The following is a 72,089-nucleotide window of genomic DNA, read 5'->3' on the forward strand; positions in this document are numbered from 1 at the left end:
TAGGTATGTACAATAACTACAAGTATATTATCATTTTAAATTCGCAGTACACTGTTAAAAAAATTGAAACATAAATTACATAAGTTTTAAAAAAAGTATCGATCCTTTTTATAAATATGGACACTTTCAATATAATAGGTAAACATATGATGTAATAGGTAGCCCTTATATAATGTAATAGGTATCGTTTATATAATGTAATAGGTAGTGGTTATATTGTAAAGTGTCTATCCTTTTTATAAAAGTGTCCATACTTTTTTCACTGTGGAAAACATTAATTTAAGGTTATCTTTTGAGTGAGTTTTAAGATATTAATTTAGTAATTATAGCGTCTAATGATTTATTTTTACGTTACGGTATATATTATTATAAATTAAAATTCTAAATAATATTTTATAAAATATAAAACAATCAAATAATTTTTTGTGCAAATGAAATTATTAAATCAATATTGTAGGTGGAAAACATGAAACACTGTTAAAAAATTGAAACATAAATTACATAAGTTTTAAAAAAAAGTATCGATCTTTTTTATAAAAAGTATGGACACTTTCAATATAATAGGTAAACATATGAGTAATAGGTAGCCCTATATAATGTAATAGGTATCGTTTATATAATGTAATAGGTAGTGGTTATATTGTAAAGTGTCTATCCTTTTTATAAAAGTGTCCATACTTTTTCACTGTGGAAAACATTAATTTAAGGTTATCTTTTGAGTGAGTTTTAAGATATTAATTTAGTAATTATAGGCGTATAATGATTTATTTTTTACGTTACGATATATTATTATTAATTAAAAATTCTAAATATTATTTTATAAAATATCAAAACAATCAAATAATTTTTTGTGCAAATGAAATTATTAAATCAAATAATTCAAATTGAAAATTAAACACAAATCAATTAACATTGTTGTGGGTACATTAATTGAACATTGTTATGAGTACATTATTTGGATTAATTTCGTTGAGATGGGTTATGTATAAAAACAATCTATCTCGCATGTGAGTACTTTATTCCAACCATGTGACAAGTGTGACAACTCCATCAACTCACAACTCAGCTTTGAACTCAATCAATATTGTCTTTTAGCTTGATGGTTCATAAAGCATGTTACGTGAACAGTATGAATCAATTATGCAATTTTCATGTTCAATTTAACACTGCATTTCAAATTCATTTCATATGTAATTGGAGTTTGAATTTAAATTTCAATTTGAATTTGAATTTCAATATATATTTCGGCTCCACTATAAATATTAGCCCAAGCCAATGCATGTTATCATTGATTATTCCTAATTTCCATTGTTTTTTTCCAACGTATAAACGCGAGGGAAATCCCGACCATTTTATTTTTGGTCAACTTTAAAGCGTCAGAAACGTTTCGGGCGTATGATCTGGGTGGTATACAAGAAATGTAACAAATAGCAACTAAAATCATAAGTTGAGTACCACCCAAATCATAAGTCTGAAATACTTCCGATGCTCATCAAAATCCAAAGCTCATATGGTGCCAAGCAAAAGGAAATCAAATCAAAATCTCATATGATGCCAAGCAAAAGGAAATCAAAATCCAAATCTCATATGATGCCAAGCAAAAGGAAATCAAAATCTACAACTTGAGTTTGAACATTGATATGATATGTTCAGTTGTTATCATGTTGGATTTTCTCGTTTTTGATTGCTTGGATAGTTGTTCTCTTGCTTCTTCAAGTGTTCTTAAGGTTATCCTTTGAGTGAGTTTTAAGATATTAATTTAGTAATTATAGGCGTCTAATGATTTTTCTTACGTTACGATATATATTATTATTAAATTAAAATTCTAAATATTATTTTATAAAATATAAAACAATCAAATAATTTTTTGTGCAAATTAAATTAAATTAATATTGTAGGTGGAAAACATGAAACACTGTTAAAAAATTGAAACATAAATTACATAAGTTTTAAAAAAAGTATCGATCCTTTTTATAAAAAGTATGGACACTTTCAATATAATAGGTAAACATATGATGTAATAGGTAGCCCTTATATAATGTAATAGGTATCGTTTATATAATGTAATAGGTAGTGGTTATATTTAGTAATTATAGGCGTCTAATGATTTATTTTTTACGTTACGATATATATTATTATTAATTAAAATTCTAAATATTATTTTATAAATATCAAACAATCAAATAATTTTTTGTGCAAATGAAATTATTAAATTAATATTGTAGGTGGAAAACATGAAACACTGTTAAAGTATCGATCCTTTTTATAAAAAGTATGGACACTTTCAATATAATAAGTAATAGGTAAATTTGCAATGCTATCGGTATAAATATACCGGTTTACTTATAAAATAGGTAAATATAAGCGCTACCTATTACATTATATAAGCGCTACCTAGTATGTTATTGTACTTTATAATATTTCCGGTTAAATAATATAACATAACCGGTCTAAATTTTAACCGGTCACTTGTTTAACCGGTCACGCCGTATATTAGCCGTTTTTTAGGCGCCGCACCGCAGAACCACCCCCTTGCTCCGCATCCTGTTAAGGTTCGTTTATTTACTGAATATAAAATTATTTTTTAGAATAGGATTATTAAAATGTAATATTAGTATAAAAATATTTTATTATATTGTTTGATTTATTTAACAGGAATATAAGATTAAAATGTTTGGTTGAATAAATATAATATTATTTTAATATATGTTTTATTAAATTATTCTTGTGATATACTTTTTTTTATAAAGTTAAATTTTAATATTAAATTATAAAATATTTGAAAATTCAAAAAATATTTTAATTGTTACACTATCTAACTTTTGAAAAAAAATATAATTAATATAATTAGTATATTAAACTTATATTTTAAATAATTATAATAGGTATCATATTGATTTATATAAAATATATATATAAAAAAAATAATATTATGGTCTCGAGTTAATAATATATTTTTTCAATGTTTAAGATTCATTTTTTAATAATTCAAAGTTATACATTATTTTAAATAATTACATTTTTACAATAATATCATTTTCGTCTCATACAATTACAAATAATTAATATGTTGAATATTAAAAATATAAAATAATTTTAACTACTGAAATTTATTAATATTTTACTAAATCAAACTCTTTGTATATTATTAAAATGTTTATAATTTTGAGCAGAGCACAAAAAATAATAATTAAGAATGATCATTTTTAATTTATTATAATAGGTATCATATTGATTTATATAAAATATAATATAATATAAAAAAATAATAATATTATGGTCTTGAGTCAATAAATATATTATTTTTCGATGTTTAAGATTCATTTTTAATAATTCAAAGTTATACATTATTTTAAATAATTACATTTTTACAATAATATCATTTTTGTCTCATACAATTACAAATAATTAATATGTTGAATATTAAAAATATAAAATAATTTTAACTACTGAAATTTATTAATATTTTACTAAATCAAACTCTTTGTATATTATTAAAATGTTTATAATTTTGAGCAGAGCACAAAAAATAATAATTAAGAATGATCATTTTTAATTTATTAATTTAAGGAAATTTGTCTAAAATGATGAAAATTGTATAATACCAAAAAAATCTCAAGGTAATTATATTCTCATAATTTTAACCAAAAAATGTTACTATCGAGAAAAAATTATTATATAATAATCTTTTTAATGAATCAAACGTGGAAATACAATACCATAAAATATTATTCCCCTTAAAAATGATCTTTTTCGCAAACGGGCGAAGGTAAATTTACGTATTTTGTGATTTTATCTCCTTGCATACCATTATTACAGAAGTTGGAGTATTTTGTTAGGTGATAAATGACAGCAGATGAAGATGAGTGATTAATGCTTTAGCCCTCTAATCAGATGAGACGTTCATGAACCAAGCAACAGTCATCAACTTAGAGATGGATGATTTTGGACAATGGATCTTTACGCCTATTTATGAAAGAATTCTCAACAAAAACTCTTCAAACAAGCTGGATATATTAAGTTAAACCTCACACAGTCACTCCAACTTCCGCATAACTTTAGAGTAATGTGTTTAAATGCAAGATCGCACACTGTGAGATGATGTTGATTTTAAACTGTCATTTGTGGGGCTCCATATTCACCTTGTCAGTAACCACCTTCCTGTTGTTCAATACATTGATGAGGAGATCACTGGCTTGACGGGCGGACGGCCGCTCCTGCGCGACCGTTCTCGTGCACTGCAGTGCTATTTCAAGCACCTGATATGCTGCAGACTCCTCGCAAGGTAAGAGCGGTTTCAATGTAGGATCTATCAGCTCCCCACGATCAGAACCTTGCGTTTGGATACGCATTTCCACCCATCTCACCATGTCCATATCTACACCGAAAAAGTTGTCAGTTGGCATTTTCCCGCTTACAATCTCCATTAGCACGATTCCCATACTGTAAACGTCGGTCTTCTCGGTTGCTTTGAGCGTATAAGCGTACTCTGCGAACAGGAACGAGACTTTTTGAGCTTTAAACCATGTATAAAAAATATTGAAGATGTTAACTTGGTACTTACCTGGTGCAATATAACCATAAGACCCTGCAAACAATGAGTTCGATTCTATGTCGGAGATGGAGTCATAATTCTCCACAACTGATTTTGCTAGCCCAAAATCCCCCAAATGTGCTTCCATGTTAGAATCTAGCAACACATTGCTCGATTTGATGTCCCTGTGAACAATCTTCGGCACACAGTCGTGATGGAGGTACTCCACTCCTTGGGCTAATCCGACGGCAATCCTTATCCTAGCCTCCCAATCAAGGCTCTTCTTGATATTTACCGGCTGCTTATGCAGCCAATCCCACACACTTCCATTCTCCATGTACTCGTAGATCAGGAGATTGAAGCCAGCTACTCTGTTTATACAATACCCCATCAACTTCACCAAATGTCTGTGCCTTATCCTCCCAAGTGTCCTGATCTCTCTTGTGAAACTTCTGTTCAGTAGAAGATCTTCCTTCCACAGAATCTTTTTGACGGCCACGGTTTCTCCTGTTCGAAATTCCCCTTTGTAGACCGTTCCAGACCCTCCGGAGCCAATGACGAACTCGTCGCTTAGATTTTTCGTGGCATGCACGATGTCTTCCCATTTGTAGTCTTGCTTATTAGCCCCGTGATGGAAGAGTAGCCTTCTCCTTGCTTGGGAAGAACTGGAAGAAGAGTAGGTGCATTTCACTTCATTGCCTCTCTTGAAATATTCTCTCCTTTGTTTCAAGAAGATGGTTACTACCAGCACCAGCAACGCAATTGCTGCTAAAGTAGAAATCGCTGATACTACCACCACGGACGTTTCACTTAGTGATCGCTGCTTGCCGGATCCAAGGTTGTCACAACCATCAAGAGGGCTTCCACAAAGATCTAAGTTCCCTTCAAATGCTTCGGCTGGCCAGTGCGACAATCGTTTGCTTAATTTGCCTAGGAGATTATTGTGGGAGAGATTAAGCTTCCCCAAGCTGCTCATGTCACCTATTTGAGGAGGGACTTCTCCTATGAGTTGATTGTGAGAAAGATCAAGGGCTTCAAGCTTGGATAGCATTCCGATAAAAGGTGGGATATTTCCGGTGAGGTCGTTGCAACTGAGGTCTAGAATGCTTTGGAGATTCTTTAGTTGCCCAAGCTCAGTTGGTATATCACCATTGAAACCATTCCTTGAGAGCTGCAGCTCATATAGATTGCTTAGCTTGCCTATGGTTTTAGGAATGGGACCAGAAAGTTGGTTTCCATTGAGGTTGAGTATATTAAGAGACGACAAATCACCGATTTCACCATGGAGAGTCCCATTGATCGAGTTGCCGTCAAGGTGCAGTACCAGAAGCTTGGAAGAATTGAAAAGCTGTCGAGGAAGAGCCCCGAAAAAATGATTGGAAGAGAGCCGAAGCTCTCCAAGTTGAGACAAATCACCCAGCCATGGCGGTACCGGTCCAGAAAGCGAGTTGTCGTTTAAATCAACATGACTCAACTTCCTGCACGACTTGAGCTCATCTGGTATAGGTCCAGTGAGCAAATTACCCGAGAGGTCTAGCAGCGACAGTTCACAAATCATGCCCAACGATACCGGGATTCTTCCAGTGAATCTGTTTTTCCCTAATCTTAGTCTATCTAGAGTAGGCGAATTCCCAAGCTCCTCAGGAATTTCACCATCAAATGCATTGTTTGTTACATCAAATGAAAGGAAAGAACGTGAACCACATAATGGAGCAATGCTCCCATTCATTTTGTTCTTGGAGAGATTTATTCTTGTCAGGTTGGCTAAATTGATCAACGAGGCAGGGAGATTACCTTCAAGTGAATTGTTGTAAAGCATGAGCTGCTCCAGGGCTCGAAGGAACCCGAAACTAGTTGGAATGCCACCAGATAGTTGATTGTCCGCAATGTCCAGGATAGTAAGTTGATGGCAGTAACCCAATGTGACTGGAATTTCACCCACAAGCTCATTCTGCCTCAGATGAAGCAGCTGCAGCTCCTTCAGCCTGCCAAAAGTAACCGGGATCTCTCTGGTAAAACGATTGCCAAACAAGTCCACCATTTTCAAGCTCGAACAATTACCGATCTCACAAGGGATGTGCCCACTCAATCGATTTTCGTACAGATACAAGATTTCAAGTGCATCCAGCATTCCTATTTCTCCAGGAAGTTTGCCCTCTAAATTGTTGTGAAACAGAGCAAGTGTCTGCAAGTTGCTGAGGTTTGCTATGGATGGCGAAATCGAACCGACCAGGCTGTTGTTGTGGAGATAGAGATCGGTCAGTTGATGCAGCTCATACAGCTCAACTGGTATCGATCCATTCAGCGTGTTGTTGGACAAATCAAGCTGCTTCAAAGATGAACAATCTCTCAATTCCACTGGGATTTCACCGAAAAGATGAACGTCCGAAAGGATCAAATGCTCCAAATGGCTGGTGTTGGAACATATATTTCTTGGAATTGTACCCGAAAGATTGTTGTTTGATAGAACCAAGTAAACCATCCGACTCAACTGGCCTAGTTCTTCGGGAATGCTTCCTGTGAGCCTGTTTAACGACAAATCAAGAGTCTGAAGATTGCCCAAGTTCGCTAATGACTTCGGTATTGCACCCTCGAGATAGTTCCCCATTAAACTGAGATAACCGAGTTGGCTCAATTCACCGAGCTGGCTTGGTATATACCCTGAAAGAGAGTTGTTTATGAGATTGAGAGTTTGAAGGTTATTGAGACGACCCAGTTCATCTGGGATGGATCCATTAAGATTGTTGAAAGCTGCAGTGAATACGTTGAGGCTTGAACAGTTCCCAAGCTGACGTGGGATAGGGCCATTGAGTTGGTTATCCTGTAGAATCAAATACTCAAGTCCGGCGAGTTGACCCAGCTCGGGGGGAAGTGAGCCTGTGAGACGGCATGAAGCCAAGCCGAGGGTGACCAGGTTGACAAGTTCTCCAAATGTGGAAGGAATGGGACCAGTAAGCTCATTGTCACCAACTCGCATGACTCGGAGACTGGTGAGTGTACCCAGCTGAGGTGGGATGGGTCCAGAGAGCATGTTTGAATACAGAAGCAAAGATTCCAGAGAGGAAAGGTTAGAGAGGGTGGTTGGGATGGGGCCCGTAAGGCGGTTAGACGAAAGATCAAGGTGGCGTAGCTTTTGCAACCCACCGAGCGAGGCTGACATCGAGCCACCGAGTGAGAACCCGGAAAGGTTCAAACTCACAACATGGACTGAGTTGGCGGAGGAGCTAAAGCCACAAGTGACACCAGTCCAACCACAGAAATTAACGGAGTCGCCATGGGAGGACCAGTCACGCAGAACATTCTGAGGGTCTTCAATAAACGAACTCTTAATCTCCAGCAGAAGCGACAACTCTTGGTTTTGACAGAGAACAGAAGCCGAAAACAGAAGAGTGAGTAGGAAGAAGAAACCCTTTTTCATGGCGTCCATCTCTTGGGAGAAACAGGGCATTGCATGAATATTTATTCCGTGGACATGGCGAAGGATCATTAATCGAACCCGCGTTGGAAGTTGGTAATGGTTTGCCTTAAAAAGGGTGAAAACTTTAAAAAGGAGTGGTGCGATAATCAGAGAAGAGATAGAGGGAGCGTTGGGGTGTGTCAGTAGGGTGCCATAAATGAGTTGCCTGTATTCGGAACAAAGAAGCAGCTTGGTGGAGATTGAGGTTTGGTTCTAACTGTACTATTGTCCACAGGTGTGCTTAGGGTCAGCGTTGGATCGAATATAATCGACTCTTGTCCAGTTAAAAAATTTTAAGTTATTCGAGTTGATGAATTTTAATTTATAACTCATACTTGATTTAAAAAATTCGAATCAATCCAAATTTATAAAATTTGAGTCCAGTCGATCTTTCGAATACACTGATTACTAAAAATTTTGAGTCGAGTTAAAAAAATATCTTTCGAATCAAGCCGAATTTAAAAAATATATTTACAAAGTCCAAAAACTAGACTTAAATTTGAAAATTAAATTAATTGATTACTAAAAATTTCGAGTTATTCAAGTTACTCAAATTGTATTTTACCACTAGATTTGAACTTAAAATTTTTTCGAGTCGAGAAAAATTCAATTTTTTAAATCGAGAACGCACCCATAGGTGTGCTCGTAGAATGAATTAATTTAATTATTATTTCTTATTTTCTGAATTAGAAAGTTCAAACCCAGTCAGGGCAATGAGTTGGTATTGTGGGGAAGGTGGCTCTGTTTTGTTATCAACTTTGAATAGTGTGTTAGCTCACGACGACTTCAATTAAAAGCCTCTTTTATATACCGGGTAGAGATATTGATTATTAAAAAGTGATCCCTATTATATAATATTGTTATGTTGAGTTTTTTATTTTTAAAAATTATAAAATATTACTTGATTATTTTTATATTCAAAATTCATTTTTTTTTGTTAAAATTGGGTGGCAGCTTGAATTGGACATTTATCTATTGAATGAGATATGATAAATTCTAGTTTCAAAATTCTAAACAACTATTATATCTCAGTCAGTATCTTAACATTCACGCTCAAACGACTATCAATTTTTCAACAGAGAATGGCGATTTAAGAACATATGAACTATTGAGTGATCATTTTATAACTTTTAATAGTTGATAGACACAACAAAACAATATCCTACAGTCAAATGATCATTTTATAACTTTTAATACTCAATAAAACTTCATAAAGCAAATTCTTATAGTCAGGTGTGTATATATATATATATATAAAGAATTAATAATAGATACAAAATTTTATGTTAAGAGATGAATTTTAAAATTTTAAGGAATAAATTTATAAAATTTAAAAATTAAAAATAAATTATTAATTAAAAAAATATAAAAATTATATGCTAATATTTAAAAATTTTAAAATTTTTAGAGAATCATTCGAAAAAGAAAAAAGAAATTTTAAAAAGTTAGCTGCTCGAAGTCAAAGTTAGGGAATGGAGTCCCCGCCTCAAGTTACGTACTGTACAATATTCTTCACATGACATACGATAATATTCTCCCCCTTTTCCCCCCAAAACCCAAAACCCACGTAATTATCTACAACGTAACCTTGCTGCAACTATTCCCATTAATAATTACGCTCGTTTCATATAAGAATAATATCTCCTATGCCTAATTGTTTATACGTAGAAGAAAACAACTAATAGGACGCTTTGTTTTCTGTTTTCTTTAATTACTCTAATAACTTATCTTAATCATATTAATATTAATATTAATATTGGGTTGAGCCACCAAAACCCTCCTCTTTTTGTGGCACTTCGATTCCTTTCTTCATTGGTAGCCTACTCCAATCGAACCTTACCTCATTCCAAATTCCTTAATTATTTTCTGTTCTGCCCGTGTAATATAATCCCACAATTACATTGGATTTATATGTAATTATTTGGTATATAAGTGGTGAAATTAAGCACAGTTAAAATATTTTACCTCTACTTAATTGATATTAAAAAATAACAAATAATTATTCTTATATTTCTTATAAATCTTCTCTGCAAGATTGATTTTCGTATCTCAAAATTTTTTAGATAATTCTTTGGTAGTTAAAATCCTGATTTTATTCATGATGATTGAATCTGGATTTAGTCGGTCATTAAACTACGCAGCACTTAGAAAAGGAACACTCTCGAGTCATTTATCCATTCGTGTAATGATTTGTTCAAAATAGACAACCTATACACAAGCTATGGTATGATACTAAATGCAGCAAAGACTTTAGATGGGAGTTCTCGAGGGGTATAGTGAAAGTTATAATCTATCCCCCACAACTCAACTAAGGGTGCGTTTGGTTCGTGAAATATAAGATTACCAGTGAGAATGTAAGATTATCAGGGAATAAAATTACTGGGAATGTTGTATTTTGTGTTTGGTTGGTTTAGCATGAACGTAAGATTACCGTGTTTGATTAAAGGAATAAAAGAATATTGGAATGTATATTTGACCAAATTGTCCATATTATATATAATTTTTTTTAACAAGTTGGAAAATATTTATATATTTTCTTTAAAAAAAATTAAATTCATAAAATTTATATATATATTTTTTACAAAATTAAAAACATAAAAATGTTTAATGAAAGAGTAAAATTTTATTTTAACCTCTGAACTTCATATAAAATTTTAATTATAGACTTTTTATTTGTAAATCTAAAATAGTTTAAGGATAAATTTGTAATTTAACCTTCGTAGAATTTTTATTATTCAATGACAGAAGAATGATATTTTTGAAAGAAAAAAAAATTATGGGCATTTTAGTCCAAAACGCCGGTGATCTAACAATACCTAAAGAAAAAGAGGTAATGAAATTCCCGGTAATATACCCAAAAATATCTACTATTGGTAATAAAACATTACCGGGAATGAGATTCCCGACCAACCAAACATGGGAATGTGAATTCCATTCTCATGAGAATCTCACATTCCTTGATCCAAACACCCCCTAATAGTGTGATATTCTGCCCTTAGACTTTGAACCGCCCCTAAGAATCTGTTCTAAAGAGAGATTGTACCTCCATTTAGTTCCAATACCCGCACATGTAGACCTAACGTGAGCTTAAGAGAATGTCGCTTACACCATAGTAGCTCTACTTATTAGCTCAAAGTGAGGAGATCGTGAAGACCTGACATCAAATCATTTCCCCCTAAAGATATAAATAAACTTACCAAATATGCCACCGATGTATGCTATTTTTTTTTAAAGAAGATAAGGGTCTCATTAAACACTCATTCTACCAACATAAGGTTGGGATCCTACAAGGGGAAAAGAGTACCGAACATTCATTAATCCGGTAACAAATCGTTATGTACATCAGAAGCGAGAAACTCGGGTATTCCTGCCCAAAGAAGGAAGCATTTGAATCAAGTGCTCTCTTACCAAACAATAGATTCTAACCAAATTAAGGAAGACTGACAAATAGAGGCAGAGATTGAACCTGGAATATCGATCATTCGCAAAACCTCCAGTGCAAAATCACAATCTCTAACCGCATGCATTATCGCCTAAAGCTCTGAATTGCAGAGGGGGCAAATACCATCTCCCAATCTCGCATCCCGGACTCGCTGTCCTGCCGGTAACGCCCCGTGCGCCAGACACAAAGAAAAATACGTACTTTCGGTAGTACTTTCAGTTTGGCAATAACCTTCTATAATTTTGATATACTATCCGTAGTATGGGAAGGCTTCTATAACCACCAGTAAGCTGAACGCACTGAGCAAGCACTGAAATCATGGTTTCCCCATATCACACTATCGTGGAAACAAGGTGCTATTGAGACTCTCAAAACAGCATTTGTTTCCTGCTTAGAAAAGAAAGTCGTCACCTTGTTTACATCCCATCGCACTTGATCCATGTGCATGAAGTTGCCACTTCATGTCTCTTGGATCGCATCTGTCGTGTAGGTACCTGCAGGATTTCAAATCGCGGTCGCATTTTCTGTCATTTCGAGTTTACTGTGATTATGGCCGTCGCGAGCGCTATTGAGCGCTGTTGCGGGTGTAGCGGGTAACTCGGATGGCGACGAAACTGCTATTTCGCGGAGGAAATCAGGTTTTCGGACCGAGATTTGAAATCCTGGTACCTGTAAGTTGTATTGGCTGGATACTCCCACTATCTGTAAACACTCGTGTTGAGCTGTTACGACCCACCCTCTAGAAGAATGCATTAGACAATGCCTGTAAAAATTTACGGAGGCCTTTTCATTCATACGTGCTTTTATTACCAACTTTCACTTTGAGAACATCCCCATCAGGAAAGTACTTCGTACGATACACTCTTGCAAACAAAGAATCTGGTTCTTTGATTAACCTCCATACCTATCAACCCAACATAGCTAGATTAAAAGAATGAAGATCGCGAAACCCAAGTCTACCAACTCGTTTCGGCCTACAAATAGTATCCCAGGAAACTAAAGGCCAGCCACGTTCATATATCTTTACAGTCCACCAGAACCTAACCTGCGTATAATACTAGTTATCTTGTTCAACAGATACGCCGGTAATAAATAGCAGGACATAACATACTGAGGGAGGGACTGGGCAACTGCTTTAATGAACACCTCTCGACCACCAAAAGATAACAGATGTTTTGTCCAACCTGTCACTCTCAACTGCACTTTATCTCGTAGGTTACCAAAGGTACATGTCTTGTTCTTCCCAATATACAGAGGAAAACCAAGATAGTGTTCCAATGAATTAACTTCCATAATCATTTTTGGGCGAAAATAGATTACCGACTTAGTTAGGTTGATTCGTTACCCTGAAGAGTCAGCATATTCTCCAAGTATCTCAACCGGGGACACTTTTTGGAAAGGGCATCCATGGTCATTCTACAAATGTAACACTCATAACTCGTATACGTCTCAAAATAAGAGTTAAAGATGTCACATTAACATTTCAAATATTATTTGTACATAAATCCTTAAAATTTTGTTTAATTAAAAGACTTCCATTCAAAAAAATAATTTGTCATCCAAACCAAAACTGAGTTTAAGTAGCAACTAGGTAGTTTAATGTTGTTTCATAAACTATATAAAACTGCCTAAACACTGCTTAATTTAAATTCTATTTCAAATATATTTAAGGCTAACCAAAATAGAATGATCCTAATTTACTATTACAGACCATCCTAAATAAATCTGATAAAGTAAACAGACAAATATAATATACATGCCACTAAATGTCAAAAGAACATCAAAGATTTCTTACTTATATTGATAATAGGCATGATCTCCAAAAAGATGCTCGGGAGGTTCCTCACTACACGTTCTTTTCTTCATCTGAACCTACGCATGAAAATCATCACATGCTAAGTAAAACTTAGTGAAGTGGTAATAATTCAAGGTGAGTTAGAACATAAAATATCATAAATTCATCAAAATAGTAAAATATAATTCAAATAAAATATTTTTACTTTCAACCCGATTTATTCAAGCCTTTTTTCTCACCAGAAACCTGAAAAATCATCATCTCATGATTTTATCAAAGTCATGATAAACATTATTAGACATAATAATCATTTCATATTCTTTTTCATTTAGACACATTTCAAAACTTTTATCTTTCATTTTTATAGCCCAATGTATATTTTAAAAAAATGCAAGGCACATGAATCAAACATATGTACGCACTAAGCACCAACGATGCTATCATCAGAATCAGAATACGCACTCCAAGTGCAATCATATCATTTGCACCAACAGTGCAATACATAATGTGCACAAATGTACCAGATCAGAATCGGAATTACTCAATTTCATGGCATGTCAAGTGTACCTACGACTCTCAATGCAACATACAATGGGATTTCATATCATATCATATTCATTTAATAATCAACATTTCCAAATCAGATTCAATTTCAATTTATCACGATAAAAATCATAATTTGGGTAGTTCATACCCTAAAATCATTCATTAAACCTTTATATAAGAATTATGGAAATATTCTATAATTAAAATAAAATTATACTTTAAAAAAATGAAGTTGACTTATCGCAAATCTTCCTCTATCAGAATAAGTAAATAAACAAATTGCATTCACTTTTGGCTTACTACTGAACCTTTTATACAACATGCTTTTAATCTTGTGCTTTTTCCTTCCCTTTAGTGTTACTCAGATTGCTAGGTTTTATCGTAGTCTGAAAAACATCATACAGTAACACAATATCCAACATATATGTTAGTATTATACTAACATAATCTAATTCCAATAATATAAGTTCTATACTACATAATCGAAACTAAATCGATGTAAAACCAAATAACAAATCCATTATAACTTTAACCTTTCCAAATAGCTATTCAATTCCATAAATGTTCATTTTCATCATTAATCCTTTAACTTTCATAAACTTAGCATTTACATCACCTTTTATGAATTCTCTTTATAATTCACACCAGCTATTCCATTTAATTTAAAATGGTCCTTCACCATTTTACTTATTCCAAATCAATCATTAAAGATTCCAACATGTAAATAATATACTCAATCCAATACTTTAACAATTGAAAACTTGCAATTTCATCCTTAATTTCCCTAGCCTTTTCGAATTCAACCATTAACTTTACCAACTTGCAACTTGATCCCAAACATATACTTCAACTCGAAATTCAACATTCAAGTAATAATTTTTAGCATTGTAGTAACATACCCAAATAGTACCATCACATTTATAAACTTGCAATCAATTCCCTAAATCACATGACCATTCGAATTCCACTATGGAATTGCATTAAAGTTGCACTTTGATCCCAAATCAACATTCTAACATAAAATTTTAGCATTCCATAATTATATTCAACATTGAATACCCATAATTGCATAATTTCTCAACATTTTCTCATAATTCCTAAAACTTACAAAATGGTCCTTTTACTATCTCAAGGTTCCAAATTGATCCAATTCAATCTCCAAAGCATGTAGAACACATTTAATATCAATTCTAAACTACATGAAATATTTCAACATTTTTCCCATAATTTTCCTTCCATGGCCGAATGCCCTTAAGTCTCTATGGTAAACTTTTCATTCAATTTAAAGCATGAATTCAACCACCTTACATCAAATTCATGCTATTCTAATAATCACAACATCAAACTCAATCAACCTCTATAAACCCTAACCATGGCCAAACATGATATACATAATACCCTAAATTTTGTTTAGTGACCAAAATATAGGCTATGAAAGTTTAATGGCTAAAGTATAAAAGTGGGAAAAGTTTAGAGACCTAAGTGCTAATATTTCCAAAAATAATTTTTATTTCATAAACAAATAGTTTACTTTTGAGAGTGGGGTTTTATAGAAATCATATTCTTGATCCGAAATTTATGTTAAAAACTAGAAAAGGTTAAAGTTCGGTAAAAAATTTGATAAATCTTATCGAATAAAAATTTTGAGAAATTTAAAGGATGCTAAATTAGGCTTGAAAATATTATTTCCACATTTTAAAATGATGGAAAATAATATAAACCATTGGATTTAAGGTTTTAATTCCATGTTATATTTGGACCATTTGATTAAAGTGGCATGATTGCAATTTTTGGAAAGTTGCATGGACAAAATGGTAAAGGGTGAAATATTTTGTTCATCTTTGACTTTTGGAAGATGATAAGGTTGATGTGGCTTGATTTAATGGTAAATATAAAGTTCCATTAAGGGTAAATTAGTCTTTTCCCAATTAAATGAATTTAATATTCATTTAAACTTAAATAAAGGTTAAATTAACATGAAATTAAAGGAAAATTTCATGAAGTTGGGTACTTTTCAGACACCATTGGTGTGACCTTCAAGCATTTGGTAGCGAAACTTTGTTTTTCATTTTTTAGGAATTTCCTTTGGATTTTGGGTTAAGACGTGAAACATAAATTTGTTATATTCATAAAATGCTATCTTTTGGTACCGTTATTGCTTACTAATTTGGCTTGTGCTCAAAGATTCTAAATTCTAGGGTTTGTGTTCACATTAGGGTTTATGAAATTGATGAATAATTTTGATGTTTTTGAGGTTGTAAAATTATATACAAGCATGATTGATGATTAAAATCACTTGTACATGGCTACATAAGCTCATGTTGAATTTGAACAAACCCTATATTTAGGGTAAAGATGTATTTTGATGGAATTAATTTAGGGGTTTGATTATAGAGGTCTTGAAATGTTGAATAGAGTTTAGTTTCATGCTTGAATCAAGAAGAAATTATGAGATTTACAACCCTAAAGCATTCAACCTTGAGGAAATAAGTTGGGAAAAATTGTAGAAAATTTTCATGGGTTAGAAATGATATTTGAAAGATTCTACAAGCCTTAGAATTTTTTTGGGCCAATCTATAATTTTCAAAAGTTGAGGGACCTATTTAGCAATTTTGAAAAGTTATGGGATGAATGTGTAATTATTCAATAGATGATGTAAATTTCTAGAAATTACTGTTTGAGGGCTGAAATTGAAGTTAGAAAGTAAAATTTAGCTATTTTGGAAAGTTGGAAAAGTTTAAGTACAAATTGGCAAACATTGGAAAAGTTAGTGACTTAAGTGGTAAATATGACATTGTTGAGGTATTGGGCTGGAATTAATGCTGTAAATTTATTGGGATTATTTGGACTTGAATTGGAGAATTTATGACGAGGGTCCATTATGAATAAAAAAGAAAGTTAAGATGAATTTTAAAAGAATTAGAAAATAATATTACTTTTGAGTATTGTTATTTTGTAAAATGTTAGTAAGGATTCTAACATTGTATTTTTTATTTATATGTGTGAATTATGGATGTTAGTGTAGATTGTGATCAAATTCATGATACAAGCAAACCAAAAGGCAAGGAAAAGGTTTTATTTATCTATTATTTTATTTTATTCACAAATTAACATTGAGTTAATAGAGTTAACGAGTCATATTTTATAATTTAAATTTTTGATAAATGTAATTAAATGATTTTGATATAACAAAACACTAAATTGAAAATTTTGTAAAATTTATATTTTATCATATTCCATTCAAACATTTTGAAGTTTGTAAAAACAATTTTTAAGAAAATGACAAAGTAAATTTAAAAATGTTTTTAGAATTTATAATGTCTAAAAATAGTTTTGCAATACTAAACAAGGCTAATTTTTAAACTTTTTGAGACTGATTTCGAAACCCCCTTAGGTAGTTTCAAAACCTCTAAGGTAGTAGCTAAAATTGGCCATATGGTTTCGAAACCCCCATCTAACAGTCAAATTTTTTTAATGAAAGTTTTAAAACCCTCTTATGTGGTTTCAAAATATCCTTGCATATTTTGCATTGAATGCATGAATTTATTGCTACAAATGACTCCAAACTCCTTCTAACAACCTCAAATGATTTAAAATCAATGAGGGCATATAAAAGGAGTCTTCAAATAGTTAAGAAGAAATAAGAAAGTTATCCAAACAATCAAAGAGAAATTAAAGCCAAATTTGTATTCCATTGCGTCTTTCTTTTATTTGAACACTATTTTATTCATTGTTAATTTTATTCTAGTGTTCTTGGGTGTATGAGAGATATTTATTTTGCAAACAATCTATCTTTGTGAGGATATTCAAAGTTTGCTCAATTTGTAATTTCTTCTTAGGAAGGGTTGAACACTTAAGACTTTGAGAAATAAGTCTTAGTATTGTGTAAGGTTACAACTTGTCTAAAAGGTAATGCATTTGTTGAAATCATTAGATAAGAAGCTAAGGTAATGGATGTAGACTTCATTAAGGAAGTTAAAACACTCTAAAATCCTTGTGTCATTTTCTTATTTCTTTCTAAAGCTTCTAACAATTTTTTATTGCCTATTCACCCCCTCTTGGCCACTTTCCTTGATTTGTTGACTCAATAATTAGTATCAGCTAGACTTTTTGGAAGGTTTTACCACTTCTTTAAAAGTTCCTAGAATAGTCAAGTCATCAATTAAGTCATTCATGGCTTCTACACCAAATTTCAACATTGTCAATGATTCAAACAAGCTTCCATACTTTAATAGAGCCAACTATACCTATTGGAATAATAAGATGATGCTTTTCATTCAAGAAAATGATTTGGGAGCCTGGAGAATTAAGATGAGAGGACATTTACTCCAATTAAAGAAATAGAGGAGTGGAATGAAGAAGAAAAGAAATGGTTTCATCTTGTTCCAATGCCAAGGAGATTTTGAACAAAATTGAAGTCACTCATGGAGGAACTAATAATGAAAGAGAAACTTAGATTAGTCTTCTCAATCATAATTATGAAAACTTCAAGATGATATCAATTGAGGGTATTAAATCCATAACCGATCGACTTTTGGTTATTATCAATGGTCTCAAAGGCTTTCGAGAAGTTATTTTTTATAAGAAGCTTGTTAGGAAATCATTATAGTCTTTGCAAGTCATGGAAATCCAAAAAGACCACCATAGTTTAAATAAAGAATCTAAATATTGTCAATCTAGATAAGCTCATTGGGTCATTACTTCTCATGAGATAATGGTGAAGGAAGAAGAAGAACAAGAGAAGAAAGGTGAGGAAAATAATGAAATGGAAAAGAAGAAAAAGATCGGTTTTGCTCTCAAGTATAAAAAAAAAGAGTGACTCAATTGAAGATGATATAGATGAAGAAATGAAAATGTTTTCCAAAAGATTCAATATGTTCATGAGGTCTAACAAATGAAAGAGATTCCAAAGAAAAGAGGGCTTCAAAAATGAATACAAGGAGAATGATCTTATTATTAGTTATGAGTGCAAATATTTAGGGCATGTTAAGTTTGAATGCCCACAATTGAAGAAGAAGGGATTCTCCAAAAATAAACACAAAGCACACATGTAGCTATATGGAGTGATGATGAGTCCTCCAATAAGAGGGGGGGGAGTAGTAGTCAACTTGTGTCTCATGGCCATAGAGGATGATCCAAGGTAACGTCTAATTCATCTATTTCAAATAAACATTCTTTTGATGAATTTCAAGAGACTTATGATAAATTAACCTTAGAGTTCGAGAACATGATTTCTAAGCGTAAGAAAAATATTTCAAAATTGAAAGATGAAAATGTTTTCATTTCTAAGACTAATCTTGAACTTGAAAGTCAAGTCAAAGATATACAAGTCAAACTTGAAGAGTTTAAAAATAAAATTCAAGACTTGCATAACTTACTTTCAAAAGTTCATGATGATCATTAAAAGAATCTTGATGATCTTAAAGCTTCTATTAACCATGTTAGGACAAAAAGATTTGAAAAAGGTGAACCTTGAAAACCCAACTATGTTAAAAGTAGCTTTAATTATTACAAACATAGAGGTCCCCAAAAAATATCATATAGAAAAGTTATTAGAAGCATATGTGTCCCTAAAGGACTCATTGTTACTAATGATAAGGATATCCTTAAAAAATAGATACCAAAGGGGACAAGATTATTGGGAAATAATGCTAATGGACCCAAAAGATTTTGGGTACCAAAAATAAAAACTTAATATATTTTTTAGGTGGATAATTGCTACAAGGCACAAAGAAAAAGTTCAAATTCATGGTACCTTGATAGTCGATGCTCAAGACACATGAGCAATGATAAGAGCCGGTTCTTGGAGCTTAAAGCTAAAAGTGGATGAGTAATAACCTTTGGTGACAACTCAAAAGGTCACATTGAAGGAATTGGTTATATTGGTACGAACTCTTCCATTATTATTGAAAAATATTTCATATGTGGATGAGTTGCAACATAATCTACTTAGTATTATTCAATTATGTGATAAGCGATATAATGTCTTGTTGAGTTTAATAGTTGCGATATAATGTCTTGTTGAGTTTAATAGTTGCAAAAATGTTGACATTGCATCAAATATGATTATCTTGTTGGTCATAGGATATGAAATATCTACATGGTGCATTTAGATAATATTGACATTTCCAATGTATGTTTGGTTACTAAAGGTGGGCATGATTGTTGGTTGTGGCATAGGAAACTTGGACATGCTAGCATGAGTATTTTTACAAAAACTTGTTCAAAGTAATCTAGCAAGAGGTTTGATTAAATTAAAATTTGATATTGATAAGATTTTTTATGCATGTGCTAAGGGAAAACATAAAATAACTTCTTTTAAACCTATTAATGATGTATCATCTGGTATAGTATTAAAATTGATCCATATAGATCTTTCTGGGACTATTAGAACTACTAGCTTGGGTGGAAAACAACATGCATTTGTTTTGGTAGATGACTATTCTAGATTTACTTTGGTTTTTTTCTTAAGTATAAAAGATAAAGCTTTGGAAAATTTCATACTTTACCTAAAACAAAGCAAAATGAAAAAGGTTACCCAATTTCAAGTGTTAAGAGTAACCATGGAACCGAATGTCAAATTCTTGGTTTTGATGAAATTTTGTAATTCTAATGATATTAGCTATTGTTTTTTAGTCCTTAAAACTCCATATGAACTTTTCAAAAAATAAAAAAGTCTAACATTAGTTATATTCATTCTTTTGTATGTAAATGATTTATTTAAAATAATGGAAAATATAATCTTGGTAAATTTGATGCAAAAAGTGATGAAATAATTTTTCTTGGTCATTCTTCAAATTCTAAAGCCTATCCAATCTTTAATAAAAAAAACTCTAGTTGTAAAAGAGTCCATATATCTTAAATCCAATTGAAGTTGGTGAATCATCATTGAAAGAAATAAAAAAAATGAGGAACCTCAAGATGCCCTCAAGAATCTAACTATAGAGGAAATGAAGGTCTCATGCCCAAGGGAGTACAACTAGGTCAAATATGATGAAATTTTGGGTGATTCATCCAAAGCGGTAACCACTAGATCTTCTCTTAAAAAATATTTGTAATTATGTTTCATTTATCTCATGCATAGAGCCTAAGAATGTCAAAGAAACATTAAATGATGAAAATTGGATTATGGTTATACAAGAAGAGTTAAATCAATTTGAGAGAAGTAAAGTATGGATATTAGTTGAAATACCTAGTAATTAATCTTCTATTGGTACTAAATGGGTTTATATAAACAAACTAGATGAGAGTGATTACATAGTGATAAATAAAGCTATACTAGTTGCTCAAGATTACACTCAAGAAGAGAGAATTGATTTTGATGAAACATATGCTCCCTTATATGATAACTATTCAAAAGAGTTATAATTTAGATCATTTTTACTTATGTTAAGTTTGTAGTCTAGTACTTTTAGGATTTTATTTATATTTATTTTAGCATATTTTACATCATTTGCATATTGGGATTGAATTATTGGTACTTGGTTGATTTTGATGTTTTTGCTGCAAATTAATATACTGTGTTGTGACGTTATTAATGTTGTAGTCATTACTATACATCGATGTTGGAATGGATTACTGAGACAATTCTGCAGCATTACTGAATCACAGGCGGTTGTAGAAATATTAGAAAGTGATAAAGTTGCGGGATTAAAGGTTAGAATTTTTGAATTTAAAAAGGAATTATCATTAAAAAAGGAATTTTCCTATTGGTGGAAAGTTTTCTTTGATGGGCTATAAATATAATATTTTCTACACACTTTTCCCATATTGGAAAGCCCTAGCCACCTTTTTTCCCGACCATCAACATGGCCGCCTAAGTCATTCGTCAGGGAGTGTACCAATAACTGTGTAGCAACGACGAACAATCAGGATTCAAACTTTCCTTAGTATTCTTTCCTTGATAAAGGGAGAAACTTATCTAAGTTTGAATTATTTAATTTTATGTTGTTATTTGTATTTGAACATGAGGCGTTCGATGAAATAAATATTTTATGATTTTTGCTTTGAATAATATTTTTATGAGTTGAGTTCTTTTAATGGATATTTTTAGAGATGGATTCATCCTTATGTTTGTCGATCTTAAATATTTTTAGAAATAGAAATGATTGAGATTACATGGTGCTTTAGTTTCAACATCGGTGTTTAAGACAGTAAACTTAAACATATGGAGATGTATGTTGCCAATTGTCTTTGCTTAATTAACTGTTTGATCGATTGTTTTAATGAAAGTTAATTCCAATTGGTTAAGTATTTAATTATTGAAGAAGGACTAATGTGTTAATTGTTGCATGACTCATAATAGTATTGTCATAGGATAATCATATTTTTAGCTACCAGATAACAACAATATTCTTTGGTTCATTGGTATGATTGCTCAACTTCTCGCTATATCATTACCCTGCTTTTATCATTCTATTTTTGAGTACTTTTCTATCTTTTTATTACCTACTTAAATACACATTACATTTCTTTTCTTTTTTCCAACAACAACTCTTTTGTGACAAACACTCTCCGTGGGTTCGACATATGATACACTTTGTGTAACCACTTTACTACTTGAATACAATACGTTATTTGCGAGATTGCTATAGCATTTATCATAGCATCAAGTTTTTGGTACATTTGTCAGGGAGCAACTATTTTACTTTAGAGTTGTTTCTTTGTTTACTGATTTGTTTATTTTCTTTTTGTAGGTACATTTTTTCTCTAGCATAGTGTTATTGGTGCATGACCCGTAGCAACAAACAAGATCTAGAGAAAACATACGTTATTGGTGCATGACCCGAAATCAAACATATGTTACGAGAACATCGTAGGAAAGCAGCCCATAATCGAGCAACCATTGTCTAGTATGGTGATGGTAACAATGTTTTACCTCCGCTACAGCATGGAGATGATGTTGAATTACCGCCTGGAAATGGAGTCAACCAACAATATTATTACAACAAGGATAACCGAAATCGGCCTATTCGGGAGCACATGGTGCCAACCCTAGATGATTTACATCTTGGCATTATGCGACCAGTAGTACATGATGTTAATTTTGAGTTGAAGCCGATGATGTTTCAAATGTTGTAGTCAATAGGGCAATATAGCAGTTTGTTTACTAAAGACCCTAAAACACACATTAGAGCATTCAGGGAGGCGTGTTACTCATTTTTATAGCAAGGAGTACCTGAACAAGCCTTGAAGCTAAAGTTGTTTCCTTACTCGTTGAGAGATAAAGCTAGTGCATGGTTGTATTAGCTTCCACCTAAAGCTATAACATCCTGGAATGAGCTAGCACAAAATTTCTTGTTGTGATTCAATCCACTAAATATGAATGCAAAGATGTGAAATGACTTGACATCTTTCAAGCAACTAGAAGACAAGAATTTGTATAAGGCATGGGAAAGATTCAAGGACTTGCTACACAAATGCCTAATGCACGAATTCTCTCATTGGACATAAATGGAAATATTCTATAATGGGTTGAACAAGCACACTCGAATGGTAGTTGATACTTCAACAAATGGAGCATTGATATATAAGACATATAATGAGGCTTATGATATTTTGGAAAAAATATTAAATAATGATTATCAATATCCAAACACTAGGAACAAGTTCGTCAGATGCGTTGCTGCAGTAATGGATAGCGATGCTCTGAACACACTAACCACAGGTGACAACTTTGACTAAAATGATGAAGAACATGCAAAAGCCTGGAGGTAGGTATGAGGTAAAAGATTCATCTCTTGTCAATTGTGTTTATTGTGGTGATAATCATAATTTTGAAGAATATCCACAAAACCTCGAGTCTATGTATTTTTTGAGAAATTACAATAGGAACGACAATGCTTGTGGGAACACCTACAATCCGAACTTCTGAAATCATCCCAACTTGTCTTGGAAGAGTCGAAATGTAGCCAACCCCTATATAAAATTACAATCAAATTAAGGGAATAAACAAAAGCATTATGCACATCAACATTACAATCAATAGTTGATGCCTCAGTATTAGACACAGCGACAAGTTGTACAACCATAGCAGAATTATCAATAGTAGTCTTTCAACCAAGCTTCATCTTTAACATCTACAATACTTGAGTCTCTACTGAAGGAGTACATCTAGAGGAATGAAACTATGATACAAAGTTAGACAACATCGTTGAGGGCATTGGAAAATCAAGTAGGGTAGTTAACAAATGCTTTAAGTAGTAGATAGTAAGGACAATGCCTATCGACATCAAGAATCCAAAGGCCCATGGGAAAACTCATTGCTACAAGCATTGCAAAACCATCACAACTCGAAGCAATCTCCATATTAAGAAGCCTAATGAGGAGCCTAAGAAGAAGGATGATGTTGGGCTTAGGAAACAAATTAAAGGCAAAGAAACAAAGTGGACCTTGAATCGATTATTGATGTTACAAAAACGAATATAGGACAGTTCAGTAATTCTAGACTATTACCAGCAACAATACCGACAACACTACTTGTAATGCCACGAGTATCATCAATACAACAAATTCAATACCTCCACTACCATTTCCTCAACGATTCAAAAACACCAAGGATGACCAGTAATTCAAAAACTTTATCAAAGTGCTGAGACAATTGACAATCAACATTCCATTAATTGATGCATTGTAGTAAAAATCTGAATTACACACAATAGCAAAATAGAGTTTTAGCAGCGCTTTTTTAATCCTATAGCGACGTTTTTAAGCGCCACTAAAAGCACTTGCGGCGATAGAAAAAACACCGCAAGAAGCGCCGCTAAAGTTAGCGGTGTTTTTGGTTCAAAAATTCCGCCATAGGTAAAGATTTATAACGGCGTTTTTTGAACAAATGACGCAAAAAATCGATATCTATAGCGGCATTTTTTGGAACAAACGCCGCAAAAGGTCAAGATATATTGTAGCGTTTTGGAACAAACGCCGTAAAAGGTCGAGATCTATAGAGACATTTTTTGAACAAACGCCACAAAAGGTCGAGATCTGTAGCGGTGTTTTTACCTCTATCGCGCCGTTTTTGGGAAAAACGCTGTAAAAGGTTAGATTTATAATGGCGTTTTTGGATACAAACGCCGCTAATTGCCTTTCTATAGCTAAGATTAATTGATTTTGCATATTTCATTTCTGTTGTACATCACTTAAATTTAATATCATGTATATTTATCTAATTAACAACAACCATATATTTTAATTAATACACAAGTTATGCAGAAAAATACCTAACAACAAAATAAATTAAAGTTTATAAAAATTAAAATTAAAAGTAATGTAGTTTGACATTGTTCTCTAGAATTTAGTCTAGCTTCTTGCACTTTCAACTAAAAAAAATATTGTTCACTAGAATTTAATCTTCATTGCTCCTTCGTGGGGAAAGGAAGTAAAAAATAGTTCTCCTAGCTCCGGTTCACCAAGAAGACTCCTTGCGCGCTTCAGTGCTTCTCTTGAAATAGATAACGACCTTCCACTTATAGTAGGAAACTTGATTGGAGGATTTTAACTCTAAAAGAGCACTCATCACCTGTAATGAACATAGGCTATCACAAAGACACCACTGAAAACTTTCCTCAATCTCAGCCTGTACAAAATGTTCCTAATTTTTGGATGCATATCATTTTTGCTGCAACAAAGGGGAAAAAATCAGACTGAAAATTTTGGAAGCAAAAATATTGAACAAAAACAAGATGCACATGGTCATCAACCCTTGTATACGTGTGATGAAAAGTAAATTTGACCTCAGTTTTGGTATCATCGACTTTGGCCCCTTTGCCCTCTGTTTCATTCTGATCAGATCCAACTCCTAAAACCCAAAAATAGATTTAGATTACCATTACCTTAATTAGCTATCTTAAAAAACCAGTCAAGCTACACACGACTTCATTAGGATTAACATTACTCAAGTAGGGAATTTGAAACATGACTCGAGCTCGATTTTGGAAACAGATAAAATGAACCAAATCATATGTATACATCCATATCAAATAAAATAATAAAAATCCAAAATCTATGTTAGGCTCACGAGTTACTCGATTCAACAGTTAATGATAAACAAACTTGACTCAATTGATTACTCTTATTTTGCCTTGAAAATATTAGACAAAATATATAGTCGAGCACAAGATGCAGTGAAAGAGAGACACAAAAAAATCGATATCTATAGCAGCGTTTTTTTGGAACAAATATCGCAAAAGGTCGAGATATATAGTGGCGTTTTCGGAACAAACGCCGCAAAAGATCGAGATTTATAGCGGTGTTTTTACCTCTTTCCAAAAATGCCGCAAAAGGTTAGATCTATAGCAGTGTTTTTGGATACAAATACCACTAATTACCTTTTTATAGCTAAGATTAATTGATTTTACATATTTCATTTATGTTGTACATCACTTAAATTTAATGTCATGTAGATTTATCTAATTAACAACAACTATATATTTTAATTAATACACAAGTGATGCAGAAAAATACTTAACAACAAAATAAATTAAAATTTATAAACATTAAAATTAAAAGTAATGTAGTTTGACATTGTTCTCTAGAATTTAGTCTAGGTTCTTTCACTTTCAACTAAAAAAACTAGAATTTAATATTCATTGCTTCTTCGTGGGGAAAGGAAGTAAAAAACAATTCTCCTAGCTCCGGTTCACCAAGAAGACTCTTTGCGCGCTTCAGTGCTTCACTTGAAATAGATAACGACCTTCCACTTACAGTATGAAACTTGATTGGAGGATTTTGACTCTAAAAAGAGCACTCATTACCTGAAATGAACATAGGCTATCACAAAGACACCACTGAAAACTTTCCTCAATCTCAACATGTACAAAATGTTCCTAGTTTTTGGATGCATATCATTTTTGCTGCAACAAAGGGGAAAAATCAGACTGGAAATTTTGGAAGCAAAAATATTGAACAAAAACAAGATGCACAAGGTCATTGACCCTTGTATACGTATGATGAAAATTAAATTTGACCTCAGTTTTGGTATCATCGACTTTGGGCTTTTTGCCCTCTATTTCATTTTGATCATATCCAACTCCTAAAACCCAAAAATAGATTTAGATTACCATTACCTTAATTAGCTATCTTAAAAAACCAGTCAAGCTACACACGAATTCATTAGGATTAACATTACTCAAGTAGGGAATTTGAAACATGACTCGAGCTCGAGTTTGGAAACAGATAAAATGAACCAAATCATATGTATACATCCATATCAAATAAGATAATAAAAATCCAAAATCTATGTTAGGCTCACGAGTTGCTCGATTCAATCGTTAATGATAAACAAACTTGACTCAATTGATTACTCTTATGTTGCCCTGAAAATATTAGACAAAATATATAGTCGAGCACAAGATGCAGTGAAAAAGAGACTCAATTAATCTTATCTATAGAAAGGTAATTAGTGGTGTTTGTATCAAAAAACACCGCTATAGATCTAACTTATTGCGGCGTTTGTTCCAAAAATGCCACTATATAATATCGGCCTTTTGTGACGTTTGTTCCAAAAAACGCTGCTATAGATATCGATTTTTTTGTGTCTCTTTTTCACTGCATCTTGTGCTCGACTATATATTTTGTCTAATATTTTCAGGGCAACATAAGAGTAATCAATTGAGTCAAGTTTGTTTATCATTAACGGTTGAATCGAGCAACTCGTGAGCCTAACATAGATTTTGGATTTTTATTATTTTATTTGATATGGATGTATACATATGATTTAGTTCATTTCAAATTCCCTACTTGAGTAATGTTAATCCTAATGAAGTCGTGTGTAGTTTGACTGGTTTTTTAAGATAACTAATTAAGGTAATGGTAATCTAAATCTATTTTTGGGGGAAAGGAAGTAAAAAACAATTCTCCTAACTCCGGTTCACCAAGAAAACTCCTTGCGCGCTTCAGTGCTTCACTTGAAATAGATAACAACCTTCCACTTACAATATGAAACTTGATTTGAGGATTTTGACTCTAAAAATAGCACTCATTACCTGAAATGAACATAGGCTATCACAAAGACACCACTGAAAACTTTCCTCAATCTCAGCCTGTACAAAATGTTCCTAGTTTTTGGATGCATATCATTTTTGCTGCAACAAAGGGGAAAAAATCAGACTGAAAATTTTGGAAACAAAAATATTGAACAAAAACAAGATGCACAAGGTCATCGACCCTTGTATACGTATGATGAAAAGTAAATTTGACCTCAGTTTTGGTATCATCGACTTTGGGCTCTTTGCGCTCTATTTCATTCTGATCAGATCCAACTCCTAAAACCCAAAAATAGATTTAGATTACCATTACCTTAATTAGCTATCTTAAAAAACTAGTCAAGCTACACACGACTTGATTAGGATTAACATTACTCAAGTAGGGAATTTGAAACATGACTCGAGCTCGAGTTTGGAAACAGATAAAATGAACCAAATAATATGTATACATCCATATCAAATAAAATAATAAAAATCCAAAATCTATGTTAGGCTCACGAGTTGCTCGATTCAACCGTTAATGATAAACAAACTTGACTCAATTGATTAATCTTATGTTACCCTGAAAATATTAGACAAAATATATAGTCGAGCACAAGTAGCAGTGAAAGAGAGACAGAGATAAGGTTAGAGATCATAATCAGATGAAAGCTTAAGAAAGAATATGAATTCATGACTTTTCCTTTGTCAAACAAGTCATGCTTTTACTTCTACTTGGGCAGAAACATCTCTTTCATGGCACATCCTTAAAATGACCATCTCTTAAATACGTAGACAATACTAGAGAAAATTATACATTTAAACATATTTTTCATACAAACAGTGCCCTACTCATGCAAAGGCCAAGGCAGAAGCCATGACTGCAATAAGGAATACAAAGTTTCCTAAACTAGAAAGCAAGGAAAATATAATAAATAAAATAGCCAATGAATTTGGGATTCAGAGAAGGCTACCTCTCGAAAGTATCCTGCCAGTATTGTGTTATAAATACTACATGTGGATGTGACATTGAATTTCTTCATGTCATTGAGCATTATGTATGCTCCGCTGAACTGCATTAAGTAGAAAAATGCATACAACTTAACCTTTTATCTTAAGCATGAAGCATGAATCAATGACACCCATGGGCAACTTTTCAGAAAGAACCAAAGCCCTTAACCTTTTATCTTAAGCAATATCAAATTCTAACAAATGAACTAATATACTTTTTACTGAGTAAAAACTTGTATGAATTGGCCAATGACCTCAAAATGTAACCCCTGAGATGTATATTGGAAACCACATATCCCATCCTTTCAAGCTTCCCTGTATCTCGTTATGATCTTACAAAACCCTAGTACAAATCCCACAAAATTTTACCATCACATTTTATTTGTAATTTTTTCATTACTAAAGAAAGAATTAAAATTTGGACTTTTTGCTCCTTTAACTTGAAATAAATATTGACATACCTTGTGTAACTCACAGCAAAAGGTAATGATCTTCTCATATGATGCAGATGAAGGTGTTATCTTGAATTTCATGTGCAAGCTTTTGAATTTCAGAAACAAATCATGAACCTGCAATAGATAACGAGTGTAGAGACATAAAATGGATAAGAAGCTATAAGACAAGAAAATGACTTAACTACTTACAGAAACCCCTTTCAACTCCCAAATAAGTAAAAGAACTTGCAGGCAAGTGGCAAAAATAATTCACAAGCAAGATTGCTTACAATCAGGATGCATATAAATAGTTTAAGCATGAACAAGAAACTGGCATGCCACCTCAGAAATCTCAAATTTATCAATTAAAAGTAAAGGAGGCATTGCTTCCAGAAATGAACATTAGATACTAAAAAGAAAAACCATTGATTGCACAGCTCAAGATCTATCTTTAGTTTTACCAGTTTATCTCAAGGCTGTTCCAACTAATTGGCTGTCTAGCTAGTTTCACAGAATCGGATTCACTACTTGAAATGGAGACAATCTCGTGAAATTATATTGTCACCAATTACGCAGGAGCTTTACTATTATGTTATTTGTTTATCTCAATCTTATTTAATAATTATTTGACATATAAATATAGGGGTAGGAGTATAAGTTATTTTTGAGGTTTAAATAGAGAGAAACTAGAGGGTTTCTACAACCCTACATTTTTCCAGAGTTCCAACTTTCTACTCTCCTTTTTTCAGTCTTGATTCAGCTGATTAGTGTTGTTTTCCCCCTAAACCACATCAACCAACAAGGGATCAAATTGGTTAGCAACAAAAGACATCAATAACACTGTTGGAACAATGCTATTAGTGTTCCGGGTGCCATAAACACAATCAAACTTTCCATTTTAACACACAAGCAAAACTGCATGCGTTGCATAGAATCAGCCTGAAGGAAATTACCAGCAGCTTTCATGAGAAGTTCCTCACCTCTAAATTAGGAATGCCGCTGACATAACTAAAGATGAGCCTTGAGATATCAACCAAATCGTAATCTGCTTTATCAGATTTGTCATATTTAAAAATGCATACAAGAAAAGAGTGTATACATTTCATCCTCGAGCTCAGCTTAAAAAACCAGTCAAGCTACACACGACTTGATTAGTATTAACATTACTCAAGTAGGGAATTTGAAACATGACTCGAGCTCGAGTTTGGAAACAGATAAAATGAACCAAATCATATGTATACATCCATATCAAATAAAATAATAAAAGTCCAGAGTCCAAAATCCATGTTAGGCTCACGAGTTGCTCTATTCAACCGTTAATGATAAACAAACTTGACTCAATTGATTACTCTTATAAAAGACTAAATTAGAATTATCATTACCCAAAAGAAGAACTTGAAACTTGACTCTAAAAAGAGTTAAAACACACAAATTTGAAAACATGTAAATAAAACACACAACTTGACTCTAAAAAGAGCACTCATCACCTGAAATGAACATAGGCTATCATAAAATACTATGTAAATAAAAAATATAGAAACACCTAAAATAGTTTAGCATGCAATATTCTTAAGCTCAATGAGTGCAATTGTTATAAAGATATGTGAATTTCAATTTGCAGGACAAACTCTCAAAAGAAGCAATGGCGAATTATAACAAAATATCTAGATTATATAAAACAGGGAAGTCGACTCAACTAAGGTTGGATTTGAATCAAAGATGTCGGTGACATGTTATTTTTCTCTGCTCTGCTGATTTACGGTGTAATATACAGATAACTGGATTTGAAGCTATAAAGAGATGTGCATTCCAGAATGAATGAAAGAAAAATAAGACAACCTATATAAGTTAGAATACCATGGGTCCTCTCCACACGATTGGCGCATCCTTATCCACCAGAAATCCCATTGACATACACTTCACTCCATAATTCTCAATAGGAATCATCTTCATATCTGTATGTAAGTTTCGAGAAAGAGTTTCTTGGGAAATTTGGAAAAGGATGTTTACTAAACAACAAATGATATTGATAAAAGGGCAAAGTGACGCCAGACAGAATAACGATTATCCTGTAGGCTAGTTCCAACAGGTGATTCACAAGAGAAAATTCGCCCAAAAACCAGAGAAAAAGTCTCTAGAGTTTAATAAAATATTAAAAAATCAAAAACTATCCAAAATCAATCCACAAGCCGGACTGTTATAGCCAAAAATCTTGTTTATCGGAATTTTACCTAAAAATAGCAAAATCCCGAAAATCACTCTAAATTGAAATTCAAAATAAAATAAGCAATATGCAAAAAATCCGGTCGAAATCGGATTTATAATGACTTCCTAATTGACAATCGAAATATTACCATAAATAGTAAAAAATATCTAAATCTAGTGATTCGGAAGGGAAACCCGTAGAATTTGAGGTCGAAAAAAAGGCCACATAGAGAATAGCTCATGTGGACAGCGTGCGTGTCGAAAAGAGCTTTCTGGATTAGGGTCTTATGCGTGATTTTGACACCCGTAGCCAAAGTTATTGCCAAAAGACTGAAGCACACTCAAAACAGCCCCAATGAGGAACATATCACAATCAATTCCCGCCTTTGCGCTGATCTGCCAACTCATGATATCTCAGTGCCATCAAGGTGCAATCTGACAGCTCAACATCATCTGTCTCGGATCTCTCTGCATCACAAAGGCATAGCAAAAGACAATTTCAGGAAGATGAACTTATTCTCCAAAACAAGTGTTGTACTAATGGATAATTAATCAATATACTAATAGAACACTTTCACATTTTTTTCCATTGACTGAAGAAATATCATCTCCTGGAAGAAAGAAATATTACCTTTATTAACTTCTGGCTTTTGGTGGATGTTCATCATGATTGGAACAGATGGTCCAAACACATCTGCATCAAGCACTCCTACCTTCAATCCACACCTGTTAGCTAATGAAACCGCCAAATTAACTGCAAATATTGCAAATAAACCAACATGAGTGAAAGAAATCCCTGGAAAAATGGTATTCCTAACCCATGAACATGAAAAAAGAATAGATTACCAGCAGTGATAGACTTGCCAACACCACCTTTACTAGAGGCAACAACAATCACATCGTTAACTCCTTTAATTCTCAACTGATCGTTTCTTAACACTGAATAATTCTTAACACCCCCAAGCCTCTGCGCAAAGGAAAAACTCAATGTTTGAATCAACCCAAAAACAAAAGTCATTTTCTCAACAAGAAATGAAGGTTTAATTATCAATGATCTAAGTGATATTAGTGAGGTTTGATAGAAGAATCAAGAACATATACAGTTCATCTAATCCCATAGATACAAAACCAGACCATAAAATCCACATTATCAAAGCACAAGCTATAGATTCGAAACCGTAGGATTTAGAAACCCAGAAAAAATAGATAAAACCAGTCGATAGATTAGAGTTTTCCTCCAAACAATTCAAACGCAAAAGCTTGAAAAAATAGATCTAATGGCCAGAAAAAAGGGTTTTCATAAGTGAATAGCAGATACTATTCGCACCTCAAATCAGAGAGTTAAGCGTTGATGGCGACACGTTGGAGGCCTCGACAGCTTCGACCGGCGATGAGCAGCACTAGTTTTGTGTGGATGGAAAAGATGAAAAAAAGGGAAAAGGGATTTGAAAAAATAGATCTAATGGTGAGAAAAAAAGGTTTTCATAAGTGAATAGCAAATGTTATGTTCGGCGGAGATGGGCAAGAGGAAAAGGGGATTGTGGGAATAGATGGAAAAGGGGAAAGGGATTTGAACAATTAAAATTATCAAATATTACGGTGTTTGTTGATATAAACGCCACCATTTATCATTTTATAGCGGCGTTTTCTAAAAAAACGCTGCTAAAGTACATGTATTTGCGGCGTTTTTACAAAAAACGCCGCTAAAGTTATAATATATTGCATCGTTTATTGGAAGAAAAAAAATTCACTATAGGTGAACCCTATTGTGGCATTTTTTAAAAACGCAGCTAAAGTACTAATTTGTTGTAGCGTTTGTCGAAAAAAATGCCACTATAGATGGACCTATTGCGGAGTTTGTATAAAAACGCCGCTAAAGTAATACTCTGTTGTGGTGTTTGTGGAAAACAATGCCACTACATATGTACCTATTGCGACGTTTATATAAAAATATCGCTAAAGTACTACTCTATTGCGGCATTTGTTTAAAAAACGCCGCTAAAGTATCATTTTATGGCTTTTAGATTGTAAACGCCGCTATATGTTTAAAGTTTGCGGCGATTACTTTCCAAACGCTGCTAAAAGCGCTGCTACAGAACAATTTTACTGTAGTGACATCAAGTTCATGAAGGAGGTACTCTCGAAGAAGCAAATGCTTAGTGAATTCAAAATTGTTGCACTCATTGAAGGATGTAGTGCCAAAATTAAAGGATCCAGGGAGTTTTACTATCCCTTGTGTTATTTGTAATCAATTTGTAGGTAGAGCATTGAATTATTTAGGTTTCAACATTTATTTAATGTCTCTATCTATTTTCAGGAAACTTGGCATTGGTGAGGTTTAACATACTGTTGTGACACTTTAACTTGTTGATCGATCCATTGTTTACCTTGAGGGCATAATAGACAACGTGTTGATCCAAGTGGATAAATTTATTTTTCCTACATATTTTATTGTTCTAGATTATGTAGCTAACAAAGAAGTGTCAATCATACTCAACAGACTATTCCTTGCTACAAGCAAAGTAATAATCAATGTTAAAAATGGAGAACTTACAATGCGTCTTAATGACGAACGCATTACATTTAATGTTTTAAATCCTTTTATGAATGATGATAATGTTGAATGTCATTCAATTAACATCATTAATGAAATTTTGTAGGAACATATGGACAAATGTTACAACATTGAGATTGATACTCCTGATGTCGCATCAATAAAAGAATTAGATGACTCAGATCATAAAGAGACTAAGTCAAACGAGGGGAACCGATGCTTCTACCTTGGTATCAGTTGTAACTCCACACCTTTAATACCGACTATAGAGTCGCAACATGAGCACCTAAGGAAAATTGCAAATGCTATCATGGTGCAGAATGACAAGCAACATCGAAGGCAACAAGGAAGGTTTCGCAAGGCTTTGACGATAAAGGTTCTCATATGAAAATTCACCTTGTGAAGCTGCAGCATCTCTATAGTTTCAATGAAGAAGTGCCCTTCATGACTGATTCCGAAAAGCAAGAGATTTGTTGTGTACAATGTTTCGATCCCACAAGCACAAAGGACCTAGGGAATTGTGATGATGCCACAACAACTATCGACAAACATAAAAGAGAATTATTTTATTGGGATCCAAACGAAGTTACCACAACCTTCCATTTCACTATGTGAAATCATATTTTCTACATGCTTTCAATAAGTAAATTATGTGATTAGATTAGATTTTTTAGTTTTATTTAATAATTTTTCTTTTTCTTGATATTTTCTTTTTTAGGCCAGGTTTCTACATCGATCGTCACACCATCGTTCATCGTATATTGTCTTTGCTTCACATCATCAGTTGGAGTTACAAACCACCATTTCTACCAGTACCCTTTTAAATTCCATATTGCATCGCTACATAGCATTCGTAATGCATCCACACAGTCATTGCCACACAACATCTTTACTAACACTAGGGGAGTATTACCGTCCCTTTTCCCTTGTTTTATTTTATTTTATTTTATTATTCTCTTTGTTTGCATACATTGAGGATAATGCATATCTCAGATTTGGGGGGTCGTTCATTTTGTCATATTGCATTTGTTATGTCATGTTTTGTGTTTTGTAGTGTTTGTGTTGTTCATTCAAGTTTTCCATGGCATTTAATTTTCATGACATTTAGATAGATAAACAATTGCTGAGATTTTGCACTTACCTATAATGAGATAATTGTCGATAGCATTTTAATGCCAATAATCTTAAGATTAAGAGATAATTTGAGATTGCCTTAATGATTCTTATGATGCTATACTTATTTACCGAATGTCGTGCTTGGTTCACCTATAGGTATTTTGGAGAATATTTAGTTATCTTTCATGTTTAAAAAATGAAAAAAGAACCCAAAAAAAATATATCTTGTTAAGTTTTGTGTGAATTGGTAGAGGTGCCAAACTGGCTCTGCCGAATAAATTGTCACAACAATTTTTTTAGCTCTAGAACACTCTGTTGCTAAGGCAAGTTTGGTGCACTTAGTGAATACTAAGTAGGAAATATAGTTATGAATAACATGAGTGAATGAAAGTCTTCATGGAATGACTCTACCTAAAAGGCTAGGAGGTTCGTTGTTGACAACATCTTACTGCTCAAGTACTGGCAAGTATTTGTGATGAGCTAAAGCTCTAGTTAAACTAAATAGTAATTGTTGGGACATATTTTGCTTTATTAATTACTTTGATAATTATGATATTCTCTGCAAATACCTATGGTGGTGAACCTTCTAGACTAAGAGAACACATATACACGAGCATAATATGTTGATTTGAGTTGATTTCTTGTTGTCTTGAGGTTTGAAGGTGATTGGCATAAAATTGCTAAGGGTCTGAGGTGACAGGTGCAAATCAAGTGTAAGAGTGATGATGTCTAATTGTCGTGAGAAAGTTGTTTTCATGCATTGCTTGAGGACAAGCAAACACTTAGGTTTGCATGTGATAACTCTTCAAAAGAATTATATTTTAGATCATTTTTACTTACGTTAAGTTTGCACTCTAGCATTTTTAGGATCATATTTAGATTTTTTAGCATATTTTACATCATTTTCATATTGGGAGAAAATTATTGGTACTTGGGCTGATTTTGATGTTTTTACTGTAAATTGATATATTGATGATGTGACATTGTTAATGTTGTAGCCGTTGTTATATGTCATGTTGGACTAGATTGCTAAGACAATTCTGAAGCATTGCTCAGTCACATGGCGGTTGGAGAAATATTAGGAAGTGATAAAGATGCAGGATTAAAGGTTGGAATTTGAATTTAAAAATGAATTATCATTAAAAAAGGGGTTTTTCTATTGGTGGAAAGTTTGCTTTGATGGGCTATAAATATAATATTTTCTACACACTTTTCCCACCTAGGAAAACCATAGCTTCCTTTTTTTCCTACCATCAACATGGCCGCCTAAGTCATTCATCGGGGAGTGTACCAGTAACATGGCGATCGATCGAGATTCAAGCTTTTCTTAGAATTCTTTCATTGAAAAAGGGAAAACTTTTCTAAGTTTGAATTATTTAATTTTACGTTGTTATTTGGGTTTGAACATGAGGTATTCGATGAAATGCCTACTTTATGATTTTTTCTTTGAATAATATTTTTATAAGTTAAGTTCTTTTAATGGATGTTTTTAGAGATGGATTCATCCTTATGTTTGCTGATCTTAATTTTTTTTAGAAATATAAATTGTTGAGATTTCATGCTACTTTAGTTTTAGCATTGGTGTTTACGAAAGTAAAGTTAAACATATGTAGATGTATGTTGTCGATAGCCTTTGCTTTATTAATTGTTTGATCGATTATTTTAATGAAAGTTCATTATGATTGGTTAAGTGTTTAATTCTTGAAGGAGAATTAATGTGCTAATTGTTGCATGACTCATAACAGTATTTTCACAACATAATCGTACTGTTAGCTACCAGATAACAACAATAGTATTTGGTCCATTGGTCTAACTGCTCCACTGCTCTCTATAGCATTCCCCTATTTTTATCATTATATTTTTAGTACTTTGCTATCTTTTTGTTACCTACTTAAATACACATTACTTTTCTTTTCTTTTTGCCAACAACAACTTTTTTGTGACAAACACTGTCTATGGGTTTGACATCCGATACACTTTGTGTATCCACTTTAATACTTGAATACAATATGTATACTTGCATGATTGTTGTATCATTTATCGTAGCATCAGTAGCTAGAATGGAAGCCATTAGATTATTACTTGTTTTTGCATGTTTTAATAATTTTAAGCTTTATCAAATAGATGTTAAAAGTGTTTTTTTAAATAGCTTTACTAATGAAGAAGTTTATGTTGAACAACATCCCGGTTTTGAAGATTCAAAATTTCTAAACCATGTTTTCAAATTTTCAAAAGTTTTATATGGTTTGAAACAAGATCTTATATCTTGGCATGAAAAATTATCAAACTTTGTAGTTGAAAAAGGTTTTTCCCTAAAGGGAAGGTTGATACTACACTTTTTATTAAAAGAAAACATAATGACATGTTAGTAGTACAAATTTATGTTGATGATATTATATTTGGTGCTATTAATAATATTCTTTGCCAAGAATTCTCTAGGTTGATGCAAGGTGAATTTGAGATGAGCATGAGCTCTCATTTTTCTTGGGACTACAAATCAAGTAAATGAAGGATGTTATTTTCATCAATCAAGCTAATACATAAGGGACGTGCTCAAGAAGTATGGCTTGGAGAATGTCAAACCTCAAGCCACTCCCAAGAGTACTTCAACAAGGCTTGACAAATATGAAGAAGGTAAATATGTATATGTTAAATTATATAGGTCAATTATTGGTTCTTTGTTTTGTCTTACGCAAGTATACCAGATATTATGTTTAGTGTTTGCTTATGTGCTAGATATCAATCTTGTCCTAAGGAATCTCATTTATATGCCATTAAGAGGATCTTTAGATACCTTAGAGACACTCATAGTTTAGGACATTAGTATCCTAGAGAGTTAAACTTTAGCTTGCATGCTTTCTTAGAAGTAGAGTTTGGAGGTTGGAAATTGGATAGAAAAATACCTCCAGTACATGTCAATTCCTAGGAAATATGTTAATTTCATGGTTTTCAAAGAAACAAAATAGTGTTGCATTATCAATCACTAAGGCATAATACATTCGACCGGTAGTTGTTGTGCACAAGTTTTATGAATGAAACAACAACTTTTACACTATGGAATTGATGTTGGTACCATTTCAATTAAGTGTGACAATACTAGTGCAATTTATCTAACTAGGAATCCCATCCAACACTCTAAAACTGAACACATTGAAATTAGGCATCATTTCACAAGAGATCTTGTCATTAAAGAAGTAGTTCTAGAATATGTTGATACTTTTCTTCAAATAGATAATATTTTTACCAAGCTTTTAGATAAAGAAAGATTTTAAATGAATTTTTTAAATGAATTTTTGGCTTAAATTGATTATTGTACATGCTTGAGTGATTTTATAAGGTTATCTAATGCAAAAATTAAGGTGGAGATATGCATGTCATTTATAACCTTTTAGACAAATTTTGAACATCTCAAATCGATTAAGTATGCCAAAATAAAAGAATTAATAATAATATCTTTAGAAAATTTTCTTGAATCCATGTCATACTTTTTTAATCATATTTTAGCATGATTCTAAAATCCATATATTCCTCATATTTATTTTCAAGAGTAGTGGTTTCGAAACCCCCATATTGTGGTTTTGAAACCAGTAAGGCAAAATACTTTTCTCGGGCTTATGGTTTCAAAACCCATTTAAAATTTCAGGGGTTTTATACTTTAAATCCCTACAACCCCTAATTCCTCATTTTTTCCCATCGTTCGAACCTTTCCCAAAACCATTTGCCCAAATCATTCGTCCACCGTACCAAGGAAGTTTCGGTTTGATCTTTGGTCACCGTCGCCCACTCTCGTCGTCTCCGTTCATCTCCCTTGCTTCTTCTTTTGTTGATTTCAATGGTAATTCATTGAAACCCAAGCAAATTTTCAATTTTTACATGATGTTTCTTCAAAATTCTTATTAAATTCATAACTAAAATTCTTTCAAACCATATTGAACTTGTTCTTTTCATCAAATTTCAAGTTTTATTCAAGAATTTCTTAGTTAGGGTTTTGAATTTTTTAATTTGTACGAAAATTGTTTCTAATGCTGAAATTGGGTTGATATTTGGAATCATATATATGAGTTTTTTATGCAGGAGGTTTACCCATTTATCCATTTCCCTTATAAACCCAAAATTTAACCTTGCCCACCAAGTGTTCTTAAAAAAATCCCAAACAAAATTTCTTTTTAAAACACCTATTTTTCTCACCTCTAATGGCACCTAAACTTCCTACCAAACGTCCTAGGACAGGTCAAGCTTCCAATTCTCAAACTTTAGAAAGCTGATGTTTTCTTAATCTTAAAGCTCCTCCCGTTACCTCGAACACTATATCACTCATCCCATTCGTCTCGAACGTAATTTTGATTTCAATTTTCTTAGTTCAGATGAATATGAATTAAGTTTTTATCGTACCCTTCTGGATTTCCACTGGATTCCTTTTATCTCGAATGAGCCTTCAATTCATACTCAACTTGTTCAAGAATTTTTTTAATGCCTCATTTCTTAGGGAACTACATTCTGATAGGATTTTTGGCATTTCATCTTTCCTTATGGGTGTTGAACTTGAGCTTACTCCCAAATCCATAGCTAGGGATTCATGAATTCCTTTTGATGACTCTTTTCATGAGGAAGAATCCATTACTTTCGAAGTGATTCTTAGTGATAATCCCACATTTCTTGTCTTTGAGGAACGTCTTTCTACAACTTTTAATTACTTGGTTCCTTCGCCCTTCGGGTGATTACACAACCCGTATGCACCACTTGGACTATTGGCGATTTCATCACTTTCACATTAAAGAATGTCCAAAAATTACCAAAATCATCTTAGCCAAAGGACCCAATTCTACAGTCTCATTACCTTATGCATGTGTTCTCAATCACATTTTTTGTACCAATTCAATTAATACTTCCTTTAATCCTCTCGTGCCCCTTTCGAGCAAGCTTGATTATGCATCAGAAAATGAGGTTTAAATTTAAAAATGGAAATTAGATGAAAAATCATGATGACGCTCCTCTGGTTGATGATCGTTGTTCATGGAGTCGATGCACCCGCTCATGTTGTTCTTCCTCATCCTCCTGTCACCTTAGACTCTCTTCACGACTACATGGTCACTCATTTTGATGAGGTTCTTAATCATGTCGATAGCCGCTTTGATGCCATGGGAGCTCGTATTTATGCTTTAGAGGCTCGCTTTCTGGGATCATTTTCTCCTTCGGGTCCATCTTCCTCTTCTCATCCAGATATTGAGGAATGATCATTTGCATAGTTTATTGGATTTTTTAGGAAACTTTTATATTTTATGATGGATATTTTTTATTTGATACTATTTTGGATATTTTCTAGTATATTTACTTAAGATAATGCATTGGTCTTTTTAGCTATTATTCGTTATCTTGAGATTATTTTTCATTATCTTATAATCTTGTCATCTCTCTTATAGTTAAATGATTTTGATCTAACAAAAAGGGGAGAAAATTCTAGTAAAATTTGTTTATTTTTTTTGCATGTTTTTAATAATATACTCTTAAATTCTTTTTCAAACGGGAGAAAAATGAAAATTTTCACTTGTGAAATATTTTAACATCGTCAAAATTTATTTTTCACAAATTTTTACAAAATGGTTTTGTTATAAAAAAAATGAGAAGATTGATAAATGTAATTAAATGTTTTTGATATAACAAAAGACTAAATTGAATATGTTGTAAAATTGATATTTTATCGTATTCGATTAAAAAATTCAAGTTTGTAAAAACAATTTTTAAGAATCAAAATGTCAAATTAAATTTAAAAAATATTTTTGGAATTTATAAAGTCTTAAAAATAGTTTTGCAATACCAAACAAGGCTAATTTTTAAATTTTTTGAGACTGGTTTCGAAACCCTTAAGGCGATAGCTAAAATTGGCCTTATGGTTTCAAACCCCCCTCACTGGTTTTGAAACCTCCTGTCTAACGTTAAATTTTTTAATGAGAATTTCGCAATCCCATTAGGTAGTTTCGAAACCTCTGTGGATATTTACATTGAATGCGAAAATTTATTACTCCAAACTCTCTCCAACAACTTCAAACGGATAGAAATCAATGAGGACTTATAACAAGGGTCTTTAAACAGTTAATAAGAGACAAAAAAATTATTCCAACAATTAAATAGTAATTAAAGCCAAATTTTTATTCCATTGTTCATCCAAAACTTAACCCCATTTTTCCTAGGGTCCACACACACAATATACAAGTTTAAATAAAATAGCAATTTCTTTAGAGAGAACCAAGCAAAGCATAAGTGACCAAAGTTAACAATCTGGAGTATAATTTAAATATTTAATAATTCAATAATATTATTTTTATAAAATTAATAAATATTATTATTTTTGTTAATAATTTATTATATATTATTAAAATAAAAATGCTATACTATATATTATAATAATGTAATTATAATATTAAAAAATAAAATAAATAATATTATTTATTAAAAATAATATTATTATTTTAAAAATATTATAATATTTTATTTAATATATTTATGTCAGTATTATTAAATATTATATCTATACTTTTATAAATAAAAATATTAAGATTATTTTATTTATTGAAATAAATTATTAAAATTTATATTAATTATTAATTAAAATAATATTAATATATTATTATTTACATTAATTATTAATTAAAATAATATTAATATTATTAATTATATTAATTATCTATTAAAATAAAATATTAATAAAATATTAAAAATTATAATTTTAAAATAAAAATAGTATATTATATTTAAAGGATTATAATTTAAATATTAAATAATTCAAAATATTATAAATTTTATTAATAATTTATTATATATTATTAAAATAAAAATACAATACTATATATTATAATAATGTAATTATAATATTCAAATATATTATATTATTAAAAATATTAATAAATATAATTTAATAATTAATATTTTTATTAAAATGATACTAAAATAATTACTGTGAAATATATAAAATAATAATATTTTTAATGTCTAATGCTTTAAAGTGAAAAATTCTAAAATAAATTACGAAAAATTAATGAAAGTTAATTTTAAAAAATATAAATAAAATTTAATTGACTAAAAATATATTAAATTGATTTTTTTTGCCATCCATACTTGAAAAGTAAAAAAATATATTTTTTCGAAAAATCAATTATGTATAGAGAAACAAACAGAATCTAAACTACTTGAAGAAAGGTATATATTCTACCTGTTGCTTTGAGGTAAGGGCAGCAAATCCCAAGAGCCTTGTTGTTCGCCATTTGGAGGAAATTATTCTCTGTTCATCAATTATATTTAAGGAAGAGTTCGAGAATTACATCAGGCTTCATGGCTGAAGCAAAGGCAACAATCCATACAATTGAGATGACCGTTGATATGGGTTTCTACGATGTTTTTTTTTAGCGCGATGCGAGAACTGTGATTGAGAAACTCTCTTCACCAAGGCCAGATCTTTCAGAGATTAGTGCTATGATATGGGAGGCGAGACAAAGAACGAGAGCCTTGCGTACTTACAGCTTCAACTTCACTCCACGAACGAGCAACACAGCGACACACCTATTAGCAGTAGATTCTAATTTGGGCACGGCTGATAGATACTGAATTGAAGAAGTTCCGGCGATGGTTCTGCGATAGGTTACCGAGGACGGAAGGTGGATCGATCCCCCTTAACTGAAAATGAGAAGGGTCATGTTACAGGGTATTTATGCTCAATCTTGTTTAGTCCCCTTGCTGCATGCATTTTTATCGCTGATTATGGTTTGGAGAGAAAGAAGGAAGGGCCAGCAGGGTTTTCTTTTTTTAGTTTTCTAGAATGTTCATTCAAACGGTTTTAGCTTTGTTTTGTATTTTTTTCGAGTAGTATGTTAACAACTGTCTCCCACTTTGTTGCGTTAATGGCGTAGTTAGTGCGGTGCACATGGACTTTTATTATTTTATTTTTCAGTTTCGTAAAAAAAATATTATGTATTATAAACTTCTAATTTTAAATTTATATTTTTTATGTGAATTTTTTATTAGATCTTATGGATTTTAAAAAAATATAAATAAAAAAAAATGAATATTATTTAGGTACACGAAACCCAAAAATACGTGTAACCAGGTTTACAAATACCCGCCTTTTACGGGCTGAGACACGAACCAAATTTTTGTGATTCGAAAATTTTGAATACTTAACATTTCGAGTACTCAAAATATACCTAAATTTGAACACCCTTAACAGGCACAATTAACCCAACAACCTAGAGCTCCCTTAAGAAGCACACCTAAACTACTGGGCTAAGTCCACTTGGTAATAGTTTACAACATTTTATATATTTGGTTTTTAGCTAGACCTTCTAATGTAAGGAAAACAAATTGAATCGAAAAAAAACAGCCGGAAGGGATCACACTTGGGTCTTCAAGGGTATTACGACGTGCTCCTATCACTGAACAAATACTCAAATTTGGTTCATGTCTTACCTCATAATGTATTTACCTTGTATCATAACAAAAATAATAAAATGAATTAAACATTGATTATTTTAGAGAATATATAACCACCAAAACAAAGTAAAATTGGGCCAATAATCCAAGTTGATTATTTATTTGGCCCAATAGGCTAACTTTAACATTATTTTGCCTTCTACAATATTTGTTACTGTGTAGGGCAAACTCTTACGTCTATATGACGAGTTTAATGCAAATATTATTTTCAATATACCCGGGTTGCTAGCCTATAGGACCGAAATTTTTAATATATTTTTCAGTAGTCGTCATATCGATGTGACGAGTTCCATAAAAATATATTAATTAAAATAAATAACATATGTTTATTTATTTTGAAATATATGAAAAATATCGATGGAACTCGTCACGTGGAAATGACGAGTTTGTTTGAATTTAAAATTTTTAGTCATTACTTGATCGTTGGATAACATATAGTGCAAGTGAAACTCATCACATCAAGGTGACAAGCTCCAACGAACATATTAGAATTCTTTTAATATAAATAGGAGTAAGTTGATGGTGTTTATATAAGAAAAAAGAAGAAAGTTTTGAAAATCAAAGAATGAATTTGTGGCATCAAGTTGGATAGTATTTGTCGAATTCGAGCTTTGACGGTTGGAATTTAAGCTCATATTCAAAAGATAAGCATAAGAATGAAACTGAAGAAGAGTTGAAAAATTCAATGAAAATTGAGAAGAAGAAGATATAAAGACTTACAAATTCAATGTAGCAAACGAATTATAGAGGGGTGAAAAATAAAAATAATTGTAGGAAAATTAAAAATAAGAAGAAGACGAAAGACAAATATGAAGACTTACCAATCCGACGTAATAAACGAATTATAGAGAGGAATGAAAAAAATAGTTTTTTTTTAAAAAATATTAGTTTATGAATAGTTTTCACTTATGTATGAATATGTCTTTACTAATTAAGTAATTATTGTATTAAGTGAAGTTATTTATGAATAATTTCCAATTATGTACAGAAAAGATGTTTTATTTACCATGTTATATATTATGTTTTATTTACCAACTTTATAATGCTAAAATATTTGATTTAAACAAGTATTATTGTTGATTCACTCAAACCAATGAAATGGCCAAGAATGGGTTAATTAGCAATAAAAAAGTTTGATGAAAGCTTTGCAAGAAAATGAAAATTTTAATAAAAGCAATTTTAAAGTGGTTCAACTTATTCAATGAAGACTACATCCACTACCTTAACTTTCACACTAATGATTTCAACAAATTCACTAATTTTTTCAAACCTTTTAGGACAAGGTGTCACCTTACAACACACTTAGACTTATACCCCAAAGTCTCAAGTGTACAACCCTTCTTAAGAAGAAATTACAAATATCAAACATTGTAAAATCCCTTAGAAGGAATGTGTTTGCATAATTCAGAACAAATAGAACACTTGAAATAATAAAACAAAGAAGTACACAAGTGTACTTGAAAACAAAAAGAATATTTGAGAATGATGACTTGAATATTTTACTCTATATGATTTCTTTGGTTTTTTTGATCCCTTGTCTTTACATATGATTTGAAGTCTTTTTTTATACCTCCTTAATTCAATTATAGTCGTTTAGGTAGTTTTGGGAGTTTATAGATCCGTTGGGATGAAATTTCCAACAATAAATGCTACCCAGACGCCTTGAGTATAGGTACTCGTTCTTGGAGTATCAGTACTACCTGCATTAAATACAAAAATATAGTAATTGAGGAAAAAGAGTATCGGTACTGATCAAGGGAGTGTCGGTACTACTGTTGTTACACCTCTTTCTCGTATCCGACCCCGAACACGAGTCAGAGATATCACATGTCTTTTAAAACATTTCTCGTACTTAAAACCAGGAAAATTTTGTTTCTTTAAAACTATTTAATTGCATAAAAAAAAGTAATATTTAAAAATATTTTTCAAATCCGATTTAGGTAGCCACATAGTAGTTCAATATTGTTTTCTACAATACCTGAAATTGCCTAACATAAATCCATCTTTATGCTAACAAAATATAATTCTACTATAACATGTATCAAAATCCATATTAAAATATTACAAACTCTTTTTACATGTATACATGTCATCTAGAAATCAAAACAACAGTACGATGTAATTACTAATACTGGTTAGTAATCTTCGATAATTAAAGCCAAGCTCAGCTCCTTACTCCACTCACTTTCTTTTACCTACGCGTTAAAATTATCACACGCTAATATACACTTAGTGAGGCAACTCCATAACTATATAAGATAAAGTAAGTCATATCAAAATATGAAACATCATAATAATAATAAAAATTGTAGATATCATATAAAATATATGACATGCAAAACATACCTTTTTAAAGTATTTTCTTTAACACATAACCTGCACATTTCACACAATCCAATCATAGACCAATTTATATCAAATGAGAATGCATGGTATATAAGTCAGACGATTGTGCACAATATGAATTCAAACTGCCACGTAGATCATATGCACTTTAAGTACTATAAAAGAGAATAGGTACTTTAGAACACATCATCACTATACTAATAATCGGGATGGTAGTTCATTCGTCAAAACCTCATGAACACCATAATTGCAAATATAGTGCAAGGAGTACACGAATGTACTAACACATGAGTACTCAAAGGTACTAATACAGGAGTGCACAAATGCACTATTGCCGAAATGCAACAAGGCACTAAAATAGGAGTGCAACAAATGCTCTAATACTGGAGTGCATGTATGCATTAATTTAGGAGTACGCATAGGTACTAAACATGATCGATCGATAGACACGACACCCATGGCATGCCAATTGTACCAACGAGTCTAGATACACATACAATGGGCTTTTATGTCAGAATCATATACCATTCACTTATCAAGAGTATTCGTATATACTAACATTTCAAATTATCGTATAAAAGTGTATTAGGCAGTTCATGCCTTAAATATTTCATTTTCACATAACATAAATATATCATGGAAACATCACTTTTCACTTTCCTTTTTGACATATGAACATCATATTTCATCATATGATAAATATCATAGTTATTATGCTAAGATAATAGTATTGACTCATTTCAAACATTTTAAGATAACATATAACATAAGAGTGTCCTAAAATACATGATTTAGCACAGTTTTATATTCTAGCAGTTTGCAATACCTTCAAAGAAATATTACTCTGTATTAATCTACACACTTAAAAATTATTATGTTCATACCACTTGAAACTAGACTCGAATAAAAATCTAACCATATAAGGCAATTCTTCTAGTTCAATTTGACTTTCAGAAGTTGTTTTGAGCAGAATCTGTTGTCCTATTTTCTGACCTATCCGATTAAAAATTCATCTTTTTGTATACTCATTAAAATCAGTAGTCGTTTGTTTAAAAAAACTAGACTAGTATATGAATCTAACAGTATAAAAGTAATCTATAATCATTTCTTTAGAATTTCTGGTGATTTTCTAAACTTACTGTTCAGATCACAAGTATAGGCGAATTTAGTAGTTTGCATCCTTAGCTTATTCACTAATTCGATTAGCTTACCAAATGAATGTATATGCATGAATAACAAAGTTACATAACATTTATGAGTCACGTCTTACCATATTAACTCCTTCACTAGCTCCTCGCAAGCTAATGTTTACACGATAACATAAATACGAATTTTGCTTGCAAACCTTCCTTAGTAATTCACATTTCATCCTTAAGCTTCTCCTTAGCTTTACTATTGCTTGATCTTGATTTCAATCATAATCTAGTTTATAAAGTACTACAAAATGGAGGTTGAAGAAGGCTTGATTTTTTTAAATTTCTAATTAATTTCATATACATTTGTCATTTATTAAGATTAAATGAATTAAAAATTCATTTAATGGAAAATGACAACTTTACCCTCAATGAAACTTGATAATTACCATAATACCTTGTCACATGTTAATTATAATCTTCCAAAGTCAAATATAAACAAATTAATTTTCCCTTTATAACTTTACCCATGCAGTTTTCCAAAAATTTCAATCTTGTCATTTTCATCCAACGATCCATAATGAACATGGAAAAAATTCTCAAATCCAATGCTCCATATTATTTTCCATCATTTTAAAATTTGGAAATAATATTTTCAACCTTAATTTATCACCCCTCAAAATTTCTAAAAATTCTGATTCAATTCGATTATCCAAATTTTATCGGATTTAACACTTTATAGCTTTTAATACAAAATCTGGATCAAAAATCTGATTCCTACGAAAATTCATTCTTGGGGTGAACTATTCATTTATGTGATAAAATTTCTTTTTAGGAAAATTACCACTTAGTCCCTAAACTTTTTCCAAATATATACTTTGGCCACCAAACTTTCAAAATTTATGTTTTGGATACTAACCACAATTTGGGGTATTACAACTGTTATAAGTAGTATCGGACAAAATGGAAAACTCAAAAACATAAGGAGTGTCGATACTCCCACTACAAGTACTGATACAGACATAGTATCGGTGGCGAAATAGCTTACTGGAATTTGCAAAGCTCGAGTATCGATACTGCTATGAGTAGTATCTATATTAATTTGTATCTTTAAGCTATTTGTATCGATACCACATGAACAATATCAGTACTATTCTTGTAGTAATGGTATTGATGGGTTAAAATAAATTAGTTTTTGACTGGATTAAAATCTAAACCCTTTGTAAAATTGTTTTAAAATTGTTTTCAGTATATGATTCAATTTTTCAATAGATTAAGGAGTAAAAATGGAGTTTTTGACCTTAAAAATAATTTCTATAATCGAATGACTGAATCGAATATAATATTAAAATTTCTTTAAAATATTAATTAATTTTTGGTATATCAAAATATCAAAGTATGGTTCAAAAATTACATTACTGTAAGTACAATACATTACATTACTGTAAGTACATACATTACATTAGAAGAATTAATTTGTCACTGCTATATCTTAATCTTAGTTGTCACTTGACTCATCAGATGTAATGTTCAGTTCTGCAATCCTCCATTCTTTCTGTTGTTTCCTTCTATATATAAATAGTTTCAATTCTTGAAGTTCAGCTGCTATATTATCATATATATTTAATTTTGAAGTGGAAGGAGTTGTGGATTGTTTATGATACTGATAAGTAGGTCAATGTTACTCACCGAATTGGTAATGTATAACCATAAAGGTAGGAAACCTAAAGTGTAGTGAATATAGCTTTGAATTTCAATTAACTACAATCTTGTTTGAAATTTTTATCATTAAGTCGAAAAGTCAAATGTCCCATTGAAGAAGATGATGAAATATTTCTTCTCACGATAAATTATTATCACCGCAAACTTAAAAATAAGAGCTTGAACAATGATATATTGGGTGAAAATATGATTTGAGATGTTTTGTATCACTTATATTAGTATGATTATATATAGGCATCGTGATTATAAACTTGTAATGACGGAATGACGAGTTACATACCCTACATCATAAGCATTACTATACAGTACAATATATTAAAAGCATTAACTTGTCACCGCCAAATCTTAATTGTAGTAGTCATTTGACTCGTCAGATGTTAAGTTCAGTCCTGCAATACTCCATTTTTTTCTCTTGTTTCCTTCTATATATAAATAGTTTTAGATCTTGAAGTTCTCCTTTTATATTATCATATATGTCTCCCGATTTAATATTTGAAGTGGAAGGAATTATGGATTATTTATGGTAATCAATATGTAGGTTAACGCTACTCACCGAATTGGTAATGTATGTGTTAATCATTGTTCGAACTGTAGAATCATTGTTCAGATAGCCTATTGATGAATGTTGTAGAACCATAGAGGTAGGAAACCTAAAGTGTAGTGAAGATAGTGTTGAATTTTTATTAACTCCAATCTTGTTTGAAATTTTCATCATCAAGTCGAAAAGTTAAATGTCTCCGTTGAAGAATATGATGAAATATTTCCTCTCACGATAAATTGTTGTTGAAATTTTTGTCATGGAAAACTTAAAAATAGGAACTTGAACAATGATATATTGGGTGAAAATGTGATTTGAGATGTTTTATATCACTCTTATAAGTATAACCATATACAGCATAATGATTATAAACTCGTAATGATGAAATGATGAGTTATATAACAATAATTGTTTATAATCATTTAGATTTTTTAACACTTATATTACCTTAAATTACATCTTACAAATATTTAACTCCTATGATTTACAAAAACTATCATAATATTTCTTTCATTTTTCCAAAAATTAAAAAAAAGCTAACATTTTCACTACATGTGTATATTCATCTCTCATCCTTAACGATGGTTGCAACTGAGAGAATTTTATATATTGTTTTCATAGTGATTTTTTACAATGCTCAAATTAGCTTTGGTTGTAGGAAATCCTCAATATTATTCTCAACTGCGCATCATAAAATCTTAGACAAGATTTCATTCAGGATATTAGATAAGTAAATATTACATGACATAACTATAGTGGAGGTTTGATAAAAAAATGAATGAAATATATTGATACAAGTTTAGAGGTGAGGACCATAAACACAATCATATATATATAGAAACTCTTATGGCCTTGAATCCATTTTTGATTTGAGGTGATATATCACTGAAAAGAAAATGACGTGAATAGTTAAGATTATATGTCATTTAAAATTATTATTTTACCAGATAAATTTTTTCATTCAATATGAAAGAAGTTTTGATTTGAATATCATATCATTTTCATATTATTAATTTACATCACTTGAACCTTTGATGTTTTATTTGGTATTTAGTACTTATGTTTTTATTTGGTTATTTGAATATTTATGACTTTGGTACTTTATACTTTTGTATGGATTTATCTATTTATGTTAAAGTACATTGATGCTTTATATATTAATACTCCATATGTGTTTATTTGATTCTAGCTTTATTTTGATTATGTTATGTCCTTCTTATATGATGTCAACATTGTTGAATTATTTTTTATATAACAAAAAGGGGGAAGAAGTAAGTATAAAATGAAAAATGGGTTTTCAAAAATTAAAATTGGAGCTAACTTTTTTCACAAATTCACAAATTAATTATTATTTTTTAAGGGGTCATATTTCAAAAACAATTTTTCAAAAAGTTTTGTTATATCAAAAGATGGAGATTATTGAATTAAGATTTTGATATAATAAAAATTTGTAAAATTTGATTTTAGACTTAATTAAATTGGTCAAACAATTATGAAAAATATTGAAAGTCTAAATTAATTTGAAAAATATATTTTAAATGTTTTCCAACTTATTCGAACATTTTTAAAAACTTATTTGGTTGTTTTCACACATTAAAGTTGAGTTTTCAAGCATTTTTGGCTTAAAGGATCGATTCCTTTGACCAAAGGATCAATCCCCTTAAAAAAAGATCGATCCCTTGGATTCCAGTAAGTTTTAGATCGATCCCTCGAGGAAAAGGATCGATCCATTTCTGGTAACGATCAAGTTATTTGAAAAAGGATCGATCCCTTTCACAAAATGATCTATCCCTTGTGGATTAAATGTTGTTCTTTGTTGTAGGTAACTGCTATAATGATCCCCAACGACTCCAAACGGATATAATTGATGGAGAAGGTATAAATTGAAGGTCAAAGCATCTCAAGATCAATAAAAACCATATTGAACAAATATACCAACATCAAAGAAGTGCTTTGTACTTTATTTTTTCAATCTTTACATTGTAACACACTTATAAGCTACATTTTTTATTTTGCTCAAGTTTTATTTGGGTGAGTGCTTAATTTTTGCAAACATATTTACCTTGTATGGTTTTCTCAATTGTTTGCTTTATTTGCAATTCCTCTTGTGGAGAGAGTGTAAGCAAGGTTTTATGGTACACACCTTGTGTGTTATTTTAAGGTTACACCTTGTCCTCAAAGGTTAGCAAATCTAGTAGATTTGAGAAATCCTTATTGTGGATTCCAAGGTAGTGGATCTAGACTTGGTTTAGAAGTCGAACCACTATAAAATCGTAGAGTAAATTTTTCTATTTTTCGGTTGCTTCTACAAAATGTTTAAAAGACCAATTCACCCCCTCTTAGTATTTTTGGTTGTTTGTAAGAGCTAACATAAATAATGAAGTGGTATTTCTTTCAATTTAGCAGAAAGATTGTCTTTTGATAATGTTGAAGCATTATCTCAAGGTTGTGTAAATATCTTGTTGATATTTATGTTGTTTTATCGATCAACCAAAAATGTGCCAAGAGGTGGTGAATTTGTCAAATAAAAATTTAAGGATATAGAGAGAAAGGATAAAGAAAATAAGGCAGAAAGATTTATAGTGGTTTGACTTCTAAACCATGTCTACATCTAATACTATAGCTCCATAATAAGGATTTCTAATAAATTCACTAATTTGTTCTTTTTTTTCTAGGCTCAAGAGTAACCTTCACAAACGCATATATTTTCAATGGCTAAGTTAAAACCAAAACTCCTTATACAAAAGGATAAATAAATGTAAACAAGAAAACCTCTAAAAGGTAGATATTTACAAATTAAGCTAAAAAAACACTCTATATACAAGAGAAAAGGAAAATAATATTGAAAGAGCTTTTCTCTTGATGTGAATTGCTTAGATAGGCGTTGTAACCTTCTTTAAATGTCCTCAACTTGTTTTTATATGTTGGAATGAGTTTGTAGTTGTTTCTAGCCATTGGGGATGTTTTGAAGTTGTTAGGGACTAATTTTCTACAAAATAAAACTGCCCAGACCATGGAGTATAAGTACTCAAGCTAGGAGTATCAGTATTGCCCTTATAACTTTTAAATAACTAGTCGTTAAAGATAGTTGGGATGAGTGAGTATCGATGTTGATTCTATGGTATCGATACTACTATAAAGAAGTATTGATACTCCTTTGATTATCTGCTTACTAGAATATGAACACATTTGAAACCAATACGCAATATCGGTACTTTCAAGAGAGTATCAATACTTCCCTTACCATTAGTATCGATACTACAATAACATTATCGATATTGTTCATGCGATATTGATACTGTAAGAACAGTATTGGTACTGCTTACCCAGAAAATCATTTTTGTTTTCAAATTCAAGTTTTATAGACTTTAAATTATTTTTGAAAACTTTGAAGAAATTCAATCAAGTCCAAAAACATTTTTCCCTTAAAGTTGTTATATCAAAATAGGTTCAAGAATCTCCCCCTTTTTTGATATAACAAAACATTTGAAAAGTTTTTTGGCAAACTTCCCCTTAATAAAAGATTTAATGAAAAAGAGAACTATTTTAGAAAATATTAAAGCTCCCCCTTTTCATTCTTGAAATTAAATTATTCAAACGTATACATCTCCCCCTTTTTGTTATATTAAAAATAATTCAAGCTTTTAGGTTCAAAAATAACAATGGAGAGTAAGTAGAAACTTGAATCATAAAAATCATTTGAAAAATCAAAGCTCCCCTCCACAAAATGCATTCCAAAAAAATTGACTCTAAAAGCTTGACACTTAAAAACTATCGAATTTCAAAAAAACATGTTAGTAACTCATGAAATTCAATAAATCCAAGTCTATACTACTTTATGCAATATTAACATGAGACATTGAAGTTCATATGCATAAAACTTTCCAAAATGTTATGCATTTGAAAAACTGATATCAATTGTTAGAGAGATATCATTTGCAATAAAAGTACATGCATAAACATTTAAGTTTAATGTAAAAAAATCAAAATTTGTAAACATTAAAAACATATTTGATAAAAAATCATTATGATGCACAACAATTTAAAAAACATTAAAACTTCAAAATGTTCATCACAACACATACTATTGAATTTCAAAAAAAAAACATGTTAGTAACACATGAAATTCAATAAATCCAAGTCTATACTACTTTATGCAATATTAACATGAGACATTGAAGTTCATATGCATAAAGCTTTCCAAAATGTTATGCATTTGAAAATTTGATATCAATTGTTAGAGAGATATCATTTGCAATAAAAGTACATGCATAAACATTTAAGTTTAATGTAAAAAAATCAAAATTTGTAAAAAAAACATTAAAAACATATTTGATAAAAAAATCAATATGATGCACAACAATTTAAAAAAAACATTAAAACTTCAAAATGTTCATCATAACACATTTTAACATACATGAGATAAAAAAACACATACATGGATAAAACAAAATATGCAACCAATTATCAAAAATAAAAAAAACATTAAGCTTAAAGGTTACTCATTCCTCATCTTGTGTGGCTAGAGCATTTAAATGTCTTCATTTTTGTCACCATTGCTCTCACACACCTAAAATAGACATTTATTTGGATTTTGGTATCCAAATTGCTTTGGATCCTTGATTGTTAGTACTAATGTCCCTTGTTCCCTTAGGAATTCTTGTCTAATTTTGAAATGTTTTCTATGTTTTAAAGGATAAGTATATTCTGTGTGACCATGAAAATGGAAATGTGAGCATTTTTCCATTTTTAAACATGATGAATTATTTTGAGAAGTTATTTCTTTTTCTTTTGTTAAGAATTGAAGCTTAACTTTCAAATCAAAATTTTCTTTTTCTAGATCATTGATTTTTTATTTTTGAAAACTCAAAATTATTTTTCAAATTTTCATTTTGATTTTTAAAATCCAATTTTTCTTTCAAAAGAAAATCATTTTCAACTTTAAATTTTGAAATCAATTTCTTATAATTGGAATTCATTGTCTTAAATTCCAAATACAGTTTATCATAGGCATCTTGTAACTCTTTAAATGAGTTAGAATTTGAATCATTAGAGCATATTGTAACTCTTTAAATGAATAAGAATTTGAATTATTAAAGTTAAAAGTTACGATTGAATCTTTTTCGATGGCCATGATACGTTGGTTGACTCTTTCATCTTTATCATTGAAGTTATCTTCATCACTCCAAGAAACCATAAATGCCTTCTTCTTGCTTGACCACTTCTTCTTTAAGAGAGGACAATCATACCAGGGGACCTTTCTTCTTGCTTGATTCATGTTTCACTTACTTTCCTTTGGAAGACATGAATATTGTGAATATTTTGAAGAGCTTGGCCATCTCTTAATCTTCATACACCTCTTCACTTGATTCTTGATTACTCTCATTAGTGGATTTGAAGGCAACTTTTACCTCATTTTTTTCTTGTTCTTCTATTCTTCCTCTTTCTTCTTCTTTTGTAGTTTGACCTTATGAGTGAGTAATGAACTGATGAGCTCATAGAGGGTGTATAACTCCAAATCCTTGGCTTCTTCAGTGACGGTTACTTTGTCTTCCCAAGATGTAGACAATGAGGCAAGTTTTTTTCTCACTATTTCTTCATTGGGATAGACCTTCTCAAAGTTCTTTAACTATTTATAATTGAAGTGAACCGATCGAACATCAGGCTTTATCTTGAAGTTCTCATAGTTGAGATTGAGAATACAAATCTTAGTTCTTCACTTGGTTTGTTCCTTCATGGGTCACCTTAACTTGTCATATATCTCCTTAGCATTAGAGCATAAAGATACTCTACTATATTCGTCATGGCTAAGAGCACAAAAGAGAATGTGCATGGCTTTGTCATTGAGTTGGGCATGCTTTATATCTTCACTTATCCATTCTGATCGATTTCTTAGAGGAATGGTAGAACCATCGATTATGGCATCCCAAACCGCAAGATCGGTGGCTTGGATGAACAAACTCATCATATTCTTCTAATAGGAATAATTTCCTCAAATGAAGTAGGGTGGCTTAGTGATGGAGTGTGAATCCACAAGGTAGTATGCGCCAGACGTGGAAGTCATCTTCTCGATTGAAAATGAAATTGATAGGGAGCTTCAAGGACATTCACAAGATTGTTAAACCATCGATTGTGACCTGTTATAATACCAATTGTTTGGGATTTACGTTGCTCTATCGATCAACCAAAAATGTGCCAAGAGGGGGTAAATTGGCCAAATATAAATTTAGAGACGTAGAGAGAAATGATAAAGAAAATAAGACAGAAAGATTTATAGTGATTTGACTTCTAAACCAAGTCTACATTCACTACCTTAGCTCCACACTAAGGATTTCTAACAAATTCACTAATTTGTTCTTTCTTGTTCTAGGCTCAAGAGTAACCTTCACAAATCCCTATCTTTTCAATGGCTAAGATAGAACTAAAATGCCTTTTACAAAAAAAAAGATAAATAAATATAACCAAGAAAACCTCTAAAAGGTAGGTGTTTACAAATTAAGCTTGTAAAAATACTCTATATACAAGAGAAAAGGAAAAATAAGATTGAAATAAGTTTTCTCTTGATATGGATTGCTTGGATAGGTGTTGTAACCTTCTTCAAGTGTCCTCAACTTATTTTTATATATTAGAATGAGTTTGTAGTCGGTTTTAGCAGTTGGGGATGTTTTGAAGCCATTGTGGATTAAATTTCTACAAAATAAAATGGCCTAGACCATGGAGTATCAGTACTCGAGCTAGAAGTATCGATACTGCCCTAATAACTTTTAAATAAAACTAGTCGTTATAGACCGTTGGGCTGAGTGAGTATCGATATTGGTGTTATGGTATTGATACTCATATGTAGTATTATTGATGCTCCTTTGAGTATCGATACCATTTTTTCTAACTGTAATCTGAAAAAAATTGAAACCAAAAGGTAATATCGATACTTACATGAGAGTATCGATATTTCCCTTACCTTTGGTATCGATACTACAAGAACAATTTTGATATTATTTATGTGGTATTGAGATACTGTAAGAACAATATCAGTACTGCTTACCCAGAAAATCAATTTTGTGTTCAAATTCAAGTTTTATGGACTTTGAATTATTTTTTAAAACTTTGAATAAATTCAATCAAGTCCAAAAACATTTTCCCTTAAAGTTGTTATATCAAAATTGGTTCAACACATCTATCAAATTCATCTTCAAATACAAATAATAAACCCAAAAAACCTCTAAAAATCTTCTACCATATAAAAAATTGTCATCATATAACATTAAAATGATGTTGGGCACTGACTAATTTAAATGGCATTCTTCGAAATGCAAAATTACTATATAAACAAGTGTAATTTGTCTTTTCTTTACTGTAACGCTCCAAATTTCAGGTCAATGATGATGGATTGTATCCAGAGATATTCAATCAGTATAATTGGATAATTAGAGATGTTGGGCCGATTTTCATCACAATTTATGAATTATTGGACCCAAATAGCTATAAAAAGGAGATTTTTGAATTGAGAAAAAGGAAGAAAACTCAATAAGGTAATTAGACCATTGAACACTTTAAATTTTAAATTTCATCAATATGGAAACATGTAAGCGGGCATTATATTAGAAAAAGATTAGAAATATCTTCTCATTCTCCTCCGCAACTTAACTGTTTTATCCATCCATATATCTCTTCTCTCTCAAAGTGGAAAATACACTTTCGTGTGAAAAAGCATGCATGAGATTGAATCAAGAAGAAAACAAATATTTTTCATGCATCAATTCATGACCATCAATCAGGAAAATATGCACCAATATCATTGACATACCTGAATTTACATAATTGCATTAAACATTCATCATCACATGCAATAAGTAAAAGTTGTGACTTCCCTCTCTTGTGGATACTTTTAGAATTTCTCTAGAAATCCTAATTTTGTCTTTTGAAAGACTATTTTCTCCTTTCATGAGGATAATTCCAAAAGCTCACTTTTTCTTGGACATATTAAAATATTAAATACATTACATAAACTTTATCCTAACATTCATAAGAGCATTCAAGATAGTTGCATTAAAAAACACATAATTTTTACATATCTTTGAAGGAAAGAAAAATATTTGTGATGGCGAGATCTTAGGAAAAGAAAACCAAAATATAAATCTAAAAAAATTAATGAAATCAAATTTAAAATGTAACGACATAAATTTCTGAGTCAATGTTCAATTTTTAATCCTTAGATTAGTTGAATTGATTCATTATCACATAGAGGTCTATCAGTTCGAATTTAAATTCAATTGAGTTAGAAATTAGCCTTATTGAAGATAAAAAAGAAAATTTTTAAATTTAGGATGATAATAGAAAGACCTATCATGTAATTTTCCTATTGAAAAAAAATAAGACATATTTGGGAGGATTTTTACTATTTCACGTGGGCCTATTTAGGGAAATTTACCGACCCTTTTTCATCTCTTTTCTAACACTTTCATCTCATTATCGCATAGAGGTCTATCAATTCGAATTTAAATTCAATTGAGTTAGAAATTAGCCTTATTGAAGATAAAAAAAGAAAATTTTTAAATTTAGGATGATAGTAGAAAGACCTATCATGTAATTTTCCTATTGAAAAAAATAAGACATATTTGGGAGGAATTTTACTATTTCACGTGGGCCTATTTAGGGCAATTTACCGACCCTTTTTCATCTCTTTTCTAACCTTTCTACCTAGGGAATAGCAAAACTCGACTCAAAAAATGATTTTTATAATTTTGAGTTATTCTAGTCAAGTTATTTGAGTTATTTAAGTCAACTCAAATTATCAATTCAGTTTTTAATTCAAATCGAGATGAAATTTAGAAATTTCAAGTTACTCAAAATACCAAAATTTTGGTTGACTATTTTGACAATTTTGCAATTTAATCTCTGATTTCCTTATTCCTTTAATTCCACCTTCATTTTAAGTTCATTTTTACCAAATTTGAACCACATGCTCCTAAACCATCATAGAATATCTATGTGCATTCAATTCCTCTTTTTGATAATATTTTTTAATTTTCAATTTAGACCCTCAAGTTTCATGATTTTCTTATTTCTTCAACTCATCCTTCATTTTAAGTTCATTTTTTTACCAAATTTGAATCACATGCTCCTATACCATTATTGAATACCTATGTAACTTCAATTCCTATTTTAATAATAAAAATATACTCTTTTTTACTTAGTCCCTTAACTTTGTATTTTACTTAACTTGGTCTTTTAATGCAACTGTTTGCAAATTCTTTCTTCTCATTAATTCATTAACTCTTTTATACTATCATCAATAGTTTACCCTTGAAATATCTTATATAAAATATTACATTGTAAATATATTTTATAATTTTAGATTGTATTTGAGATATTAAAAGTGAAAAGAAACATCAGAGATGTCTTACTGATACTGATAATATGGATGATCTCCAAAAAGATGCTCATTAGGCTTCTCACTACGCATCCTATTCTTTATCAAAACCTACACATAAAAATCATCAAGCGCTAAGTAAAACTTAGTGAAGCAGTAATAACTCATAGTGAGATAAAACAGTTAAAATATCATAAATACATTAAAATATTTAAAAGTAACTCAATTAAAAATCTGTAGACTTTCAAACCAACTATTCAAGCCAATTTCTTCATCGTAAACCTAAAAATAAATCATCTCATGATTTCATCAAAATCATGATAAACATTATCAGATAAAATAATCATCTCATATTTCCTTCCAATTTGACATATTTCATAACTTTCATATTTCATTTTCATAGCCCAATGCATATTTAAGTGAATACAAGGTATGAATCGAACATAATGTGTGCACTAGGCACATAAAAATCATCAAGCGCTAAGTAAAACTTAGTGAGGCATTAATAACTCAGGGTGAGATAAAACAATTAAAATATCATAAATACATTACAATATTTAAAAGAAACTCAATTAAAAATCTGTAGACTTTCAAACCAACTATTCAAGCTAATTTCTTCATCGTAAACCTAAAAATAAATCATCTCATGATTTCATCAAAATCATGATAAACATTATCAGATAAAATAATCATCTCATATTTCTTTCCAATTTGACATATTTCGTAACTTTCATATTTCATTTTCATAGCCCAATTCATATTTAAGAGAATACAAGGTATGAGTCGAACATAATGTGTGCACTAGGCACTTCATTGTGCCAATCATAATAATCCTCATAAGATGCACTCCAAGTACAAATCATAACAATAAACCAACGATGTCATTCATAATGTACATGAATGTACCATAATTAACTTGTTTTACTCATCTTAATGGCATGTCAAATGTGCCTACGACTCTAAATGCAACATACAATGAACTTTCATATCATATCATATTCATTTAATAATAAACATTTTCATATCAAAATCGTTTCAACTTATCATCATAAAAATCATAATTTGGGCAGTTCATACCCAGAAACATTCGTAAAACCTTATATAAGCATTATGGAAACACTCCATAATTAAAATAAGATCATACTTTAAAAATAATATGAGGTTAACTTATCATAAGTCTTCCGATATCAAAATAAATAAATAAATTGCACTCACCTTTGCCTCACTACCAAACCTTATATGATACTTTCTTACTCGCGTACTTTATCCTTTCCTTTCTAGTCGTTCGAATCTCTAGATTTATCGTGGTCTGACAATGTCATATAATAACATAAAATATTCAAAATATATGTTAGTATGGTACTAACATAATTTAAACTTAATAATACAAAAGTATAGAGAAATAAAATCAATACTTAATCGATATAAAACTAAATCATATTTCCATCATAAATTTCAAACTTCTCAAAACAATCATTCAATTCCATAAATATTTATTTTCATCATCAACCCTTCAACTTTTATCCACTTCACAATCAAGCCACTAATTATAGATTCTTTTTAGAATTCATATCAACTTTTTCATTTAACTCATAATGGTCCTTCACCATTATGATCACTTCACATTAATTACTAAAATTTCTAGCACCTTAACAATATACTCAACCGAATACTTTAACATTCAAAAGCTTGCAGTTTCATCCTTAATTACTACTATAATTCAAATTCAACCATCAACCTTAGCAAACTTGTATTTGATTCCAAACCAATATTTAAACTAAAAAATCATAATGCTAATAAAATTTCCAGCATTGAAATTTCTTGTCCAAAATAATACCATAACATTTGCAAACTTACAATCAAGTTCCTACATTCTTAGGACATTTCAAATTCCACTCTCAAAATTTACCAAATTTGCAATTTGGTTCCAATCAACTTTCTAACTTAAAATTTCAGCATTCCATAATTAAACTCACTACTGAACACCCAAATTAACACATTTATGCATTAATGTCTCACAATTCTCAAAACTTACAAAATACCCCTTTTTTATTTCAAGCTTCCAAATTGATCCAATTCAATCTCCAAAGCATGTAGAATACATCTAATATAAATTCTAGACTATAGGAAATTTTTCAATATTAAACTCATTTATGAGACACTAAACACTGAACACCCCAATTAACTCATTTATGCATTAATGCCTCACAATTCTCAAAACTTGCAAAATAGGCTTTTTTTTCTATTTCAAGCTTCCAAATTGATCCAATTCAATCTCCAAAGCATGTAGAATACATCTAATATCAATTCTAGACCATAGAATTTTTTTTAATATTTTCCCATAATTTCCCCTTATGGCCAAACCTAACTATGTACTTAGGGTAAACTTTTCATTTATTTTCAAGCATGAATTTAGCTTCCTTGCATCAAATTCATGCTATTCTAATCATCACAACATAAAATTGAATCAAAATCCAACCATTCTCTAAAGCCCTAGTTAGGCCCAATGCTAGAGATAATTCTACACTTGATTTTAATCATCACATATGCTTTAGAAATAACCTACAACATCAATAACATAATAATCTTTCATAAAATCTTCAAAATCAATAAATCCTCCATAAACCCAATTTCCAATCTTATTTAACCATGTTTTATAATATTTTGATATAATAAGTTAAGACAAAATGTTTTTGGACTTGATTGAATATGTTCAAAGTTTTCAAAAATAATTCAAAGTCCAATAAAATATAATTTGAGCACGAAACTGTATTTCTGGGTACGTAGTACCGATACTGTTCTTACAGTATCGATAATGCATGAAAAATACCGATATTGTTTACGTGGTACTGATACCGAGAAGTATCGATACTCTCTAGGTAGTATCAATACTACTAGTTGTTTTTCAAATAGATCAAATTTCAAAATGTAAAATAGCTACTGATACCCATGGGGGTACCAATACTACTTTACACAGTAGTATCGATACCATGAGCATAGTATCGATAGTGGTCAAGTCCAATGATCTTTAATGGCTAGTTTATTTAAAAATTATAAAGGTAGTACCGATGCTCATTAAAGGAGTACCGATCCAAGTAAACGGCCACAAACACATTCCAACATATAAAAACTAATCGAGGACACTTGAAGAATGGTAAGAACACCTATCCAAGCAATCAAACACAAGAGAAGAGTTTTTCATTCCTATTTTCCTTTCTCTTGTAAATATTAGTGTTTTTAGTGAGATTAATCTTGTAAACACCTACCTTTTAGACATTTTCTTGTTTATATCTTTATTTCTTTTGTAAAAGGGGTTGGTTTTACTTTAGCCATTGAAAAACTAAGGGTTTTGTAAAGGTTATCTCTTTGCCCTTGGAAAAGAAAGAACAAATTAGTAAATTTGTTAGAAAATCCTTAGTGTGGAGCTAAGGTAGTGGATGTAGACTTGGTTTAGAAGTCGAACCACTATAAATCCTTGTGCAAATTTCTTATTTCTTTTTACTCCATACCCAAATTTTTAAATTGGCCAATTCACCCCATCTTGACAATTTTCGGTTGTTCAATTGAGCTTCATTCGAAAATCCTAACAAATCTCATCATAAAAGCATGTTCACCATGAAAGTTTTATACCAAATGATAGAGAATTTCATGTAGATTAATTCCCTATCTAATAACTTAATCCAAAAATCAAGTATGTAGCTTCAAAAATCAAATTAAAAAAAATATTACCTTGGGAGCTATGGAGGATTCGGCCAAGAGGGGGAAGATGAGAAATTCTCTTGATTTTTCTATAGTTTTCTCATAATACACTTGTAATAAAACTAATATAATTGAATTTAAAATTCGATTAATGAGAAATTCCAAAATTACTATTAACCAACCTTGATAATTACCAAATTCCATTGCAATATCTTCTATTAAAATATTTCATAGTCAAAGATGAACCAATTTGGCTATGCAAATGTCAAATATTGCATTTTAGTCACTAAATTCTTCAATTTTCGGCCAAAACTGGAAAATTGACTTCAATTCTACTTATCGGTGCTAAATTTAACTGATCTAAACTATGAAAATAATATTTCCATCCATTATCTAGAATCCTTCACATTTTTGTAAAATTCTGGTTCGATTTGATTATCCGATTCTATATCGGACTTTACTACTTTATAACTTATAATACAAATCTTGTATTGAAATTCCGATTTCCACTAAACTTCTTTTTTTAGGACAAACTATTCATTTTATAGGCTAAAATATATTATTTTTAAAAATTATATTTTTAGTCCCTAAACTTTTATAAAGTTTATACTTTAGCCATCGAACTTTTAAAACTTATATTTTAGTCATTAACTAAAAATTGGGGTATTACATTACCATAATACTATAAATAATTATAATAAATATAAAAACTCAAATAACTCAACTCAAATAAATCAACTTGAGTTTCTTAAACTCGACTCGACTTGAAAATATGACTCGTCAACTCGAATAACTCAAAATTTTTTAACTCGACTCAATCGAATGCTCATCACTACTTCTCCATTCATCTCTTTCTTCTTTCTTCTTTCTTCTTTCTTCTTTCTTCTTCTATCTTCATCCAATCAAGAACTAGAGTCAAAGACTTCTCATTTCTTTATCTTCTTCACCTATTTGAAAATCTAAAGGTAAGATTTGTGATCAAGAAATCATGAGCTTCATGGAGCGTTCACAATCTTCTCCAAAGGTGTTTTTGAGGTCTCGTGTGATTTTGGAATGGTTTGACCTTCAAAGGCCCCCCTCGTGATTTTTATCCCGTTTTCCTTAAAATTATCTATTTCATCCTTTTTGTTCATGTCAATAATTCATTAATAATTAACTTTCAAATAACCACACCCATTTAATAATTAACTTCCAAGCAGCCACCTGCTCTTATATTTACTTAAGATAAATTAAAAATTCATCCTTAAAGAATATCATGAAAAAAGAAAAAAAAATGAAGCATGTGATTTTTATTAATTGAAAATATAAATGGCGTGATATATGAATAGAATTCTCCTGCCCTTTTATTGTGCCTCTAATAGTGCCCCACCATTAGTATTAAGACACGTGGATTGCTTTAACTTATAAGTTCTATTTTTACTGATTTACTATTCACGACTAAGTGTCGTTATTTTGTTTTTTTCCCTTAGAACATAAAAATATATCATTTTTATAATGATTAAATGTATGGATCAAGACACTATTTAATTAAAAAAAATAATTAAAAGTAGGTTAAATACTATTTTTTTAAGATTGTATGCTAAATTTAAAGAAATTATATTTTTCAAAGATTATTAATATCATGAGAGAAAATTAAGATTTATTTTTATTGATTTAAAAAAAATAAATACTCTTTATTCATGTTAAACTTTATTATTTATCTAAAATAGTTTGATAAACAAAAAAATAAAAAAATAATATACTGTGCCTTGTATTTTTTGTATTTTTATTGTTGTTATTTAGGACAAAAAAAATCTATATAACACGAACAAGAATATAAAGTGTAATATGATATTTTTAATTGTTTAGAAGGAATTAAAAATAATTTCAAATATTTCTTGTTCATATTCTAAATAACACGAACAAAAATAAAAGTGCACTAAGTTATTTTCAATTTTTTATTTATCATATTATTTTTAAACAAGTCATAAATTTCAAAATAAATAAAGATCATTTAAATTATTTTTAACTCCTTTAAAATTTATTAAAAAATAAATCTTAAATATTCTCTCACAATATTGATGGTCTTTCAAAGAACACAATTTCTTTAGGTGTTTAATTTTTTAAATAAATTTTAGAGGCACTAAAAATAATTTCATATTTTTTTAGAATAAGAACATGTAATATTAAAATAAATATTTTAGGTTTTTAATATTTTTAATAAATTTTAGAAGAATTACAATTAATTTCATATGTTTCTTATTCGTGTTCTAAATAACACCAGTAAGAATACAAGGTGTAATAGGTTATTTTAAATGTTATTTATTTATAAAATTATTTTAGATAAATAATAAATTTTAACAAAAATAAAAATTATTTAAAATTACTTTCAGTGTTTTTAAAATTTACTAAAAAATAAAACTTAATTTTCTCTCACAATATTGATTGTCTTTGAAATAACATAATTTTTCTAAAAGTTAATATATGAATTAGAAAAAATAATATATAAATTGCTTTTTATTATTTTATAATTAAATAGTGTTTTAATCTATGTATGTAATCTATTATAATGTTTACTGGTAAAAAACGATACTCTAATACTTCAAAAAAAAAAGCTATTATAAAAATATATAGGATTTTGTCTTAAAAATATAAAAAAGGAAAAGGAAAAACAACAAAAGTAATGGCACTTAGCCGTGAATAGTAAAACCAGTAAAAATAGAACTTATAAGTTAAAGCAATTCACGTGTCTTAATACTATTGGTGTGCACTATTAGGGGCACAATAAGAGCGTTATTATATAAAAGAACCCCAAAATATTATTTATTGGAATAGTAACAAACATTAATTAAAAAAATACTCACAAACTACGCACACGTAGGATTATTTCACGTCCTACAAAACACGTTTAAAGGTCTCGCACGCTATAAGGTGAAAGACTCCTTCAATGTGAAGACACTTTTCAGATAATACAATTTAATATTTCAAAAAAAAGACATCACGTTCTGCGTAACGCGAAGTCCCCAAGATATTAAAATGATTCGACAGTTTATCGTGTGTGGTATTTAGTATACCTCGTGTTCTATAAAATGCACGTTATGTATATTTCTAACCCAAATCACAAGCATTTATAGGCATGTTCAAGAGGTGTTTTTAATAGTTAATCTAAAAATTTTCATAACTTATAAGATTAAAGGTGTAGTATTGGAATTTATCTTTTTGTTGAGGCCAATATCACACATACGAGATATTGTAAGCGGGTTGAAAATGGTTTCGAAGCTTGTTTTGTGCATGAAGAAAACGCTTAAATGGTTTGATAGGCATATTCTAGGTGTATTTTTGGGTAGTTAATCTGAAAATTTTCGTACTTTATAAGATTAGAGGCGTAGTATCGTAACTTATCTTTCAATTAAAGGTAATATCGACATATACGAGATATTATAAGTGGGGTAAAAATCACGTTCAAAACGGTTCCAAGGCTTGGTTTTGTTCATGAATAACAAGATTAGAGGCGTAGTATTGGAACTAATGTTTCAATTGAGGCTATGATCGACACATATGAAACATTACAATAAAGTTTTCAAAACATTACTTAATATTTCATTTCAAGTAGTACAATGAAAAAGCACAATTAATCGATATGAGAGCGTGATCGATTAGGACATTTGTTCTTCATGTGTCTAGGATTTCTACAGATAGTGCATAGCTTCGGTTGTCCAATTCTTTCTTGATGTTCGACCAAGTCATCGTCACAGTAAATTCTCGTTGATTGTTGACCCTTTTTTCATGTCGTAAAGAAAAATCTAGCCAAATTGTAGGTTCATCATCAACTTCATCCTGATCCATTTCATTTATCCGGATCCCTTTTATTTCCAATAGGAGAAAACACATATTGATAAACATTGAATACAATTTGAAGTAAGTATATCGGATCAGCAAATTGCATGTAGTGAATTCATACAGAAAAACAAGCAAAATTGGCGTGCACACACAGGTATTTGAATGTTTGGAATACTTCGTACTTGCAGGTTCTTTATCGTAGCTTAACTACGCATTCGTTGTGTTGTATGTCTTCCAATTAAATCTGGCAAACTTGACCCAAGCCCGATTACCCAAACCTATTTACCCGACCCAAGACCCGATATTAACTCGAACATGATAATCAAATTTGATCTGATACCCGACCCACACTCAAATCAAACCATACCTGATCCAAAATTTAGCGAAACTGAAATCAACTAGAACCAAAATTAACCCGAACCGAAAACAACCCGAACTAGAATTAATCCAAACAGAAAGAAGCCCGAACCGAATTTTAACCCGATCCAAAAGTAACTCGAACTGAATTTAACCCGACCCGAAAGTAACCCGAATAGATTGAAATTGATAAAAGTTATTAAACAATAAAAGATATTTCAATAATAAATTAATTTAAATAAAATTGATAATTTATTAAAAATATTATATTTATATTAAAATAATAGAAAGTTTAAGAGGAATATAAAAGCAAGAATCTAATTGTAAGATTGAAAACAGTAATAAATAAAGTTTACTTATATTACTTGTTATAAAAATATTAGATTTATAGTAAAAATAATAGAAAACAACTAAAACAAAGAAAATAATATTATATCTATAATAAAAATAATATAAAGTTTACTCATGTTACAAATAAAACTTAACAAATAAAGTTATGTATATCGATTTATCATCTCTAAATGATGGTTTAATTCAAAATATTGAACGATTGAGAATTGAAACTAAACCTAAATGATAAAAATTAACAAATAAAAAGATATATTTTTTACAAGTATATGTTAATTATTCTATATATAATTAATTTTGATTAGACTCATAACAAATTCAACATGAATTGACATGATCTAAAGGTTAACCTAAATCGAAAATCAACCGATCTGATATTGACCCGACACAAAATCTAATCGATTTGATATTAACCCGACCCAAAAATCAACTGATCCGGTATTGACCCGACCCGATATTGACCCAATCCAAAAATTAACTGAATAAAAAAATTAACCGATCTGATATTGATCTGAACCGAAAAACAACCAATTCAATAATAACCCAACCTGAAAATTAACCCGACCCGATCCGATTCACCATACACCTGAACTAAATCCGAACCAGATTCGATCCGATCTGAAAAAAATTAAACCAAATTTAATCTAGACTCGAAATGAGTCGACCCGAAATGAACTGACCCAAACCTAATCTGAATGACTCATTTGCCACCTCTACTTCTGATGGCCTTGAATATTTCAAAACACGAAATTTATTTTGTTAGCAAGAGATGTATGTCGCATTCATCGCGTTTGAATGATGCACAATTGTTTACAATTTTGTGTAGAGGTTTGGGTGGACTGTGTGGTCACCTACTATCCAGTCAAGTGCTTTCTTTCCCAAGGTTGTAAACAGGATTGTCAACGGATAATATGTGGCTTTCATAACAGAGGTGATAGGAAATTGTAGTGCACCATTTAGTGATGAATTGATCGCTTTAGCTAAGTTTGTTGTCATGAGACCATATCGTCTACCTCAATCAAATGATCGAAGCCATTTATCCATCAGGATTTTAGCAAGGTAGTTATAGCCTTATTGATTCATGTGTCTCAATTCTTGAAGCAGCTCCTCAACCTCACGTACGGAATGTGAGTGGCCTATCCATTAAAAAATACAACAGTTGATTAGAAATAATATATGAAAAGATATCTTAAACCCAAAAAAGTGAAAGACGTACCCATTTTTAAGCACCATTACGTGTTCATATTCGTTCCTGAACTATTGCAAATAATTCAAAGTAATATGACATAAATAGTACCGTTGATAAATATAAGAAGGTTTCCAAGATATGTTGGATTACGCATTTGATCAATGCGTCTTTGTCAAAAATAAGACAACCCATCATATTTATTACTTAGAATATGTCTTCGTAAGTTCTTAAGAAAGAATTCTCAAGAGTCTATCTCTTCCTTTTCAACTAATACGAAGGCAATGGGAATAGTTTCCCTATTGTCGTCTTATTTAATCGCTAACAACAGTATATTTGTGTGTATCTGTCGTAAAACCAAATGTCGTCGATTTGAACCAAATGTTTTTGGACTTGAATTGAATTTATTCGAAGTTTTCAAAAATAATTCTAAGTCCATTTAAGTTGGAATTGAGCTCAAATTTTTTATGAATAGTACCGATACTGTATGAATAATATCAATGTTGTGTGAACAGTAATAAACAGTACCGATACTCAAAAACATTGAATGCAAAATGGTATCGATACTGCTACAGTAGTATCAATACTGCTACAGTAATATCAAGCCCAACAGTAAAAAATTCAAATATTACAAAGGTAGTACCGATACTCATTGAAGGAGTACTGATACTACTTGTTCTGGGTAGTTTTATTTTGCAGAAAATGAATCCCCAATGGCTTCAAAACATCCCCAACGGCTAGATACGACTTCAAACTCATTTCAAGCTATAAAAATAAGCTGAGGACACTTGAAGAAGATAGAGAACACGTATCCAAACATTCAATCACAAGATAAGAGTTTTTCAATATCATTTTATCGCTCTTGTATATATTTTTGTTCTTGTGAGCTTAAATCGTATAAAACCTACCTTAGAGAGGTATTTTTGATTACTTCTTTTATCCTTTTATAAAGGGGTTTTAGTTCTAGCTGAGCATGTTAAAAGCTGGTTCTAGTTTAGCCCATGAAAAACTAAGGAGTTGTAAAGGTTACTCTTGATCCTTGAAAAAGAAAGAAGAAATTAGTGAATTTGTTAGAAAAGCTTTGGTGAGGAGCTAAAGTAGTGGATGTAGACTTGGTTGAGAAGTCGAACCACTATAAATCGTTGTGCAATTCTCTATCTTTCAATCTCCTTACTCCCTAAACACAAGAACCGACTCGACCTCTCTTGGCGAACCCTTTCGGTTGTCGATTCGAGCTTCCATAAATCCCAACAATTGGTATCAGAGCTTGACTCGTTAGAAGGCTTAACATCATTGAGACAATCCTTGAAGAAGCTCTACCGATTCCCGATGCAACTGACAAAGAAATGGCTTCAACCTCTGATGCCTATTACATTAAAGATTCACATATTGTAGATTCACAACCGATCAACAAGCCACTCTTCTTCAATGGAGCAAATTATGCCTATTGGAAGAATAAGATGATGTTTTTTATTCAAGCTTACGATCTAGGAGCTTGGAACTTAATCATGAAGGGTTACTCCACTTTACCCGGTGATTGGGATGATTGGAGTAATGAAGAGAAGATAAAGTTCCAGCTTAATGCTAAGGCTATGTACATTCTCTTTTATGCTTTAGGCCCAGATGAATATGGAAGAATATCATCTTATTCTAGTGCCAAGGAGATTTGGGATAAGCTCCAAGTCAGTTATGAAGGAACAGACGAAGTGAGGGAAACAAATATAAGTCTTCTCAACCATAGCTATGAGAATTTCAAGATGAAACCCGATGAAGACATCAAAGCTATGACAGATAGATTTTATGTGATTGTCAATGGTCTCAAGGGATTTAGAGAAGTAATCCCTAATGTGAAGCTTTTGAGGAAGATGATCTACTCTCTTCCTAAGTCCTGGCAATTGAAGAAGATGGCTATTATCGAAGCTAGAGACCTAAAGTCTCTCACTCTCGACGAGCTAATTGGTTCTCTTCTCACTCATGAGTTGATGGTGAAGGAAGAGGAAGAATATGAAGAGAAGAAAAATAAGAAGAAGAATGAGGTAGGCATTGCCTTCAAGTCCACTAACGAGAGCTATCAAGACTCAAGTAAAGAGGTGGATGAAGATGATGATGGAGAAGATGAGATGGCCAAGCTCTTAAAAGAGTTAAAGAGATTCATGACTTCTAAGGAAGTGAAGCATGAATCAACCAAGAAGAAAAGTCCCCTGGTGTGCTTCAATTGTCAAAGAGTGGGACATGTCAAGTATGATTATCCCTTTCTAAGAAAGAAGGGATCATCTAAGAAGAAGGCATTTGTTGCAGCTTGGAATTTAGGTATCTTCCAACTCAAATGAATTAAATTCAGGTTCTTTTGATGAGTTATAAGATGCTTATAATGTGTTGTATTTGGGATTTGAGACCATGAATTCCAAATATAAGAAATTAATTTCAAAACTTAAAATGAAAATAATTTGATTTTGAAACCAAAAGTTGACCTTGAAAATCAAAATGAAATTTTACAAAATGATTTAGAGCGTTCAAAAGTTAAAATAAATGATTTAGAAAAAAATATTGATTTAAAAGTTAACCTTGAAAGCTTAACAAAATAAAAAAAAATTAATTTCTAAAAACAACTCATTATGTTTAAAAATGACAAAATGCTCGCATTGTCATTTTCATGGTCATTTGGAGCATACTTGTCCTTTGAAGAAAGGAAAATGTTTTAAAATTAGACAAGTATGGGTTCCTAAGGTAACAAGGGGCATTGAAACTAACGTCCAAGGATCCAAAGCAATTTGGATACCAAAATCGAAATAAATGTCTCTTGTAGGTGTGTGGGAGCAATGGTGATGAAAATGAAGATATCGAGATGCTCTAGCGACACTTGAAAAGGAATGGGTTACCTCTAAGCTTAAAAGCTTTTTAATTTTGTATATTTGGTTTCTTATTTTGGTTTAAGCATGTATGAGTTTTGATTTTAAATATTTATGTTTTGGTTTTAATCTCATGTATGTTAGGAGGAAATTGTGATGAACATTTTAAAGTTTTATTGATTTTTCATAATTTTTAGTTCATCATAAGGAATTTTGGTCAAAATTGGTTTTAAATGCAAGCAATATCTCTCTAACAATTGATATCAACTTTTCAAATACTTTGATTTTACAAATTTTGAAATTTTGACCTTAATTTTAAATGTTTATGCATGTGATTTAAAATGAAAATGATATTTCTCTAATAATTGATATCAAATTTTTCAAATGCATAACATTTTTGGAAAGCTTTATGCATATGCACTTAATTTCAACAATTGGTATTGTATAAAGTATTTTAGACTTAGATACATTGAATTTCATGTGCTAATAACATGTTTGTTATTATTTATTGAAATTCAATTTTGTTTAAGTGTCAAGAATTTAAAGCTAAATTTTGTTTGGAAAGCACTTTTTTAGGGGGAGCAATTTTAGAACCTTAAAGATTGAATTATTTTTTATATAACAAAAAGGAGGAGAAGTATTAGTTTGAAAAATTCAATTTCTTATTGAAAAAGGGGGAGCTGAACATTTTCATATATTTTCCAACAATTGGTAACAATTGATATCTTTTTCATTAAATATTTTATTAAGGGGGGTTTTTCTAAAAACAATTTTCAAATGTTTTGTTATATTAAAAAGGGGGAGATTGTTGAACTAAATTTTTATATAACAATTATGGCAAAATGTTTTTGGACTTAAATTGAATTTATTCAAAATTTTCAAAAATAATTCAAAGTTTATTTAAGTTGGAATTGAGGACAAATTTTTTTTATGAATAGTACTATACTATATGAATATTACCGATATTGAATGAATAGTATCGATACTATGTGAACAGTAATGAACAGTACCGATACTCAAAAACATCGAATGCAACATGGGTATCGATACTACTGCAGAAGTATCGATACTGCTACAGTAATATCAAGCCCAATAGTCAAAAATTCAAATATTACAAAGGTAGTACCGATACTCATTGAAGGAGTACTGATACTACTTGTTCTGGGAATTTTTATTTTACAGAAAA

At 30.9% G+C, this 72,089-nt stretch overlaps 2 protein-coding genes across 2 annotated transcripts; both read right to left on the reverse strand.

Moving 5' to 3' along the window:
* Positions 1-4,024: 4,024 nt before the first annotated feature.
* On the reverse strand, positions 4,025-22,791 carry LOC120158980 (LRR receptor-like serine/threonine-protein kinase GSO1). Its single transcript, XM_039169691.1, has 5 exons — positions 22,782-22,791; positions 22,653-22,688; positions 22,223-22,250; positions 4,565-6,543; positions 4,025-4,489 (listed from the first exon to the last, which is right to left on the reverse strand). Exons 1-5 carry the CDS (start codon positions 22,789-22,791, stop codon positions 4,119-4,121), a joined length of 2,424 nt encoding a protein of 807 aa, XP_039025622.1. The 3' UTR covers positions 4,025-4,118.
* Positions 22,792-30,598: 7,807 nt separating this feature from the next.
* On the reverse strand, positions 30,599-32,403 carry LOC120158981 (iron-sulfur protein NUBPL-like). The gene is made up of 4 exons (XM_039169692.1): positions 32,232-32,403; positions 32,017-32,139; positions 31,038-31,135; positions 30,599-30,667 (listed from the first exon to the last, which is right to left on the reverse strand). The coding sequence occupies exons 1-4, from the start codon at positions 32,401-32,403 to the stop codon at positions 30,599-30,601; spliced, it is 462 nt and encodes a 153-aa protein (XP_039025623.1).
* Between the last annotated feature and the right edge of the window lie 39,686 nt (positions 32,404-72,089).

This window comes from Hibiscus syriacus, unplaced genomic scaffold (genome assembly GCF_006381635.1).
Source record: "Hibiscus syriacus cultivar Baekdansim isolate YM2019G1 unplaced genomic scaffold, ASM638163v2 tig00111338_pilon, whole genome shotgun sequence".
Classification (NCBI taxonomy): domain Eukaryota; kingdom Viridiplantae; phylum Streptophyta; class Magnoliopsida; order Malvales; family Malvaceae; genus Hibiscus; species Hibiscus syriacus.

What these genes read in the sequence shown, in the direction of transcription:
- LOC120158981 (XM_039169692.1), bottom strand. Translation starts at nt 32,403, where the DNA reads ATGACTTTTGTTTTTGGGTTGATTCAAACATTGAGTTTTTCCTTTGCG. An exon ending in TGGCAAGTCTATCACTGCTG is followed by an intron (nt 32,140 to 32,231) that starts GTAATCTATTCT and finishes CAATATTTGCAG; the next exon opens with TTAATTTGGCGGTTTCATTA. An exon ending in TCGTGTGGAGAGGACCCATG is followed by an intron (nt 30,668 to 31,037) that starts GTATTCTAACTT and finishes TGTTCATTTCAG; the next exon opens with GTGATGAGTGCTCTTTTTAG.
- LOC120158980 (XM_039169691.1), bottom strand. An exon ending in ATCTCCATGCTGTAGCGGAG is followed by an intron (nt 22,251 to 22,652) that starts GTAAAACATTGT and finishes GTTGGAAAAAAG; the next exon opens with AAAAGAAATGTAATGTGTAT. An exon ending in TGTAATGTGTATTTAAGTAG is followed by an intron (nt 6,544 to 22,222) that starts GTAATAAAAAGA and finishes TCGTTTTACCAG; the next exon opens with AGAGATCCCGGTTACTTTTG.